The sequence below is a fragment of the Diuraphis noxia genome, unplaced genomic scaffold (genome assembly GCF_037042655.1).
Source record: "Diuraphis noxia isolate RWA-SAM2 unplaced genomic scaffold, SU_Dnox_SAM2 contig0004, whole genome shotgun sequence".
Lineage (NCBI taxonomy): Eukaryota > Metazoa > Arthropoda > Insecta > Hemiptera > Aphididae > Diuraphis > Diuraphis noxia.
In genome coordinates this window covers 45,836,298-45,892,535 of record NW_028301714.1, presented here as the reverse complement: position 1 = coordinate 45,892,535, position 56,238 = coordinate 45,836,298, and the positions used below count along the sequence as shown (strand labels likewise).

Genomic DNA, 56,238 nt, shown 5'->3' with positions numbered 1-56,238 from the left:
TTCATTTTCATGCTGTATATGCGAGATAAATTGAGTAAGATTGGTGAAGATGCCTTTTAATATTTGTATATTATGTTGTTATTGTTGTCTATATTTATGATGAAGTTAGCATCTAGCGTTTCCTGGCATAATTATTTATCGTAGAAATGTCTTCTCTCGATAACTTGTAGGTATGTAGGTAGTAGAATATCGAAATCAAACGTCTTTTTATGACGTACCTACGTAATATGTATGAGATTGGATATTAAAATCTCTAATGTATTATTCTTATTTGATGTTTTGTTGTCTGTTTCTTTAGACTTTTGGAATATTTGCTTGATTGTGGCAATAGTGTTCAATGACATTATTCATTTGGTAAATTATTGAAAATTAGAATTTTGATTATTAGTATTATTTTTATTGGTGCCCATAGTCTTATAGAAATCTGTAAATTATGACATTTTAATTGGTTATTATGTTAAATTTGTATTTTTGTTGTATGGTTAACATGTAATAATATGATTTTATACTTCTAACATAATGATGTTTTCAGTTAGTTTTTTTATCGAAGATTAATTTTACTTTATAATTTAATTCTGATATATATTTATTATTTTTAAATTATTTTAAATTGGCCTCTGTATGTTTGTGCTAATTTAGGCGTTTTGCCTATTTGTGAAAATGGAAATTTTATTAATTCTTGGTCACCTGGATTAAAGCTTACTATTCCGTGACTTTTGTCTAAATATTTTTTTTGTTTAATTTGTGCCATTTTTTTACTATTCGTGGAATTTCATTCCTTATTTCGTTTAGTTCCTTTAATAATTTTTATATGTTGTAAGGCATGCTTTTTCTGGTATTAGTATAATATCTATTGGAAAATAAGTTTCAAAATCATGCATTAGGAAAAAAAAATGCTATAATCGGTATAATATGGTGTGCATCGTTGATAATATAATATGTTATTTATTATGAAAAATTGTCGTGATTTCCTTAATATATTTTTATTTATTTTTTCTTTCGGTTCATTAATCTCTTTTGTTGTAAATGCAAAATTGATCTTTGGAATTTGATGGATTTATGTCGTACATTCGTACCTAATTAAGTGATTTGTCGATTCCAATGTTTTTATCGTTTGTATTTAAATATGTTATTGTATTATAGCCCGTCTGATACTCTGTTTTCTTTACCATTTTTATGTGATATATCAATGGTGAAATCTTATAGTTTGATATTATTTTTGAGATAGAAACATTTTTTTGATACTATTGAAAAATTCATTTTGTCCATGATTATGTTAGGTAAACTTTGTTGTTTGTTTCAGTTATTTGATCGTTGTTGTTATCTCTGGAAATTTATTTTTTTATCATTATTTTTTTTCTCTTGTATTTAAATCAGAATTATTTGTTAAAAGTCGGCTATGAATTATATTCCCGATAATCTGCTATGGATTATGTTTTATTTATTATAAGTCATCGTTTGGACTATAATCTTAATTTTATTTGAATCTTAACGACTATGTGTTTAATTCTTTTATAAAAAATTATTAATCTTCTTTTGATTATATTATTTTATTTATTATTATTCAACGCTTTGACTATAATTTTAATTTTATTTGATATTATATTAATATATTTATTTGGTCTTTATTTATTATTAGTCATCATTTGGACTATAATATAGTTATAATATATTTTTATTTTATTCGAATCTACACATCTCTGTGTCTAATTCTTTTATAAAAATTGTATTTATCTTCTTTGGATTATATTTTATTTATTATTAGTCGTCGTTTGGACTATAACTTTAATTTTATTTGAATCTAAAACTCTCTGTCTCTGTGTTTAATTCATTTATAAAAAATGTTTGAATTTTCTTTGGATTATATTTTCTTTATTATTAGTCGTCGTTTGGACCATAACTTTAATTTTATTTGAATCTAAACATCTCTGTGTTTTATTCTTTTATAAAAAATGTGTTAATCTTTGGATTATATTTTATTAATTATTATTCAACGCTTTGACTATAATTTTAATTTTATTTGTTATTATATTAATATATTTATTTGATCTTTATTTATTATTAGTCATCATTTGGACCATAATATAGTTATGATATATATTTATTTTATATGAATCTAAACATCTCCGTGTTTAATTCTTTTATTAAAAATATTTTAGTTTTCTTTGGATTATATTGTATTTATTATTAGTCATCATTTGGACTATAATATAGTTATAATATATTTTTATTTTATTTGAATCTAAACATATCTGTGTGATTATTTATATTTTATTTATACTTCTTAGTTTTTTTGGTTTGGTCTCCAGTAAATTTGGTTTTTTTATAGTGTACAATGGCATTATTTATTTTGTAAATTATTGAAAATTACATTTTATTTTTTTTGTAGTCCGACATACTAGATTGTTATGATCAGATGAGCCCTTCCTTGTATGAGAATTTCATGATATCAAAAAATGATATTTAAAATAGGGATTTCCATTTAAAAAAAATGAAGAAATACATGACTTATAAGAATTTTAAGTCATATAGGAATTTATGATTGATTTGTCTAGTTTAATGTCCAACAAACAGAATTAAAGATACTTACAGGTTAATGAGCAATAAAGTGTACCCTGTTATTTGAGCCACATGATATATTGTATATATTAAAAAAAAAAAAAAAAAAAAATTAAAGTACTAGTAAAAATTTCATTTTTATTTCATATTTAATATAATTATATTTTGATCCATAAAAATATTTACCTAAGTGTTTGATTTTCAATAAACCATCAAAAGATGCACTTCACACATTTATAATTTTATCACATAAGTTTTTAAATATGCTGTGTACTACTACTAACCTAGAAATAAGCATACAATAAAGCTTACAAAAAAGAAAAAATATATAAAATGCATAAAAAGTCTTTGATCTAGAAAACATAAAATGTTTTAAAATAAAAATTTGTAATAGTAATTTGTCCAGATAAAAGAAAAACAACTTTTGAAGGTGATTAAGAGTTAAAAGAATTTCATTATGAAATTAAAAGCAACTTATATTACTAGTTTTTTTTAAATTAATCCAAATCTCTAATGCTGGAAAGAAGAAATAAGATCTGGTGATAGGTAATTTTTCTGAGAAATACAATAATTTTTAAAGTATTATTTTAGTTGAGTGTTGGAATCTATACTAGTGTTAATCGTATACTTTTTCGATAAGTCTAATGGAATTTTTAAATTTAAGATTTTAGAAATAAAAAAAAAATTTTGTTGTTCACGTATGTATTTATTACCTAAGGTATTCAATATTTTAAGTGACATACGTGTTGTTGTTATTATTAGCTATAAAAATAAAAAAGCATTCTTGAACTTGATGAAAAATAGACGTACAAGTACTAATTATCTCATATAATGGATATGGTTTCTATATGTTAAAAAAGTAAATTTTGGACCTAAAGGTCAACACATCGACTGTCGTCGCTAGCTCCCGGATGGGCAACCACCTGGGTTCTTAGTGACGAATCCTCGTCTTATTTACATGTGTTTAAAACCAAACAGTAAAATCAGGTTATGCAGTTGATATCTTGAAAACAAAAAAATTGCCTCTGGCATGGTATATGCACTGCACACTAGTCGTATACTGTATTTTGGGGTATGGTGTGGCGCGGTGGTTTGCCATGGTCAAACATCGCCTGGCGTCACTAGCTCCTGGATGGGTGACCACCTGGGTTCTTAGTGACGAATCCTTACCCCACATACTCACGTGTTTCTAAACAAACACACGCAATATGGATATATAATTGCCGAAGGATTTGTTTAAAAAAAAAAAGTATATTATGTAATAATAAAAATAATAAGAAACTAATTGTACATTGTTTAAGTCTTTATGAGATATTATACTTCATACTATAACTTTTTAAAAATAATAATTAACAATAAGTATGCAATTTGAGATATTTTAGATGCTTAAATTTTCTTCTGGACACTTGATCTGTATCACAAAAAATGTACAGACACTGTGATGTAAAGATTACCAATCACACAGCAAAATGTTATGTTGAAATAATAAATAATAATATTTTATTGTAGAAAAGATTGTATAAACATTTTTTTAGATCGTTTCATTTAAAAAATATTCAAAATCGTAATAATTAAATTTTTGGTGTCTAGGGTCGTTTTTATTAGGTACCATATAAAAATAAAAATAAAATTTCCATTATGGTACCACCCGACGTTTTCGGGCCCAGAAAAGCATGATAACTATAATTTTAGTGTGTCAGAAGGGGAAATAATTTAGATGTTACACCATTTATGTAATAATATTGCAAAAGTTGTTTTGATTTAATGAGGATGTCGCACTCTCATTCTCTTCAACAAGATTTTTGTATGTCGGAGACAATACAAACACATAAATTTTTAATAATTATTAGTTATTACTTGTACAATTTACATCCAATCATACTTGCGAGTTTAGATGACAATTTTCGATTAGGTTAGGTTGATTAGGACTTGATAGAATGTATTATGGATGGGTTAACAATAGTTCCCCTCACGTATAGGTACGTTTATTTATGCACTTATCGCGGCCAGACACTCGTCGTCATATAAATATTTGCTTAAAGTTATATACATCAAACAAATGAGCATGGGTCTATCCATAGGTAATATATTATCTAAGAAGCAGTTGCACCGAAGTCCTAAAAATCTAGTAGGGAGAAAAATATTTCAAGAGGCTCAACATCTTAATAATAAGAGCTATTTCTAAGAGGTTAACAATCAATAGAACAACTTGATAAGTAAACACTTATATCGGAAATCAACTAAGGATCTTTTTATTCAAAGTGTCCTAGTTAACCATCCGTTTGTCACGCGTTACCCAAATACCCAAAAAATTTCTACGATCATTTAGATTGGTACTTATTAAACTCGGTGTCGTAGTCAGCCTTCCCGAAGGGTATTGGGTGTATAGTACTGTATACACTTATTCCCTCCTCAAATCCTAACCCTGGCTATGGCACTGCCTTCCCCGCGGGCAAATAGATGGTTAACTACATAAGTCATCAGAAGGTTAGTTAAGGTTAGGTACCTATCGACAATGGTAAGTTGAGCTCAAGTGATGATAGATGACTATCATCACTGGTCGTGACCTTTGCATAGATCTTTTCTTACTAACTAACAAGGTATTCGAAATTGTCAACATAACAATGAAAAATATTTAAAAATTAACGAGGAAAATATTAATAATAAAATATAATATTATACTTATATATAAATGAATTATACATACTTTTTTTTTTTTATAATAAATACTTAATACTTAAAATATTATATATACCTGAATAATATTGTCATAATTTGGATCACGGTTTTAAAGCCATACGAGTATTAGTGTTATACCAGTATTTCATAAGAACTAATGTCAATCACAGTAAATAATGCGTCCTCTGATCATAATTAGTTCAATAAACTATAAAAAATCTAGTTAGGTTTTTAGTCATTAAACTTTTTAACCACTTGCCAATGAAAAAATATAATTTTATCATGATTCAATTATCCTTCATTTATATTTCTTGAGAATACAAAGTACAGTATGTATAGTGTATTGTATGTAGACCATAATTTTTTCCAAATTTCCATTTTTGATCCTTAAAAATAATTTGCCCGCGTGCGTCAATACCCAATTTCAAATTTTCTTTTCAAAATATAGCTTTAGTTTATTATTGTGGTCACAATTTTTAAAAATTTTTAACAATGTTCAACTACAAAACATAATTTTATAATGATTTAATTATCTTCCCTTTATTTTTCTTGGCAATACATATTGCAGTCTTAATAGTGTCTTCTAAGACAATCATTTTTTCAAAATTTTTTTTATGATCCTTAAAAATCATTTGCCTGCGGGCGTCAATACTCCCTTTCCATTTTTATTTTCAAAATATAGCTATTTTTTATTTTTGTGGACACAATTATTAAACTTTATTAGCCACTTGCCAATAATAAACATAATTTTATCATAATATAATTATCCTTCATTTTTTAATACAATTATTTTCTTGAAAATACATAGTGCAGTCTTCATAGTGTATTCTAAGAATATAATTATTTCCAAATTTCTTTGTTGATCCTTCAAAATCATTTGCCTGTAGGCGCTAATAAACCCTTTCCGTTTTCATTTTCAAAATATAATTATTGTTCATTTTTGAGGTCACAATTTTCAAACTTTTTCTACCATTTTCAAAAACGAAACTTAATTTTATCATGATTAATTATCCTTCATTTATTTTTTCTAAGAATACATATTGCATATTGTCATTGTCATTGTCATTGTCATGCGCATTGTCATTGTCATTGTCATTGTCATTGCCATTGTCATTGTCATTGTCATTGTCATTGTCATTGTCATTGTCATTGTCATTGTCATTGTCATTGTCATTGTCATTGTCATTGTCATTGTCATTGTCATTGTCATTGTCATTGTCATTGTCATTGTCATTGTCATTGTCATTGTCATTGTCATTGTCATTGTCACTGTCATTGTCATTGTCATTGTCATTGTCATTGTCATTGTCATTGTCATTGTCATTGTCATTATTTTACCATGATTTAATTATCCTTCTTTTATTTTTCTTGAGAATACATATTCCAGTCTGCATTGTGTATTTTAATACCATACGAGTAATATGATTCAAATTTTTTTTTTTTTATTCTTAAAAATCATTTGCCTGCGGGCGCCAATACCCCCTTTCCTTTTTTATTAACAAAATATAGCTATAGTTTTTGTTGTGGACACAATTTTTAATCGTGATTAGCCACTTGCCACTAAAAAAACATAATTTTATCATGATTTAATTATCCTTCTTTTTTTTTAATTTGAGAATACATAATTCAGTCATCATTGTGTAATGCAAGCCTATGATTTTTTCCAAATTTCTTTTATTGATCCTTAAAAATCATTTGCCTTCGGGCTCCAATACCCCCTTTCCATTTTTATTTTCAAAATATAGCTCTAGATTATTTTTGTGGACACAATTTTTAAACTTGATTAGCCACTTGCCACTAAAAAAACATAATTTTATCATGATTTAATTATCCTTCATTTTAAATTGCATTTATTTTTCTTGAAAATGCATAGTGCAGTCTTCATTGTGTATTCTAAGACTATAAATTTTTCCAAATTTTTTTTTTGATCCTTAAAAATCATTTGCCTGCGGGCTCCAATACAGGGGGTATTACCCAATACAGGTCCGAATTTGTTTTCAAAATATAGCTCGTTTATTTTTGTGTACACAATTTTTAAACTTAAGAATTCACTTGCCACTAAAAAAATTATTTTATCATAATTTAATTATCCATCTTTTGTTTTTCTTGGGAGTACATAGTGCAGTCTTCATTGTGTAATCCAAGACTATGATTTTTTCCAAATTTCTTTTTTTGATCCTTAAAAATCATTTGCCTGCGGGCACTATTAAACCCTTTCCATTTTTATTTTCAAAATATGGCTCTACTTTATTTTTTTTGACACAATTTTTAAACTTTTTTAGCCACTTGCCACTAAAAAACATAATTATATCATAATTTAATTGTCCTTCATTTTAAATTGCATTTATTTTTCTTGAAAATGCATAGTGCAGTCTTCATTGTGTGTTCTAAGACTTTAATTTTGTCCAAATTTCTTTTTTGATCCTTAAAAATCATATACCTGCGGCTCCGATACCCCCTTTCCATTTTTATTTTAGAAATGTAGCTCTAGTTTATTTTTTTGGACACAATTTTTAAACTTGATAAGCCACTTGCCACTAAACAACATAATTTTATCATGATTTAATTATCCTTCTTTTGTTTTTCTTGAGAGTACATAGTGCAGTCTTGATTGTGTATTCTAAGATTATAATTTTTTCCGAATTTTTTTTTTTGATCCTTAAAAATAATTTGCCTGCGGGCTCCAATACCCCCTTTCCATTTTTATTTTCAAAATATGGCTCTACTTTATTTTTTTTGACACAATTTTTAAACTTAATAATTCACTTGCCACTAATTGAACATAATTTAATCCTGATTTAATTTTTCTTCATTTTGTATTTCATTTATTTTTCTTAAAAATGCATAATACAGTCTTCATTGTGTATTCTAAGACTATAATTTTTTTCAAATTTCTTTTTTTGATCCTTAAAAATCATTTGCCTGCGGGCTCCAATACCACCTTTCCATTATTATTTTCAAAATATAGCTCTATTTTATTTTTGTGGACACAATTTCTAAACTTTATTAGCCACTTGCCACTAAAAAACATAATTTTATCATGATTTAATTATCCTTCTTTTGTTTTTCTTGAGAGTACATAGTGCAGTCTTCATTGTGTGTTCTAAGACTTTAATTTTGTCCAAATTTCTTTTTTGATCCTTAAAAATCATATACCTGCGGCTCCGATACCCCCTTTCCATTTTTATTTTAGAAATGTAGCTCTAGTTTATTTTTTTGGACACAATTTTTAAACTTGATAAGCCACTAGCCACTAAAAAACATAATTTTATCACCATTTAATTATCCTTCTTTTGTTTTTCATGAGAGTACGTAGTGCAGTCTTGATTGTGTATTCTAAGACTTAAATTTTGTCCAAATTTCTTTTTTGATCTTAAAAAATCAATTGCCTGCGGGCACTAAACCCTTTCCATTTTTATTTTCAAAATATGGCTCTACTTTATTTTTTTTGACACAATTTTTAAACTTGTTTAGCCACTTGCCACTAAATAACATAATTATATCATGATTTAATTGTCCTTCATTTTAAATTGCATTTATTTTTCTTGAAAATGCATAGTGCAGTCTTCATTGTGTGTTCTAAGACTTTAATTTTGTCCAAATTTCTTTTTTGATCCTTAAAAATCATATACCTGCGGCTCCGATACCCCCTTTCCATTTTTATTTTAGAAATGTAGCTCTAGTTTATTTTTTTGGACACAATTTTTAAACTTAATAATTCACTTGCCACTAAAAAAATTATTTTATCATGATTCAATTATTCTTCATTTTTTATTTCATTTATTTTTCTTGAAAATGCATAGTGCAGTCTTCATTGTGTATTCTAAGACTATAAATTTTTCCAAATTTTTTTTTTGATCCTTAAAAATCATTTGCCTGCGGGCTCCAATACAGGGGGTATTACCCAATACAGGTCCGAATTTGTTTTCAAAATATAGCTCGTTTATTTTTGTGTACACAATTTTTAAACTTAAGAATTCACTTGCCACTAAAAAAATTATTTTATCATAATTTAATTATCCATCTTTTGTTTTTCTTGGGAGTACATAGTGCAGTCTTCATTGTGTAATCCAAGACTATGATTTTTTCCAAATTTCTTTTTTTGATCCTTAAAAATCATTTGCCTGCGGGCACTATTAAACCCTTTCCATTTTTATTTTCAAAATATGGCTCTACTTTATTTTTTTTGACACAATTTTTAAACTTTTTTAGCCACTTGCCACTAAAAAACATAATTATATCATAATTTAATTGTCCTTCATTTTAAATTGCATTTATTTTTCTTGAAAATGCATAGTGCAGTCTTCATTGTGTGTTCTAAGACTTTAATTTTGTCCAAATTTCTTTTTTGATCCTTAAAAATCATATACCTGCGGCTCCGATACCCCCTTTCCATTTTTATTTTAGAAATGTAGCTCTAGTTTATTTTTTTGGACACAATTTTTAAACTTGATAAGCCACTTGCCACTAAACAACATAATTTTATCATGATTTAATTATCCTTCTTTTGTTTTTCTTGAGAGTACATAGTGCAGTCTTGATTGTGTATTCTAAGATTATAATTTTTTCCGAATTTTTTTTTTTGATCCTTAAAAATAATTTGCCTGCGGGCTCCAATACCCCCTTTCCATTTTTATTTTCAAAATATGGCTCTACTTTATTTTTTTTGACACAATTTTTAAACTTAATAATTCACTTGCCACTAATTGAACATAATTTAATCCTGATTTAATTTTTCTTCATTTTGTATTTCATTTATTTTTCTTAAAAATGCATAATACAGTCTTCATTGTGTATTCTAAGACTATAATTTTTTTCAAATTTCTTTTTTTGATCCTTAAAAATCATTTGCCTGCGGGCTCCAATACCACCTTTCCATTATTATTTTCAAAATATAGCTCTATTTTATTTTTGTGGACACAATTTCTAAACTTTATTAGCCACTTGCCACTAAAAAACATAATTTTATCATGATTTAATTATCCTTCTTTTGTTTTTCTTGAGAGTACATAGTGCAGTCTTCATTGTGTGTTCTAAGACTTTAATTTTGTCCAAATTTCTTTTTTGATCCTTAAAAATCATATACCTGCGGCTCCGATACCCCCTTTCCATTTTTATTTTAGAAATGTAGCTCTAGTTTATTTTTTTGGACACAATTTTTAAACTTGATAAGCCACTAGCCACTAAAAAACATAATTTTATCACCATTTAATTATCCTTCTTTTGTTTTTCATGAGAGTACGTAGTGCAGTCTTGATTGTGTATTCTAAGACTTAAATTTTGTCCAAATTTCTTTTTTGATCTTAAAAAATCAATTGCCTGCGGGCACTAAACCCTTTCCATTTTTATTTTCAAAATATGGCTCTACTTTATTTTTTTTGACACAATTTTTAAACTTGTTTAGCCACTTGCCACTAAATAACATAATTATATCATGATTTAATTGTCCTTCATTTTAAATTGCATTTATTTTTCTTGAAAATGCATAGTGCAGTCTTCATTGTGTGTTCTAAGACTTTAATTTTGTCCAAATTTCTTTTTTGATCCTTAAAAATCATATACCTGCGGCTCCGATACCCCCTTTCCATTTTTATTTTAGAAATGTAGCTCTAGTTTATTTTTTTGGACACAATTTTTAAACTTAATAATTCACTTGCCACTAAAAAAATTATTTTATCATGATTCAATTATTCTTCATTTTTTATTTCATTTATTTTTCTTGAAAATGCATAGTGCAGTCTTCATTGTGTAATCCAAGATTATGATTTTTTCCAAATTTCTTTTTTTGATCCTTAAAAATCACTTGCCTGCAGGCTCCAATACCCCCTTTCCATTTTTTTTTTCAAAACATAGCTCTAGTTTATTTTTTTGGCCACAATTTTTAAACTTGATAAGCCACTTGCCACTAAACAACATAATTTTATCATGATTTAATTATCCTTCTTTTGTTTTTCTTGAGAGTACATATTGCAGTCTTGATTGTGTATTCTAAGATTATAATTTTTTCCGAATTTTTTTTTTTGATCCTTAAAAATAATTTGCCTGTGGGCCACAATACCCCCTTTTCCATTTTTATTTTCAAAATATGGATCTAGTTTATTTTTGTGTACACAATTTCAAACTTAAAATTCTCTTGCCACCAAAAATATTATTTTATCATGATTTAATTATCCTTATTTTTTTTAATTTGAGAATACATAATGCAGTCTTCATTGTGTAATCCAAGACTATAATTTTTCAAAATATAGCTCGTTAAATTTTGTGTACACAATTTTTAAACTTTATAATTCACTTGCCACAAAAAACATAATTTTATCATGATTATTTATTCTTCATTTTAAATTGCATTCATTTTTCTTGAAAATGCATAGTGCAGTCTTCATTGTGTATTCAAAGGCCATAATTTTTTTCCAAATTTCTTTTTTGATCCTTAAACATCATTTGCCTGCGGGCGCCAATACCCCCTTTCAAATTTTATGTTCAAAATATAGTTATTGTTTATAATTGTGGACACAATTTTAAACATTATTAGCCTTTTTCAACTACGAAACATACTTTTATCATGATTTAATTATCCGTTATTTGTTTTTCTTGAGATTACATATTGCAGTCTTCATTGTGTATTCAAAGACCACAATTATTTCCAAATTTCTTTTGTGACACTTAAAAATGATTTGCCTGCGGGCGCCATTACCCCCTTTCTATTTTTATTTTCAAAATATTGCTCTAGTTTATTTTTGTGGACACAATTTTTAAATGTAATAAGCCACTCGCCACTAAAAAACATAATTTAATCCTGATTTAATTATTCATCATTTTTTATTTCATTTATTTTTCTTTAAAATGCATAATACAGTCTTCATTGTGTAATCCAAGATTATGATTTTTTCCAAATTTCTTTTTTTGATCCTTAAAAATCATTTGCTGGCGGGCTCCAATACCCCCTTTCCATTATTATTTTCAAAATATAGCTCTATTTTATTTTTGTGGACACAATTTCTAAACTTTATTAGCCACTTGCCACTAAAAAACATAATTTTATCATGATTTAATTATCCTTCATTTTATATTTCATTAATTTTTCTTGAAAATGCATAGTGCAATCTTCATTGTGTAATCCACGATTATGATTTTTTCCAAATTTCTTTTTTTGATCCTTAAAAATCATTTGCCTGCGGGCTCCAATACCACCTTTCCATTTTTATTTTCAAAATATAGCTCTAGTTCATTTTTGTGCACACAATTTTTAAACTTTATTAGCCACTTGCTACTAAAAAACATAATTTTATCGTGGTTCAATTATTATTTATTTATTTTTCTTGAGAATACATATTCCAGTATTTAAAGTGTATTATAAGACTATAATTTTTTCCAATTTTTTTATTTTGATTCTTAATAATCATTTGCCTGCGGGCACTTATAACCCATTTCCATTTTTATTTTCAAAATATGGCACTACTTTATTTTTTTTGACACAATTTTTAAACTTAATAATTCACTTGCCACTAAAAATATTATTTTATCATGATTTAATAATCCTTCTTTTGTCTTTCTTGAGAGTACATAGTGCAGTATTTAAAGTGTATTCTAAGACCATAATTTTTTTCAAATTTCTTTTTTTGATCCTTAAAAATCATTTGCCTGCGGGCTCCAATAACCCCTTTCCATTTTTATTTTTAAAATATACCTCTAGTTCATTTTTGCGGACACAATTTTTAAACTTAATAATTCACTTGCCACTAAAAGTATTATTTTATCATGATTCAATTATCCTTTATTTATTTTTCTTGAGAATACATATTCCAGTATTTAAAGTGTATTCTAAGACTATAATTTTTCCAAATTTTTTTTTTTGATCCTTAAAAATCATTTGCCTCCGGGATCCAATACCCCCATTCCATTTTTGTTTTCAAAATATGGCATTACTTTATTTTTTTTGAAACAATTTTTAAACTTGATAAGCCACTTGCCACTAAACAACATAATTTTATCATGATTTAATTATCCTTCTTTTGTTTTTCTTGAGAGTACATATTGCAGTCTTGATTGTGTATTCTAAGATTATAATTTATTCCGAATTTTTATTTTTGATCCTTAAAAATAATTTGCCTGTGGGCCCCATTACCCCCTTTTCCATTTTTATTTTCAAAATATGGATCTAGTTTATTTTTTTGTACACAATTTCAAACTAAAAATTCTCTTGCCACCAAAAATATTATTTTATCATGATTTAATTATCCTAATTTTTTTTAATTTGAGAATACATAATGCAGTCTTCATTGTGTAATCCAAGACTATAATTTTTCAAAATATAGCTCGTTAAATTTTGTGTACACAATTTTTAAACTTAATAATTCACTTGCCACAAAAAACATAATTTTATCATGATTATTTATTCTTCATTTTAAATTGCATTCATTTTTCTTGAAAATGCATAGTGCAGTCTTCATTGTGTATTCAAAGGCCATAATTTTTTCCAAATTTCTTTTTTGATCCTTAAACATCATTTGCCTGCGGGCGCCAATACCCCCTTTCAATTTTTATGTTCAAAATATAGTTATTGTTTATAATTGTGGACACAATTTTAAACATTATTAGCCTTTTTCAACTACGAAACATACTTTTATCATGATTTAATTATCCTTTATTTGTTTTTCTTGAGATTACATATTGCAGTCTTCATTGTGTATTCAAAGACCACAATTTTTTCCAAATTTCTTTTGTGACCCTTAAAAATGATTTGCCTGCGGGCGCCATTACCCCCTTTCTATTTTTATTTTCAAAATATTGCTCTAGTTTATTTTTGTGGACACAATTTTTAAATTTAATAAGCCACTCGCCACTAAAAATCATAATTTAATCCTGATTTAATTATTCTTCATTTTTTATTTCATTTATTTTTCTTGAAAATGCATAATACAGTCTTCATTGTGTAATCCAAGATTATGATTTTTTCCAAATTTCTTTTTTTGATCCTTAAAAATCATTTGCCTGCGGGCTCCAATAACCCCTTTCCATTTCTATTTTTAAAATATAGCTCTAGTTTATTTTTGTGCACACAATTTTTAAACTTTATTAGCCACTTGCTACTAAAAAACATAATTTTATCGTGGTTCAATTATTATTTATTTATTTTTCTTGAGAATACATATTCCAGTATTTAAAGTGTATTCTAAGACTATAATTTTTTCCAAATTTTTTTTTTTGATCCTTATAAATCGATTGCCTGCGGGCACTTATAACCCCTTTCCATTTTAATTTTCAAAATATGGCTCAACTTTATTTTTTTTGACACAATTTTTAAACTTAATAATTCACTTGCCACTAAAAATATTATTTTATCCTTATTTAATTATTCCTCATTTTTTATTTCATTTATATTTCTTAAAAATGCAAGGTGCAGTCTTCATTGTGTGATCCAAGACTATAGTTTTTCAAAATATAGCTCGTTAAATTTTGTGTACACATTTTTTAAACTTAATAATTCACTTGCCACAAAAAACATAATTTTATCATGATTATTTATTCTTCATTTTAAATCGTATTTATTTTTATTGAAAATGCATAATGCAGTCTTCATTGTGTAATCCAAGACCATGATTTTTTCCAAATTTCTTTTTTTGATCCTTAATAATCGTTTGCCTGCGGGCTCCAATACCCCCTTTCCATTTTTATTTTGAAAATATAGCTCTAGTTCATTTTTGTGCACACAATTTTTAAACTTTATTAGCCACTTGCTACTAAAAAACATAATTTTATCGTGGTTCAATTATTATTTATTTATTTTTCTTGAGAATACATATTCCAGTATTTAAAGTGTATTATAAGACTATAATTTTTTCCAATTTTTTTATTTTGATTCTTAATAATCATTTGCCTGCGGGCACTTATAACCCATTTCCATTTTTATTTTCAAAATATGGCACTACTTTATTTTTTTTGACACAATTTTTAAACTTAATAATTCACTTGCCACTAAAAATATTATTTTATCATGATTTAATAATCCTTCTTTTGTCTTTCTTGAGAGTACATAGTGCAGTATTTAAAGTGTATTCTAAGACCATAATTTTTTTCAAATTTCTTTTTTTGATCCTTAAAAATCATTTGCCTGCGGGCTCCAATAACCCCTTTCCATTTTTATTTTTAAAATATACCTCTAGTTCATTTTTGCGGACACAATTTTTAAACTTAATAATTCACTTGCCACTAAAAGTATTATTTTATCATGATTCAATTATCCTTTATTTATTTTTCTTGAGAATACATATTCCAGTATTTAAAGTGTATTCTAAGACTATGATTTTTCCAAATTTTTTTTTTTGATCCTTAAAAATCATTTGCCTCCGGGATCCAATACCCCCATTCCATTTTTGTTTTCAAAATATAACTCGTTTATTTTTTGTACACAATTTTCAAACTTAATAATTCACTTGCCACTAAAAATATTATTTTATCATGATTTATTTATCCTTCTTTTGTTTTTCTTGAGAGTACATAGTGCAGTATTTAAAGTGTATTCTAAGACCATAATTTTTTTCAAATTTCTTTTTTTGATCCTTAAAAATCATTTGCCTGCGGGCTCCAATAACCCCTTTCCATTTTTATTTTCAAAATATAGCTCTAGTTTATTTTTGTGGACACAATTTTTAAACTTGATTAGCCACTTACCACTAAAAAACATAATTTTATCATGATTATTTTTTCTTCATTTTTTAATGCCTTTATTTTTCTTGAAAATGCATAGTGCAGTCTTCATTGTGTATTCTTAGACTATAATTTTTCCAAATTTTTTTTTTGATCCTTAAAAATCATTTGCCTGCGGGCTCCAATACCCCCTTTCCATTTTTGTTTTCAAAATATAGCTCGTTTATTTTTTGTACACAATTTTCAAACTTAATAATTCACTTGCCACTAAAAGTATTATTTTATCATGATTCAATTATCCTTTATTTATTTTTCTTGAGAATACATATTCCAGTATTTAAAGTGTATTCTAAGACTATAATTTTTCCAAATTTTTTTTTTTGATCCTTAAAAATCATTTGCCTCCGGGATCCAATACCCCCATTCCATTTTTGTTTTCAAAATATAACTCATTTATTTTTTGTACACAATTTTCAAACTTAATTATTCACTTGCCACTAAAAATATTATTTTATCATGATTTAATTATCCTTCTTTTGTTTTTCTTGAGAGTACATAGTGCAGTATTTAAAGTGTATTCTAAGACCATAATTTTTTTCAAATTTCTTTTTTTGATCCTTAAAAATCATTTGCCTGCGGGCTCCAATACCCCCTTTCCATTTTTATTTTCAAAATATAGCTCTAGTTTATTTTTGTGGACACAATTTTTAAACTTGATTAGCCACTTACCACTAAAAAACATAATTTTATCATGATTATTTTTCTTCATTTTTTAATGCCTTTATTTTTCTTGAAAATGCATATTCCAGTATTTAAAGTGTATTCTAAGACTATAATTTGTGGACACAATTTTTAAACTTGATTAGCCACTTTCCACTAATAAACATAATTTAATCCTGATTTAATTTTTCTTCATTTTGTATTTCATTTATTTTTCTTGAAAATGCATAATGCAGTCTTCATTGTGTATTCTAAGACTATAATTTTTTTCAAATTTCTTTTTTTGATCCTTAAAATTCATTTGCCTGCGGGCTCCAATACCCCCTTTCCATTTTTATTTTCAAAATATAGCTCTAGTTTAATTTTGTGGACACAATTTTTAAACTTGATAAGCCACTAGCCACTAAAAAACATAATTTTATCACGATTTAATTATCCTTCTTTTGTTTTTCTTGAGAGTACGTAGTGCAGTCTTGATTGTGTATTCTAAGACTTTAATTTTGTCCAAATTTCTTTTTTGATCTTAAAAAATCAATTGCCTGCGGGCACTATTAAACCCTTTCCATTTTTATTTTCAAAATATGGCTCTACTTTATTTTTTTTGACACAATTTTTAAACTTGTTTAGCCACTTGCCACTAAAAAACATAATTATATCATGATTTAATTGTCCTTCATTTTAAATTGCATTTATTTTTCTTGAAAATGCATAGTGCAGTCTTCATTGTGTGTTCTAAGACTTTTATTTTGTCCAAATTTCTTTTTTGATCTTAAAAAATCAATTGCCTGCGGGCACTATTAAACCCTTTCCATTTTTATTTTCAAAATATGGCTCTACTTTATTTTTTTCGACACAATTTTTAAACTTGTTTAGCCACTTGCCACTAAAAAACATAATTATATCATGATTTAATTGTCCTTCATTTTAAATTGCATTTATTTTTCTTGAAAATGCATAGTGCAGTCTTCATTGTGTGTTCTAAGACTTTAATTTTGTCCAAATTTCTTTTTTGATCCTTAAAAATCATATAACTGCGGCTCCGATACCCCCTTTCCATTTTTATTTTAGAAATGTAGCTCTAGTTTATTTTTTTGGACACAATTTTTAAACTTAATAATTCACTTGCCACTAAAAATATTATTTTATCCTTATTTAATTATTCCTCATTTTTTATTTCATTTATATTTCTTAAAAATGCATGGTGCAGTCTTCATTGTGTATTCTAAGACTATAATTTTTTTCAAATTTCTTTTTTTGATCCTTAAAAATCATTTGCCTGCGGGCTCCAATAACCCCTTTCCATTTTTATTTTTAAAATATACCTCTAGTTCATTTTTGCGGACACAATTTTTAAACTTAATAATTCACTTGCTACTAAAAAACATAATTTTATCATGGTTCAATTATAATTTATTTATTTTTCTTGAGAATACATATTCCAGTATTTAAAGTGTATTCTAAGACTATAATTTTTTCCAAATTTTTTTTTTGATCCTTAAAAATCATTTGCCTGCGGGCTCCAATAACCCCTTTCCATTATTATTTTCAAAATATAGTTCTATTTTATTTTTGTGGACACAATTTCTAAACTTTATTAGCCACTTGCCACTAAAAAACATAATTTTATCATGATTTAATTATCCTTCATTTTATATTTCATTAATTTTTCTTGAAAATGCATAGTGCAATCTTCATTGTGTAATCCAAGATTATGATTTTTTCCAAATTTCTTTTTTTGATCCTTAAAAATCATTTGCCTGCGGGCTCCAATACCCCCTTTCCATTTTTATTTTCAAAATATAGCTCTAGTTTATTTTTGTGGACACAATTTTTAAACTTGATAAGCCACTAGCCACTAAAAAACATAATTTTATCACGATTTAATTATCCTTCTTTTGTTTTTCTTGAGAGTACGTAGTGCAGTATTAAACCCTTTCCATTTTTATTTTCAAAATATGGCTCTACTTTATTTTTTTTGACACAATTTTTAAACTTGTTTAGCCACTTGCCACTAAAAATATTATTTTATCCTTATTTAATTATTCCTCATTTTGTATTACATTTATTTTTCTTTAAAATGCATAATGCAGTCTTCATTGTGTAATCCAAGACTATGATTTTTTCCAAATTTCTTTTTTTGATCCTTAAAAATCTTTTTCCTGCTGGCTCCAATATCACCTTTCCATTTTTATATTCAAAATATAGCTCTAGTTTATTTTTGTGGACACAATTTTTAAACTTTGTTAGCCACTTGCTACTAAAAAAAATAATTTTATCATGGTTCAATTATAATTTATGTATTTTTCTTGAGAATACATATTCCAGTATTTAAAGTGTATTCTAAGACTATAATTTTTTCCAAATTTTTTTTTTGATCCTTAAAAATCATTTGACTGCGGGCTCCAATACCACATTTCCATTTTTATTTTCAAAATATGGCTCTAATTTATTTTTATGTACACAATTTTTAAACTTAATAATTCACTTGCCACTAAAAATATTATTTTATCCTTATTTAATTATTCCTCATTTTTTATTTCATTTATATTTCTTAAAAATGCATGGTGCAGTCTTCATTGTGTAATCCAAGACTATGATTTTTTCCAAATTTCTTTTTTTGATCCTTAAAAATCATTTGCCTGCGGGCTCCAATAACCCCTTTCCATTTTTATTTTCAAAATATACCTCTAGTTTATTTTTGCGGACACAATTTTTAAACTTAATAATTCACTTGCCACTAAAAATATTATTTTATCATGATTTAATTATCCTTCTTTTGTTTTTGTTGAGAGTACATAGTGCAGTATTTAAAGTGTATTCTAAGACCATAATTTTTTTCAAATTTCTTTTTTTGATCCTTAAAAATCATTTGCCTGCAGGCTCCAATACCCCCTTTCCATTTTTGTTTTCAAAATATAGCTCGTTTATTTTTTGTACACAATTTTTAAACTTAATAATTCACTTTCCACTAATAAACATAATTTAATCCTGATTTAATTTTTCTTCATTTTGTATTTCATTTATTTTTCTTGAAAATGCATAATGCAGTCTTCATTGTGTATTCTAAGACTATAATTTTTTTCAAGTTTCTTTTTTTGATCCTTAAAAATCATTTGCCTGCGGGCTCCAATAACCCTTTTCCATTTTTATTTTTAAAATATACCTCTAGTTCATTTTTGAGGACACAATTTTTAAACTTAATAATTCACTTGCTACTAAAAAACATAATTTTATCATGGTTAAATTATAATTTATTTATTTTTCTTGAGAATACATATTCCAGTATTTAAAGTGTATTCTAAGACTATAATTTTTTCCAAATTTTTTTTTTGATCCTTAAAAATCATTTTCCTGCCGGCTCCAATACCCCCTTTCCATTTTTATTTTCAAAATATAGCTCTAGTTTATTTTTGTGGATACAATTTTTAAACTTGATATGCCACAAGCCACTTAAAAACATAATTTTATCACGATTTAATTATCCTTCTTTTGTTTTTCTTGAGAGTACGTAGTGCAGTCTTGATTGTGTATTCTAAGACTTTAATTTTGTCCAAATTTCTTTTTTGATCTTAAAAAATCAATTGCCTGCGGGCACTATTAAACCCTTTCCATTTTTATTTTCAAAATATGGCTCTACTTTATTTTTTTTGACACAATTTTTAAACTTGTTTAGCCACTTGCCACTAAAAAACATAATTATATCATGATTTAATTGTCCTTCATTTTAAATTGCATTTATTTTTCTTGAAAATGCATAGTGCAGTCTTCATTGTGTGTTCTAAGACTTTAATTTTGTCCAAATTTCTTTTTTGATCCTTAAAAATCGTATACCTGCGGCTCCGATACCCCCTTTCCATTTTTATTTTAGAAATGTAGCTCTAGTTTATTTTTTTGAACACAATTTTTAAACTTAATAATTCACTTGCCACTAAAAAAATTATTTTATCATGAGTCAATTATTCTTCATTTTTTATTTCATTTATTTTTCTTGAAAATGCATAGTGCAGTCTTCATTGTGTAATCTAATATTATGATTTTTTTCAAATTTCTTTTTTTGATCCTTAAAAATCACTTGCCTGCAGGCTCCAATACACCCTTTCCATTTTTTTTTTCAAAATATAGCTCTAGTTTATTTTTTTGTACACAATTTTTAAACTTGATAAGCCACTTGCCACTAAACAACATAATTTTATCATGATTTAATTATCCTTCTTTTGTTTTTCTTGAGAGTACATATTGCAGTCTTGATTGTGTATTCTAAGATTATAATTTTTTCCGAATTGTTTTTTTGATCCTTAAAAATTATTTTCCTGTGGGCTCCAATACCCCCTTTTCCATTTTTATTTTCAAAATATGGATCTAGTTTATTTTTGTGTACACAATTTCAAACTTAAAATTCTCTTGCCACCAAAAATATTATTTTATCATGATTTAATTATCCTTATTTTTTTTAATTTGAGAATACATAATGCTGTCTTCATTGTGTAATCCAAGACTATAATTTTTCAAAATATAGCTCGTTAAATTTTGTGTACACAATTTTTAAACTTAATAATTCACTTGCCACTAAAAACATAATTTTATCATGATTATTTATTCTTCATTTTAAATTGCATTCATTTTTCTTGAAAATGCATAGTGCAGTCTTCATTGTGTATTCAAAGGCTATAATTTTTTCCAAATTTCTTTTTTGATCCTTAAACATCATTTGCCTGCGGGCGCCAATACCCCCTTTCAATTTTTATGTTCAAAATATAGTTATTGTTTATAATTGTGGACACAATTTTAAACATTATTAGCCTTTTTCAACTACGAAACATACTTTTATCATGATTTAATTATCCTTTATTTGTTGTTCTTGAGATTACATATTGCAGTCTTCATTGTATTTAAAGTGTATTCAAAGACCACAATTTTTTCCAAATTTCTTTTGTGACCCTTAAAAATGATTTGCCTGCGGGCGCCATTACCCCCTTTCTATTTTTATTTTCAAAATATTGCTCTAGTTTATTTTTGTGGACACAATTTTTAAATTTAATAAGCCACTCGCCACTAAAAAACATAATTTAATCCTGATTTAATTATTCTTCAAATTTCTTTTTTTGATCCTTAAAAATCATTTGCCTGCGGGCTCCAATAACCCCTTTCCATTTTTATTTTTAAAATATACCTCTAGTTCATTTTTGCGGACACAATTTTTAAACTTAATAATTCACTTGCCACTAAAAATATTATTTTATCCTTATTTAATTATTCCTCATTTTGTATTACATTTATTTTTCTTTAAAATGCATAATGCAGTCTTCATTGTGTATTCTAAGACTATAATTTTTTTCAAATTTCTTTTTTTGATCCTTAAAAATCATTTGCCTGCGGGCTCCAATACCCCCTTTCCATTTTTGTTTTCAAAATATAGCTCGTTTATTTTTTGTACACAATTTTCAAACTTAATAATTCACTTTCCACTAATAAACATAATTTAATCCTGATTTAATTTTTCTTCATTTTGTATTTCATTTATTTTTCTTGAAAATGCATAATGCAGTCTTCATTGTGTATTCTAAGACTATAATTTTTTTCAAATTTCTTTTTTGATCCTTAAAAATCATTTGCCTGCGGGCTCCAATAACCCCTTTCCATTTTTATTTTTAAAATATACCTCTATTTCATTTTTGCGGACACAATTTTTAAACTTAATAATTCACTTGCCACTAAAAGTATTATTTTATCATGATTCAATTATCCTTTATTTATTTTTCTTGAGAATACATATTCCAGTATTTAAAGGGGTAACCTTTTCCATTTTTTCTTTTAAAATATATCCATAGTATATTTTTGTGTATGCAATTTTTAAACTTAATTAGCCACTTCCAACTAAAAAATATAATATTATCATGATTTAATTATCCTTGGTTAAAAAGTTTATAAATTGTCTACACAAAAATAAATTATTGATATATTTTGAAAGGAATAATGTACCCCTGTATAACAAATACCCCCTGTTTGGTGCCCACAGGCAAACGATTTTTAAGGATCAAAAAAGAAATTTGGTAAAAATTATAGTCTTTGAATACACAATGAAGACTGCACTATGTATTCTCAAGAAATACAAAAGATGGATAGTTAAATCATGATAAAATTATGTTTTTAGGGGCAAGTGGCTTATAAAGTTTAAAAATTGTGACCAAAAAAATAAACTAGATCTATATTTTGAATATAAAAATGGAAAGGGGGTATTGGCACCCGTAGACAAATGATTTTTAAGGATCAAAAAAGAAATTTGGAAAAATTTCTAAAATATTATTGTAGTATTAAGGTTAGTATATTTTATAATTTTTGTCAATAATAAAAATATAATGTCTGATTCCAATTATGCTGCTTGTTTATGTGGTAAAAAGCGATTAAAGTTAAATGAAACAAACTGGAAAAGACATTTGACTTTTTGAAAAGTCTCAAAATTAAAAAAAAAAACAATACCGTTTTCGATGTACATAATTTTAGTTATTTATAGACCACTGAAATTTTCGATTTTCATGATAATTTTTTTATGAAGTGTCGGTTAAAAAAATTTTGAATGACCAAAAATACTTGAAAATTTAATACAAAGTTACTTATGAGTTGTTCTTATTCTAGCAAAAAAAAATTAAAAATCGTTATTCACAATTTTTTTTATAAGTGTTTATAGTTCAAATTTTTACGAAATCTGCCAATAACGCGAAAATTTGCAAGTAATTTTGAAGTTGAAAAATTACAAAAATTTTTTGTTTATAACTAAAAATTAAAAATTCAACTCTAAGTTTTCCATAAGTTTTTCTTCAGGTAGTTATGGAGAAAACTCGAAACATCATTATAGGAAAAATTTTAAGTTCGTTTATAATATAAATTGAAATATGTTTGGATGTGCGGAATAAAAGCAACTGTTGAATTTGCTGTAAAATGATTCACAGCAATTAGTAGTTCGTTTTATACTACTAGAATATTCAGCCCACATTGTTGGTGGAAGTGAGCTATCTTTTTCAATATAATTTTTAAAATATAATCGAAGAATTCTTCAAGTTTTTCATTTAAAATATTAATTATAATACTAAATATTTCATTTATATTTTACTGAATTTTGTTTTTTCGTAAGTCTGTATCGGGAACCAATTTGGACGTATGCCGCCTACCTAGAATATCGGGAACCAATTCGGATGCAGCCACTGTTTTAAAGTAAAATAATATGTATTTTAATTTTGAATAAATTATTAATGTACTTAATTTCAATAACAGGAACTGTCATATTACTCGTATTTCAATATTTTCTTACATGAATATTTTAGGTCATAATTGATTCTTAAAATTACTTTTACCTAACTCTTTGAACAATATTTATTCATTGTAAATGTATACTTGTAAGTAGGTAAATACTATTATAATACCGAAATTTAATTTGATGAACATAATGTATTAAACAAATGATCGATTTTAACTTTCACAATCAATTTTATTTTTTAACGATAAGTCATAAAAACTGATTTAAAATAAGAATCACTCACAATTTTTATAACAAGTTGAATCGATAATATGTATCGTAAAACTAGACTGGATTGGACTTGGTCACGCTTCATTACATATGACGTTCTACATATCTACACATTGTAATGATGTGCGCTGCAATCATATCTTTTTTAATTCAATATGTATAATAAAATAATTATAATAATTGTTAGCCATTAAGGATAGAATAGGACACATATATACACGCATGCACACGCACACACACATACAACATTAGATATAAGGAGCTCTGTCTTTAGTCTCTTGGCCAGACGTGTTGTCATCGTCCTTTTGGTATTCAAAAAGACGTAATATTGTTAAAGCTAAAAATATATATATTATGTGTATTAAAAATAAATTAATAAGTTAGTTAAAAGTATGTGTTAATGTGCATTAGAAATAAATTAAATAAAAGTAATATTAATAGACCAAAGAAAAAGGTTTTATTATTTTAAAATACATATCGATTACCTCACCTTGCACCTCAGACGCTAACGGCTAACCACGGTTTCAAATGTTTCAATTGACTTCCCAATATTCAAGGATTTGAAAAGTTAACATAAAATAACAATTTATGATACTCATTTTTTTAATCATTACAACAGTATTTTTGTGATATGATTCATGTCAATTTTTTTTCATAGATTAATTTGTTATTATTTTAATACTCCTACAAACATAATATTATATAGGTACGTTATTTTTTTACAAATAAATATATTTCATTATAATTCCATACTTATATCAACACATTAACATATTGTTCGACATTTACATTTTTGGCGATTGATTGAAAAATGCTACAAAACGATTGGCACCTAATCGGTTATACATCAATTCATTTTTTCTACACACATTTTTAAGAATACAAACATTTTCATTATTGTGTATTATACGTACATTATTATACAGTGAAACCTTCCCTAACGGATACCTCTAATTTAGTAGTCACCTCCAAATAGTGAACATTTTTTCAGGAACGGTGACATATTCACTAATTTTATACAGGAAAACCCCTTAATACCGGACACTCTAAATAACGGACACTTATGGCAATTTTATTTTAACAATTTTTATCGTAGATATAGAATAGTCGTAGAATGATTTATTAAATATATATTTATCTATATTATAATTTTAAGTTTATTTTATCTGTCCATTATCACGCCAATGAAAACATTTGTCTAGTTTATGTTCTGTGAAGTATCCTACTCGTATTTAGTTGTGTTTGTAATTCCATTACATACGAATACATATTCATAAACTTATTGTCTCCAACGCAGTTGAATTAAAAAATTTCGTGATTCACGAAATTACTATGCATCAACGTCTAAACAAGCTAAAACAACTGATTTTTTCATATAATTTTAAATAATAATATGTACAATAATATAATATCAATATTATTATTTACATTAAAATAATAGAAATATAGAAACATCATTGATTATAAATATTATATAAATAACAAATGTTATAAAATATGTTAATATTAATTTCTCCTAGTTATTTTCGAGAATTTACCCCCCCCCCCTACCTCTTAATAGCTGACACCTCTAAATAATGGACAAAATCATGGCAACAGAGAGTGTCCGGTATTTAGAGGTTTCACTGTATTAAATTAATAAATCAAAAAAAAAATTAAGCAAAGAAAATCTAAAATATGCTTGTGCTTGCCCACTGGGATATCAAGACAATTTTGACAGACCCGAGACCCCCTTTAAATTTTTGGATCGTACTCCGAATAAAATAAACATGGCTTTTAGTAATTTTATCATTTATTATTTTTTACAATTTAAATCGACTACTTTTCTAATGTTTATTGAAATTAATAACCAGAACAAAATAAATCCACCTGCATCAGACCACATAGGACAAATATTATGATTATCAGATTATCGTTTTTACTAGTTACTGATGATGTAATTTTTTGATATATGAACGTAAATATATGGATCGTGGACAAATAATCGGTGTTGAATATGTTAAAAACTAATACATTTAATTTAATATTTACAATTTTAAAAACTTCCTGACTAGTTTCAGAATTATTAAAACATCAAAAAATGCCTTTATATAGTTCTATATAATATTATTACTTTTAAATTAGATTATATACCTAGATCGATTAATTCTCATATTAAAAACTGCAGATTAAAATAAAAATTCTTCTGAACATAAAATTACAATGTTTTTGCATTTGGTAGTAATACGGTGTCAACACATCCGGGCACGACTTTTTTCTAACTTTCTCTTATTTTTATTAAGATAATTATTAGTGTTTATCTGAATATATTTAATTAATGTAAAAGTATAATTTTCAAACAAATATTAGTTAAAAAAACAAAAAATAATAGTAATTTTTTAAAGTATAGTACCTATATCTTTTTTATATATTATGAACGATTCAGACTATGATTGGTGATGATGTTGACTGACTTAATAACTTATGATTAATACATTATGTGTAACAGATTTCTATTACATACGATATTCCAAAAAAATATAAACCACCGTTATCATGGCAGAATTAATAAACTCAAATCGTCCTGAAATAGATCTTTTTATGTGAAATTATTACTATAGATTTACGTATTAATTCTTAAATAACCAAACGTTTAATTCTATAAATTATGCAGAAAAGCAAAATATGTCATATTTTAGTCCGGCACAGTTAATTAAAATGTATAAACAATAACCTTTAACATGTAAACCTCACAAAAGTCGACCTCTAGTAGCAGATACAGCTTTCAAATTATATACTTACATTGCTGTACCGGATATATTTATATTTTTATACAATATAATCACGATTGTAAATCCGTTAAATTTTCGTTTTTATAAAGAAATTTAAATGGTAATAAATTTAATACCTTCGTCTTAATCGACATGTATTTAAACACGTACATAATCAAAGTTTTTATGTTATCTAATTTTTCACATGTTTGTTTAACTATGTATAGGTAATCGCATGATCCTTGAATTTACGTTATATTCTCATGCATTAATATTACACCCAATCGAATTGCATTCAAATCGTGTTAGTGTACAGACCGATCCCGCTGCGCCGGCCGCCGGGTATAATATATATTATCATCATTTCTGTGTACGTTTAATTGCGTATCTATAACGCCGTATACTTACTAATGATATTAACTAATAATAATATACTATACGTCCTGCACATTGAATGCCAGGCCACTCACTCACGTTTAATAGGCAATTGACAAGTCTTGATAAAAAATTTAAATTAAAGAATTATTTCCGTACTTTAATTTGAACCCTATTTAACAATATATAGATTCAACATAAATTATATTGTCGTCGCCGGTTATTAATGATTAAAATACAATGGGAATTCTTATGTTACAGCGTTTAATTAAAACTTTTTTTTAACGATTCTAGAAACTCATTAGTTATTACGTACTGATTCTATCTGCAAGTAGCTATGAACCTATAGTTAATTACACCAAAATCCATTATTTCCACACTCTAAAACAACACAAATTATGGGTAGATATAGTAAATATAGGTTGGTACCTAATTATAGGGTGTGAATCTTGCAACAAATATTTTCACAAGGCCCTTAAACTTGAACATTTATATGATCTTCAAAATAAACAAAACACCCTTGTTATCATAGTAAAATACAAAATCAAATTACAAACATATATGTTTAAGTAATTTTAAAACATTATTTACTAATGCAGCAATAAGATCAATATATTAAATAAATAGTAATATATCCTACCTTATATGTTAATGTGGTATTAGATTAGATTATTAAATATGCACTGCTAACATTGCGATCATTAAAAGTTGGGTAGGTACTTTATATTTGATGAGTATGTAAAAATAATTCATTTAATCAGAAAAATAATATTTTACGGTCCTTTACTAATGTAATGAGTGACTTCTTCAAACAAGTTTATTTGTGTAAAATCATATGATATTTTGTATCATTATAACATTATGTGCTAAATAAATGTACAAATGATTTTGTATTTCAATCAAAAAACCATTAATTAATTCTTTTAAATTAGTAAGTAAAGTAGTTAATATTTTTCTCAAACAAAACTGATTATCAAGATAATAACTAAGATCAATAAAAAACAAATAATAATACATTTTTCGAGTATATAGAATTACATTTTTAGAATACATTCAATGCTCATTAAATAAAAAATACGCCTAGGATCAAATAGAAGAGTTAATTAAAAATAAAATTCAAAACATATATTTACGTAATATAGACATAATATTATATGCGTAAGATTATTTTTGAGTATAATCACTTTTCTTGTATAAATGATAAAACACAGAAAATGGCAATACATATAATATAAAAGATAGTGCACACTACAAGTTGCATGGAATAAAAAAATCTAAATGTACAATTTGAATAAAAAAAAAATTGGTCTTTTGCGATAAAATATTTTGATGCAAAATTAGTACAACATTTTTAAGTTCGATAAAATGAATAAATAACGCTTAATAAACTTAATACACTGATTATGTCTTGATGAAATTGCAATTCACCGTGATATAATATCTTTTATGTATACAGGTATGATAAATTGATAACATATATATAACTGTAGTTACTAAGTTGTAACAAAATATATATATATATATATATCATATTTATATCATCATTTGTCAGCCAACATGTTTAAACATTGAATACTATACAACAAATTATTGGTATAGGTATATGTCTGCAAATATGTTTACTTAAAAATAACACCACAGCAAGAGTTTATGTGTAAATTAGCTCAGAACTTTTAGAAAAAGATCAGAGTAATGTTTGCAGTTATAAAATGTTTTCAACCTAAAATATATTGTCTTCCAAAAATATAGTCTTATAATGGCTACTTATTCGATTGTTAACTATTGTCGACACATGAAAAACATTTCTTTCTCTAATATAACTGGCCGTGGGAAAAAAACTCACATGGTGTAATTTATGACAATATATCTGAAAAATTAACAGCGCACTTTATTAAGTGATAATATATAAAAATTAAACACATATACCAACCTATTAAAAGCCAAAGGTGATATTGATTTAATCCCATTACAGAACTTTTAACGTGAACGTATTTCTATTCACTATAGCTAAAATAAATTTAAATAAAAACGTTAAGAGTAAGACGTTATTCAGTTTTTTTTTTTATGACTGTTGTACAAAATAATTAAATTTGATACTAAATTAATTTTACTTTAATGCTTCATTTTTTTTCGTAAAAAATTCAGCCCATTATTTACTCGTTCATTTCATACTTCGATTGAAACACAATTTGAAATGGTTTACGACAGATTTATTTCACTAAAATTATTTTTCTTAGTAATATTTAGAAAAACCTGATAAAACACATTAATCATTTGTTCGACATTCGTCCGTTTAATAATGTTCATTAATCTTTTTTTTTTATTGTCAACATCTAAATGGACATATTTACATATAATATGCGTATGAACATCTGTTAAAACATTTACATTTAATTCAATAAAGTGCTATAAATGGTAGCATTACCCACAATTGTAAGTATTAGGTGTCGCCATCCTTAAAAATGACTATGGACCATTTGCTTCGTTCTTTAATCATCATCGGCTTGGCTATTCAGTAAGTTAATTTATCTTATTCATTATATATTTTTATTGTTAAAATACTAAATAACAAAATGTATGATTTTATAATTTTAAAATCGTTTTGAAATTATGATTATGATAATAAATTTGTACTGTAAGCAACGAATATGAAAATCTCAATTTTATCCTAAATTTTATATGAGAAAACTCTATTCTGATTACAAAAATAAATGGGTGGTATTTTTGAAAGTAACTAATTTTTACTTTAATCATATTTTCTAATTATAAAGTCTAAACAAAAATATATTTATGAAATTAATAAATATTTTATTTAAGAGCACTAAAAATTAGAATAGGGCTTAAATCCATTCTAATGATTAAATTAGATTTGAGATACAATACAACTTTATTTCCTGTATTCATTATAATATTATGTTATACATTTATATCATATAACTATCATGATAATACATGCATATTGTAAATGTAATACACATACATTAAACAATTTTACACACATACACCACACCTAGGTACTACGAGTAGATGTAATAAATTGCTAAAATGTTTAATTTAACTAGGGCTTTACCTTTAATGTAATCGACGTAGAATATCAAAAATATACCAAAATAATTTAATATTCCATATCTGGTTCACTTACCTGGTTTTTTTTATTTGAGTACTACACAATAGGTTCTATAATTTTCCTTCTCATTTTAACAGACTTAGGATTTGTTACTGTCTATAATCTATCTAAATCAATGGTGCTAAAAATGTTTTTTTCACAATAAGTTTAAATTATTATAATTTTACTAGTTATGATATAAAACTAATATAGGTACAATACCATACATTTATGTCGTATACATTTTTACCGACATAAAACCGATTTTTCCAAATAATTTTTTTTATTATTATTTTAAAATATAATATCATATTATAATGTAGATATTTTTTATGAATTTTGATTTTTAAAATTTTTAATATTTGTTTTAGTATTTTACCTATTAATTTTGTATTTTATCATAATTATTAAAATTCTAATAATTTTTATCTAAATGATATAGAAACTATAAAAAATATTTTTAACCATTCCTTTGGTTTAAATCAGAAGGCACCAAATAGCATCCCGCAAGCCTTATGCGGTCCGTGTACAAATGTTATCCTGTCCACAGAAACGATATAAAAAGTAAAAACCGATAATATTCTTGTTCTGGTGTAGTAGCTTATTATTTTTTATCATTGGTTTTTACCAAATTTGCAATTTATATGTTCCGTGAACAATATCAAGATTCCTTTTGAAAAACTATGAAATGGTGACCTCGAGTGTAATTAAACCATAGACAGTCCTGTGTTCGTTAATATGAGAAGGAAAATGAGGTTACAACCTTTTTGAAACATTTTAATATTTTAACATTTCACATTTTAAAAATATCATAACCTAGGTACTAAAAAAATAATTTTATCAATAAAAGCCTTTGTTTATGTTCTAGCGTTTTGTAAAAATAATAAATTCACCTCTTTGCAGTGTATCTAGTATATTTAACATGTCGTATGAAAATTATATGTCGTCATTATATGGCTTAAAATAAATAAAATTACTAAAAATTGCCAGGGGCGTAGCTAGCAATTTTTGTTTTGGTAGGCCTACTATAAAATTTCTACTCGCCGATAGAAATGGAGGCTTTTCCCAATTTTTTTATAAGCCTACCATAATTTAAAAGTTATTAATGATTATTTTTACCAATATTGAATAATTAATAACTTAAAACAAAACAAATTGAACCAAAAAATTAGTAGATAGTTTCAAAAGAGAAATTTTTATTTAAGTACCTAAATACGAGAGTTTTACAAAATAAAATTATAAATATTAACTATTATATTCGTAACTAATAATATACGTATTGTTAATTTATAATCTATTTTCAAAGTAAAAATTCTAATCTTCTTCATGAAAGCAAACTCGTCAATAACAGCTGATGGATTACCCATAAATTGTCCACTTATTTCCCTATCTATGGAAAGTAATGTCAAATCATTTAGTCTAGAACTTTTTATAGTTGATCTGACATACCGTGAAAACTCTTCTCATTGTTGAAAAGCTTCTTTCAGCTGAAGCACTAGATAGGTACAGGAATTACAACAATGAGTTAATTTACTTTAATTCTTCAAATCCAACTTGATAACTTTGTACTTGATTCAACAGTTCATGAAAACCAGAACTAGATGAAAATAATGTTTTACCTAATGCACATTGATATTTTAGTTTAATAAGAAATTCATCAGATCAATAAAATGGAAAAGTTTTTGCAAAATTACATAGTGTTTTACAGTCTAAAAATTCTTTGGTTTTGGTCTAATACACCTAAAACTGTATAAAACTCACCATTTTCATCAAATCGCCTGTTAATTTCAACACATATGATATCCAAAATAGTATAAAATATTATTTTAAGTTCAGTTTTTTTTCTCATTTGAAAAATACGTCTTTTACCAGTGGTAAAAATTACCTACGTAATAGAAGTTACATAACAATCTACCATTCTACTTGGAACTTGAAACATCCTATTTGAAGAAACATCAGTATTTGAGAAAGTAGATACGTTTGCATTTTCTGCAAATATTAATGAATGTTCATATAATTCATAGAAATTATTATCCTCACGTAAATCCAAAATTTGTTTTTTTGTTGCCTTAACATAGTGCACTGTTCTATATTTAAAGTAGATGACTGTAAGATAATTGAAATACAGTTTACGATGTTTAATATTTCATTTAAGCAAACAAGTATGACAGTAACTTTAAACTTGGCAAACTGTAAAATCAATCCCTCCGTAAAACTTAATATCTCAATAAAACTTTATGACAAAAATTTTGTAAGCAACAAATTTATCAATTATCTATTTTTCTATATTATCTCTAGTATATAGTGCGATAGTTCTAATGATATTTTAATAACATAGCCATCGTGATGTAGCCAAATTATTATAGTGATTTAACAATAAACGTGTATAAGTATCTTAATATTATTATATTTAATATTATTGGTTTTTTTTTTTTTTTTGAGAAAATCTGGGTAGGCCCGGACTTTCCTACTGACTACACCCCTGAAAATTACAAGTATACTGATTATACAAGTATATGCTTTCTATACCTAAAATTCTAAATACTGGTTGAAATTATTCATAAAAAATAATGCATCTAACAATAAAATAATATTAAATGTATTGTTTTAGGCTTTGCGATGGAACATGCTACTGGAGTGAACCAAAACAAAAAAAGATATCAATCAGCTCATGTTCAACTAGTAGTTCTTCAACTACTGTTAGAACATCATCGAAATTCAATGTTTTAGATTCAAAGGCTAAAATTGAAGATCTTGAAAAAGGTCTGAAAAAAATTAGCACCAACTCTCGAGAAGATAACAGTGAGGAAAATGATGAAAGTCGTGAAGACTTAGAATATAGGGATAGTCAATCATCACGGAAATTACAAAGATTTGTTCAAAGCCGCGTTCTTTCTAAAAAAATTAAGAAAACACTAAAAAAGTCTGCTAAAAAGATCTTAAGGAAAAATATTGTTCCTTTGGTCACAAACAAAATTGTTGGGTCTGTCATGACCAGATCTACTGGTAATGACTTTGAAAAAATGATGCTGCAAAGTAGAGGCGCAACTATTACATCAAGCACAAACACTATGGGTATCAATGGAAACATATTTCTGACAATACCAGAAGGATATGTAGCCAGTACAACGACAATAGCAACAACTAGGTATTTAACTAACGAAGAAGCTATTCGTTTAGGACTTTTGAGTAATACATTAGTTAGTGGAAGCCAAACATATTCGTCTAATCAAAATGGTGCACAATTTAGTTCATCGGGAAGTAGTGCTAGTAGGTCTATCAATAGTGGGATGACGCTAGAACAAAACAATGGAAATTTATATTATTTAAATAGTAATACTGGGAATATCGCAAGATCAGGGAACTTAAATAGTATTGATGGAAATTCACAATATTTTAATAAATATACATCAGTGCGTAATAATATGAACAATAATATGCATTATACAAATAATAAACATACTATGGGTAGATTGAATAATTTAGAAAGAACTCATTCGTTGCAGCATAAAATTAATCAACTTAAAACATCAAATAATGGTGAAGATAATACAATTAATGGTGACTATAAAAATAACCAATTATTAGGTGTTACAAATAATTATAGAAATGTTGAAACTTCTGAACGTATCAATCAACTAAAATTAAATGATAATAATGAAATAAATAAGAGCATTAATAGTTATCAAATTAATCACTTACGTAAAACAGTAAATTCAAAACATATTCAAAAAGGTAGCACTAAAAACGATGCTATAAAATCTAATAGACGCGATTTTAATAAATTAAATTATTCAAAATCTTTTGAAGACTCAAATAATGACCAAAATAATATATCAAACTCAATAAGTAAAGAAATCGTAAAGAGTAACGAAGATGGAGATGATAAAACAGAGGATAAATACGATGAAAATGATAAAACTGAGAATAATGACAGTGAAAATGATAAAGTTGAGATAATCAAAGATGAAAAAGACAAAAGTGAATATGATGATCAAAATGACAACACTGATGATAACAATGAAAATGATATAACTTATGATAACGACGATGAGGATGATGACAGTGAAGAGCAAGAAACATTAGAAGACGAAGTATCGGTATATGAATATTTGAATACATTCCAGAAGTTTAGATTTGATAATGGTTTGAATTCTATTGATATAATAAGAGAAGTTTTAAGTCAATTAGATTATCAACGGTACAAACTCATGGATGATATTATATATCCTCAGGACTCCACACGTTATGTCATAGACAATGAAGAGTTCGATTTTATCATAATTGGTGGTGGTAATGCGGGAAGCGTTCTAGCAAACAAGCTATCTGAAAATATAAAATGGAAAGTATTATTAATTGAAGTAGGCGGAGACGCCTTACCTACAACTCAAGTTCCTTGTTTATGGGACAGAACACTAAATAGTGTTGCAGACTACCAGTATAAAATACAACCAGATAATACAACTGGATTTGGACTTGATGGCAATATGATAATACATAAAGGAAAGTGTTTAGGAGGAAGCAGCACCACAAGTGCTCAAATTTATGTTAGAGGAAGTGAACAGCTATACAATTCTCTTGTTCAAAAAGGCTTAAAGGATTGGTCTTACAATACAACGGAGACTTACTTCAATAAGGTCGAAAAAATTCGCTTTATTACAAAAACTGAAACAAACACTACTATTTATGGAAAATGTGGACTTATCCCTGTTAGCAAATTCCGAAAAACTGAAGTAACCGTTTTGGAAAAAATTTTATGTTCTGGTTTTGAACACATAGGTTGTAAAAAAGAAAGTGACATCAACAAAAAAGACATTGAAGTTGGATTTGTTTCAATGCAAGGAATAATAAGGAACGGTAGGACTATTAATACTGCTAAGGCATATCTGAGCCCAACTTTCGGCCGTAAAAACTTAAAAGTTATGAAATATTCTAGAGTTACAAAACTTATAATAAATAAAATAGAAATGAAAGCGACCGGAGTTGAAGTACAGACAAAATTCGGTCAAACTTTAACACTGAAATCTAAATTAGAAGTTTTACTCTGTGCTGGGGCTATTGGTTCTGCTCAGATATTGTTAGCCTCAGGTATTGGGCCTAAAAAGCATTTGTCCGAAATGGAAGTTCCAGTGGTCAAAGACTTAAACGTAGGTCAGAATTTACTAATTACTCCAGTATTTACTGGCGTTGTTATCTCATACGACAAATCAATTGTTTGCAACCAGACAGATGAAGAAATTGCATTCAAATATTTAGCTAGAAATTCGGGACCCTTAAGCAGACCAAATGGTATGAGCTTTGGTGGATTTTTAAACACTGGTATGTCTGGATCTTCATTCGCTGATATTGAAGTTCATCAATTTTATATTCCCAAAAACTCGTATTCAAAATTATGCCAACTAAAATCAATTTTTGGATTTAGTGATAATTTATTGTCGGTGTATGCGAAATTGAATCACGAACGTGCTATTTCTATTTTTACAATAGCTTTGATAAACACAAAAAGTATTAGCAAAATTCTTTTGAGAAGTAAGAACCCATTGGACAGTCCGATTATTGTTGGCAATATGTTGACTGATAAGCGCGATGTAAAAAGTTTTCTAGAAGCCATCAAATTACTTTCCAAAATTGAGAACTCTGATGGAATGAAGTTAGTAAATGCGAAGTTAGAAGGTATTGATCTTGACGGATGTGCAAAATACAAAAAAAATACCAATGAACACTGGGAGTGCTTATTAAAATATATGGTGTCTACAACGTCAAGTACTGCTGGATCGTGTCGTATGGGATTAAAAACTGATTCTGATGCTGTTGTTGACAGCGAACTGAACGTGATTGGTATTTCTAATTTGAAGATAGTGGGTCGATCAGTTTTACCATTTATTACTAGTGCTTACAGTCAAGTGCCTTGTATTATGGTCGCTGAAAAGGCATATGATATAATAAAAAGTAAATACAATTAACATCCAAACTACTCAATTGAGCAAATTGAATATAATTTTAGAATATGGCACTGTGCATTATTACGATATTCATTAAAAATAAGAAGGAATCAAGTTCTCTTTACCTAAAATAAATAAATAAAATACTTAGTATATTAAACTTGTTCTTTTTCAACTCGGTAACCTTATCACTATAAAATCATTTCCTTGTTATTTAAAAACATATCAATGCATTATTTGGTTTTAATAATCACATCTAATCACTTTGGTAAAATAATATTTTTACAATTAATTATAAAGAGTGGTTTTATACTTATACTTAAATGAGCTTTCTTAAGGGTTTTTATTTACAATCTATACAACCTGCGTCATGCATATTACTTAATCATGATGAATTGATGACAAACAAAATAAGTATAATTCTTGCGAAATTCCTGTAAATATAGCATTTACCTATTTCATTCATTGAGAATTTAATAATATCTTAATGGAATTTTCTTATTCCATGCTATTTTGGTGAATTATCAAGAAATGAGGCCGACAATTGTTGTTTAATTAAAGAATTAAAATGGCTACTTAAAATAGAATTAAAATTAGAGTACCTAGTGTGATTAAGTTAGTTCGTTAAGTGGAGGTATTTTAAAGTCTCTATTTAGATTTTTTATGAGTAGTTTACCACGAGGTACAGTTAATTCACAGGCAGATTGAATGGAACATCGTTTAGGTAATGACATATTAGGTTAGGTTTTTGTATAAGAAAATGTCCAGACAATAAATTAATAAACAAATTGTGAGAATCGTACTTTGTTTTCATTATTTAAGTACTAACTAATAATTTCCTAGTATATCATGAACATATAAAAATATTTTTGTTAGTCCCTACTCCCTATGCCCTATGGTATCATGTGTAGACAGCAGCAGATGTATGTCGATGAGTATTAAAGATTTCACTTATAATAAGTGATAGAAAAATGTGTATTACTTATTTTAAAAATGTTCACTAGATTTGACTATGAGCATCACACACACACAAATACACAATCACTTAATTTTATAATTTTTAAATAACCATGTTTCCTAGGTTAATAGTTCTTACATACAGTACCTATTCGTTTTTAGTTAACAAAAAACTCATATACAAAAATTGTTCTTCATTTATTATTTTATTGTATTAATTTATGAATAGTCATTTAGCAGAGTTGCAACATTATTTTTCTTACCCTATACATTGTTAAACATGCAAATTTACAGCTAACAATGTTCGTGACTATGAGGCCCTCGGGTGAATTGGTTGTTATAAAAAGTTTTTAAATGTTACGGGAGAAAAATAAATGGATAGATGGCGCCAAAACTATATATTATTTCTTTTTCCAGAGTGCATAATATATAACTACCCCACATAAAGCATTTTTAGGTTCTTTAAGCAATATGGTGAAGACTATCATGAAAATTAGCTCCGCAGTTTTTGAATTTATTGAGCACAAACAAAATAAACGCATACTCTTTACATAGTTACATATACCTTATTTTATACCTAATCTCTAGTAATATTAAAAAATGTAGGCGATTTCGAAGTATTAGATATAGATGATTATTTATGTTTGAAAGTTAGAATTCCTTAGGAAGCTAAATTAGGTAGTAAATTCATTCATTTTTGAATCATATAAAGTCTTTATACTTAGTAAAAAGTATTAAGTTTTAAGAATTATTTTTTTAAATAATTAATAAACACATTGCTCAACAACATATTATTATATTGACATGATATTGTCATGTTGTATATTTATTTCTAATATATATAGATAATGGATATTGCCTATCGATAAATTATTTTAGTCAGAAAAATAAATTTCAAATTACCGTAAAGCGTTGTTCAAATTGAGATGACATGATGGACTATCTATTGCATTTTGGGTAGATCGCATACTAAAAGTTTCAAAATTTTTGTTTATTATTTAAATAATAAGAAAACACTGTACCCACCTGATTAATTATCGCATAGGGTTTATTTTTATTGTATTGTATTTTTTTTAAACAAATATTTAAATATATACCGACATTCAGCTGTCGAGCAAGTAATCCTTGGTAATGATATACTTATAAATAGTAACATTTAAACAATTATTAAAACTATTAAATTCATTATTTACAAAAATAATATAGTAAGTGTTTTTAAATACTGAACTATATATTGTTATAAATATTATGTGGGTTTCTATGTTACATCAAGGAATTAAAAATTATCTGGATGCTTTTTTTCAAAAATTAAACATTCTCTAGTTCCTATTTTTATTGTTCAAGTCAAGCACTACTTATTAGTATTAATTACTATCAATTATTATCTTTATACATGTGTATACAAACATTGAACATGATAAATGTTATTGTAGAACGTTAAAATAATATGCTCAAGAATATTTTTTAACAATATTTAAAGTCAAAAAAAATATTTTGAGGTCAATTATTATAAAAAAAATGAGATTTATTCTGAAACAAAATTTTTATAGCTTCTATTGTACTGGTAACAGCATAAATACGACACATTTCTATTTCTGACAATTATAACAATAGATACGTTCAGAAAATATATTCATTACATTTATCGTGATTCATCAAAGCCTACTCATTTTGGACACAAATATGTATTTCATTAGTGGAATGAATTGACCGCAATTATAGAACATCCATTCAATATACTCGCATAATGTTAATTTACAAAATATCCCAAATCAATCTATTGTGGATTTATTTAAAATTAAAATAATTTAGTATAATAAATACACATTTAAAAGTTAAAACTAGATGCTCGCCTAATGCATACAATATACATGATGATATGATTTTCCAATATGTGGCGACTGGTGGATAACATAAAATGAAAGTGATCAGCGGTCTGTATGAAACCATAGGCGTAGAATGGAAGGTCTACAGGAACCCCCTGTAATTATGTTTACCCTCCCCTCAAGTATATTTGTTTAGTTACATTTTTACAATATATTATGTTATGTACCAGCAACACGGTAGGCTAAAGGACAACCTGTTCCTATATAATATTATATATATTGTACAGTGGCGTAATTAGGAATTTGTCTTGTGAAGGGAGGGGGGTAGAGATTTTTTTACTATACGCATACATATTTATAGATTTCGTTATATTCATTATATTAATAATTTCCATTTAAATATAATTTTTCGTGATATCATTAGACATAACCCCAAATGTTACAAATTTATAACTAAATAATATACGATACGAGTATATTTATGTTATTATTTATTAAAAAGGCTCTGAGAGGTATATCCCTCTTAATCACGCCACAGATATTTTGAAATATACATATATCATATTATAATATACCCGATATAAGTACTTATATGAATATGCGTTGAGTCCAGAGTACCTATATAATATATATAGTACTTATGTATACGAAATATAATATATTGAGAGGTATCTGCCTAAATTATTTCGTGTAAATCAAAATGGTAGGTGTACAAAAATAGAAATAGAAATTTATGATTTCCGTATATTTTAATAATTATAATAATAATAAATTGTAAAAATTTACTTACAACAATCCATATGATAAACAATATTTAAGAAACATTCTACAAAATTTATTTTAAAAATACAAAACGTCACATAAACTAGTATACATTGAAACGTAAAAATGCATTACCAATATTAGCAAATATCATAATTTATAATTATAACAATAATTGTTATTCCTTTAGGTTTAATTATGAGATATACAATTCAACAATCGTAAGTCGAGGCAAGTGTAGGGTAGGCAACAAACATATTTTATGTTTGGTACGCGTCTTCGATATTATCGTTAAGGTATTTGCTCGTCTAAAATGACGAAAGTAGTTAAAAGAATTGGTTTTTAAATATTCATCACGTAATAACTGATATAATATTATCAAAATTTAAAACTAACGGACAAGCAGGTGGCAATTTACTGACGGTATTAAATATTATTGATTTATTATTGAGTACCTGCAATACACAATATATCCTACTACGCATCAAAGTTAAACGACGTGCTTATTTAAAATAATATGAGAAAAATTTAATATAATTTAGCAAGTTCAAATAACGAATTACGATTATTAAAATTGATAACAATATAATAATATGATAAACTAATAAATTCAAACTTTCAAATTACGGAAAACACTTATCTATGCTAACAGATCCGGGTTGCATAAAAAATTGATTTATTAAATTTTTTAATCACTAAACTTAATTAGACCAATAACGGCCCACATAAGCAAGTATAAGGAGCTTTTAGCTCACTAACTATTTAATAAATAATTAATGATCTTTTATTCAACCCGGCATATGTACATTGCTAACAATATTATGGGTAACGGTTGCATTTTAGTTTTATTGCTACAATAGGAGCACTCATAACAATTTAAAACAGTAGTCTAATTTCACAATTTTACATCTAAAGTATAGCTGGTATCTATGATAAGTAATTGCACAGTATAGTTAAACGGTACGTCCCTGGCATTACAATATTGCCTATAATAATTATTGTTGTTTTATTATCCAATAAAATTACGTATTATTGTATTACCTACTAAGGGACAGAAAAAAAAATGTCACAAATACCAGTGTTATATTGACTAGTGACAATTTACGCCATATTGTATGAATTTCTAGATATTTATGTATTCATCTGTGATTGTTACATTGCTACGTTCCATATGTTTACAAATTGTCAATATCATTATTATATCGATTCATCGTACTACTATTGAGTCGATAGATCTATAGAAAATAAATAAAAATTGAGGGTACATTTTGATTTCTTTCATAAAAATTAATTACTTTGATCTTATTATTTAATTTTGTTTTTTTTTTTTGCTTATAACAAATATATTTTATCTTGAATAATCTTATGCTCAATATGTTTTGCTGTCAACGCGTAACGCGTCTACATGGCAAGTATTTATTCATAACATGAATGTTTTATTCAAAGAGAAAATTAATGCTTGTCTTGACTTAGTAATGAATGTTTAGTTTTCAGCTTGATTGCACGATGAGCTGCAAAATATGAAAGAATAGTTATTTCTTGATATTTTAGTACGATATAAAATTTACACTTAAATATTACACATTTACAATCGATGAATCGAATTTCGGATGTGCGTTTGTATATTATAATACTTAACAATTAAAAACAACTAACTTTGGTTGACGCGATATTACAATAGTCGACATTATCATCAAGAAATTCTAAAAAAAAAACGCTTACTATAATAAAAATCATTAATTCGAGAGTTAACAAATTAATTTTGTGGCATTATTACACTAATTCTACATATTATTAAGTCACGAGACAATGTGGTTAGGAGACACGGCACAAAACGCCTCGGTGTAGATCATACAAAGTATAATAATATACCATAAGTTATAAGTAACTTCTTTAACTTAACGTACATCACACTAGTCCATATGTATAATATTATGTCATCAACGAAGTCTTATATAATTTAAGTCATATATTACATTACGGTCGTGTCGTCATTATTTGAAATTATTAAACATACACGTCGATAATAACTACTCCGAACTATAGTGAAAATTATGAGTAGGCACATATATATTATATACGACTTTATAATTTATTCTATAATAAAAAGGTTGTCTTTTTTCTGACTCGGAAAAAGAGAGAGAGAGATAGAGAGTAAAAGAAAGTGTAATTAGTGTGAAAATCCGTAGTTTTGTTTTTCTAACATCCAGTCTGCAGCAGAAGCTTGGAAAATCTCCACACTCTCGTCCAAGCCATAGTTCCGCTGGCGATCACCGGATTGTCCCGCAGAGCGCACTGCCATTTACCCTGGACGGACTGTGCGGCAGTGGACTGCGAGTTGTGTGTGGGAGTCGGCTGTACGCTCGGCAAACGGACTGGAGACGCGGTGGAATTGGTGATGGCTGGTTTCTGTGGGGATGCTGCAGGTGACGTCATGGTTAGTCTAGAAAAAAATAAAAAATAATAATAATAGATAAAAATAAGATTAGTGTTAACGCTTAGCCAAAAATCGTTTCAAATCAAAAAATTCGTGGTAACATTGATAGTTCGATTACCATTTTTTATATTATCAATTCAATACATTTTACAATAATATATTATATAATTTAAATATTTCTCACATATCAATACCTATAATTCATAGGCTATAAATAATCATCGTATCTGTAATTATTGTGAACAGATTCATAGCTAGTGGTAGATAATAAAATAGGAACACTATAAAATTATGTAGCCTAATAATAATTATCTTAACCAACAAATCCACCAATTCCACGATACGAATATATTGTACAATACCATCGTATTATTATTGACTTTCATTATTATTATAAAGGTGCTATGTACCTATGAGTTTTCCCTATCAAAAACGCTGTTTTGTTTTTTACATAAAGGATAGTTTATTGTATTATAAAATTCATATAATGTATTTTATTAAAAAATATATATCCCATCGGTGCAGATATTCTCTTGGGATAGATGGTTATAACCGAATATGAATAACATTACAAAAAGGTACCTACCTATTTTTATTTATTATAAAAAGTTTTAAGCAACAATATTAACGATGAATAAATATGCATTTTAACATGATATATAGCATAATATAATATTCTTAAAATGTTAACCATGTAATATTTTTTTTTACATAAAATTTATACTAAATGCAAAAAAAAATGTTTTCACACAAGAAACATAAAAATTATCGTATTTACTATAATACAAATTGGCAACTGCTACATTTTATTTAGTAATAAACTAATAAACTTAAATATTCTTTTAGTGATGCTATTATTCATAAATACCTATATATATTTTAATTGATATTCTTTTTTCTTTATTGATAAATAAATAAATCTAAAAAATCTAAAAAAAACAATAATAATCAAGTTTTTCGTACGTTTGAACTTGATTTGAATAACGTCGTGGACTCTATTCATAATTTGTATAATATAATAATGAATTACATGTCAATTATATTGACTTACGATCAAAGTGCTTAGTTTAAGACTACAAAATATACATTTAATTAACATCGTAAGCAGTCCGTAAAGTTAATATATTTTTTAAAAACGACATAAAAATTATTACAAATGGACAATTTGCCTTTGATTGTAGCCCTTACAATTTCTCAAGAATATTTGCCCATATTACTATAAAATGTGCTATACTTTATGTTACGTATTTTGTTACATTTTAGAACTATTAAATTAGCTTTTATAATTTCCGTTCACCATTGTAATAAATGAATGAACATTATTTTTCATGGTAATAGTTATATAAATTATGGTAACTATGATACAACGATGGTAAAAATTAATATAATAATCAAATTTAAAATATTAAAATATAAATTCATCATTTAAATTTTTCTACCTACTATCAGTTAACTATTATCTATAAATAAATAAATAATAGTAAACACGTATACACGATTAAGTGTTGACAGACAATTGAATCATAAAATTAATCAACTTTGAAATTTAAACAACAATAATGCAAAATTAAAATATACGAATACATTATACTATATTTCATTAAAGTACCTATACTAAAAACTACGTTCTGTAGGTGACATATATAGCATGTCTTTTTTCCCATCTTTAGGCGTTAAATTTGAAACTCGAAATGCCATTTTAAAAATAGATACAACATAAAGGATAAATATACATTCCTTAAAATTCAAAGAGTTCTTGTAAGCGTATAATTCGTATTTATATATAATTAACTGTAATTTTATTTGTATTAAATCTAAAGTCTTAAATCTATAATTCAAATTTTGTTAAATATGAGATCTGTTCTTTCATATAATAAATTGTTAAATAATTATTAAATGACTTATTATGTGTCTAAATATTTATAACTGTGGATAATTTATCCTCAGCAAGATAAATGAGGAATAATGATTCACCGTAATTCTGAATTGTTAAAATTACTTGTTATATTTATACATTAATTATCCTTTGTTATAATGTGACGTCCAACACAATTCGTCTCTATTACTTTGTATATAAACGTAATCAAATTATAATTTGGATCTGACTCTAACTCAAACTTATAGAGCTAAATTATTTCATTTGTCTGTTTATATACATTAGTTGTATAATTAAAATAATGAATAAATAAATATATATATATTTTATTACTTCGCATTTTTGCAAATATTGAAAAGTAATATTAAAAGTATTTAAGTGTATTTGGAATATTTTTAACTTAAGTACTTATCAAATAGTATTATAGTACATATGTCTAAAAAAGAAAGAGATCATAAATTATAATTTAAATTTAAAATAATGATCCCACTAAAATCAATAAACTAACACATTGCAGTAAATTGCACAAACAAAGTACCTATAATATAAAGCTATTAATTTTTATCAAATTATTATGATAAATTTAAATTATTAACATTAAAGTATAAGTCTTCAACATAAAATCTATGTTCTTTACCAAACAAATGTAAGAGTAACTACAAAAATGATATTAAAATTATTGTTGTGCCTAAACTCAGTGTGATGAAGGACAAATCATAAACAGTTGTATGTCTAATAAACCAAACTATTTCGTATACATTTCACAGTTTCACTAACCGTCGACATTGATGGATCATTCTGAAGATTCGTAGTTTAAAACGTATGTGTTTTATATAATACACACAAATTCGTACAATAGAAGTACCATGATCGATGAACAGTGTTATATTATAGTTGTTCATGATAGGTTATATAACTACACAAAAATTGATATTGGGTTATTTCCTCTTTTTAATATTTGAATATTTACGGTTATTTATTTCCAAAATCACCAAACATGTCTTATATTCTTGTTAAAAATTTGAATTGTATAACATCATTTAAAAAAAAAAATAGAACTACCCCACATTAAAAAAAAAAATGAATTATAACTTGTTTAACAACTTTATTTTTGTATCCTAATATCTGCGGGTTGCGAATGTTTTTTTTATTATTATTGTGAATATCATTTTTATTTTATAAATTGAATTATTTTATAGTTAAAACTACTTAATAATATGGTCGCTAGTGCGTATTCAAAAATTATCCATCAAGGCATGTACATTCAATATTCATACAGATTGTTAATTTTTGAAATTTAAATAAAACTTTTAAAAAGATTAATAGGTACTCTTTTGAATTTCCAGCGTTTGGTAGTTATCTACTTAATGTAATATTAAAATACGAAACGCTTCAGAATTATTAAATAATTTGGAATGTTTAAATTTTAATTAAATTTAAGATAAGTATTTATTAAATCTGAAAATCCGATAAATATTTAAGGACTTACTTACTTGTAACTATTGTATTTAACCTCAACCTACAAAAATGAAAAATGTATTGCATCTTACAGATCGCGTAAGCAAGTAAATTAATTATGAATAAAAATATACCGAGTACAATGACCCTCGTTTTTTTTTTTTTAATGCATAGTTATATAACAATATTTGGCATCTATATCACATAAACACGTGTCAAAGGTTTATGTACAGTAGAAAAATAATATAGGAAATCCATCATTAAGTTTTTATAGTTCAGTTACAATTATTTAGTTGAACTAAAATTTACTCATATGAAAGAATAACAAATAATAGTAACCACTAATGAAATGACAATTTTATCAAACATAACTTTTAACTTCTTTAAGTAACAAATTATTATAATAGGTATTTTTTTTATCGAACATTGAATAAAAACAACAACAAAATAATACGATTATTCGTTATTAGGTAATTTGGCATACTACATTATAAATAGATGTATATATTATTAACAGTCATTGTATCATACTAAGGAAAAAAAAGTGATACGTTTATCAAGTGTGAGAGGTAGGTAGTGTTATATCATACAACTATGTTTATTTCTTTTTTTTTAAATATTGTCATAATAGGTATTATTATATGGGTACTCTAAAATTATTATAGAATCATTGTTCTAACTATTAGAATACTATTAGAACTATTATTCTTATTCACTAGGAGTATAAAAATAATATTTCAAACATAAGAAAGACAATTAACAAAAGAGTAGAACACAATATAATGTATGGAAGCTCTAGGAGAACACAACACGCACTTGATCCATACTTTCTTCAAATCCATCGGCATTGACAAAAAATTTAATGTTAAGATAGAACTACACTGCTAAAAATATAATGTAAATATACAATATCACTGTAAAATCCACATATACAGCAACTGTAACGTAACCTTAATAATTTAGAACTTAGTTATTTATTTGTATATTTACTTATTAATGATAATTTAACCACAACCACAGGCTAATGACCTAGCTGTTGAAGCCTTTAATATCAATAAAAAAAAAATAAAAATAAAAAATATATAATATATGCGTTCTTTAAAAACCCACTACATTTTGGTATCAATATAATTAATTTCATCATAAACATTATAAGGACAATCATAACGAATGTTATTTATCAAGTGTTACTCGTTGCTTCGCCAAGTAGGTATAATTCAACACTCGAACAATAATTATAATTTATGTTTTAAGACTTAAGAACTCTTATAGATGCATCATAAATGTTATATTGTCAAAGTAATACTTGCATTGTAATATTAAGTTGGTGCTTAACAATTTAGTATGTTAGCCAGTATGTGAACCACATAAGCTTCTTGACCTGCATTAAGTGAAGAAACATTAATTGGATTACCTTAATTTAATTAAGCTATACACTACCTACTGTGATATAATACAATAATGAGAAAAACCACACTAAAAATTAAACTCAAAGTAAATTTAAAAGAATTTAAGTGAGCTTCTTTGCTAATCTTAAACTGAAAATAATTGTTGAAAGTCTTATTTTAAATATTAGATCAAATCTCAAAATAACGTCCATAATAAAAATTTAGTTAATTATATTATATTTATTACTTAGAGTTGTCAAATTTATAATTCTAAGCTCAATAATCAGCAATTTAAAGCATTCAAACAATAAAATAATACAATGTAGGTACATAGTATAATATGTTAAGTAATACAATAATGAATTATTAACAGCATCATTGTGTTATAACCTCCAAGCTATATTTATTTTAGAAAAAATAATAATCACACAATACAAATAAATTTGTATTTCATTATTGTATTTTGAATATTTTGATATAGTTTGATGTTTTTTTGTCCGGTCCTAAAGGTACTTGTTATCGAGGAACAGAAAATGATGATTAAAAGTGTTCTGAAACTTTTAAAAAGGTAATAATAATGTACCTACTGTGAGGAACATATACATTGAAACCACTGTTTACATTTATAATTTATAAGTAAATAGTAAATATTTATCAGAAAACAATATTTCAAAAAAAAAATTTACTCAGTATAATTTATTGTTTTCTAGTTGAGTAAAACAATATTCTTTAAATTTCCACAATAAGTTTATACAATATAAACCATAGTCTATACCTAATATACTTATCATTGAAATTGTAGATATATCAAGTGTGCCATTAATTACTTATAGAGTGTAAATTGTACATAGAAATAATTTTGAAATCGTAGTAAACCATGACCTCTTGATTTGGAATTAATCATAATTTGAAAAATATAATTCAAGCATACTTAATAACAGTTAAAATACTCAATACTCATACTATTCTTGATTAGTAAACGCTACTCAAGCTGTTATAGTGTGATAAAGTCAATACAACGCGTGATCGAGGAAATCTTATTACGATGTAAATTATCTAGAGAAGATTTTCTATTGCTTATCGATGAGTTTTCGATAACTGGAGGTTAGAACCATGTGTATAAAGCTTTTTGTTTCATTAATAATAAGATATGTTTGGTTTATAAACCTATAATAATATTATTATATTTAAAATAGAATTTTACTGTTTTGGATAGGTAAGTTGGCTCGTGTTGATGGTTAATGTCGAAATGTAACATTCGTTACACTCTATAAAGTAAACAAATTTAAACACAATAGGTATTTATCGTCTATTTGCTGGTGCATCAAAATGTAGAAGTAATAATTACAAGGTGTTATTATTTTAAATAGTGATAAGTTTGTGATATAACATGTTGTATTGTTGTATCTATATATCTTTCAGACCATAAATTATCTCACGAATAAGGCACTTGTTTTTTCAAGTGTTAATTATGTATTTAGTTGATATTTCAATACAAACAATAAGGATATTATGTTATAACATATATAATACTGTATAAGTACTAAAAAAAGACGTAAAATATTAATTGATTTTTTTCACAAAAAACGTAGTCATAGTTTCAATACTCATAGTACTATGACTATGTATAGCTGTTATTGTAGGTTTTACAAATACCTCAAATATTACCTATCACATGTTATTAGTTTTTAAAGTTGTTATAAATTAAAATGTTATGTTATTATAGCTATGGCTTTTAATTATCTTATAAAATAATAAATAATAAAGAAAAAATTCCTTTGATTACAATTATTTTTTTCTCACGATTATAATATGATATTCATACAATAAAGTATACACCTACCTATATATTAAAATACATTATAAGTTTGAATGTATACACATACGAATAACGATTAAACCGTCATCGAATGTTCAATTCTCAGCCATCGACAAACAATGTTATATATAATAATATTTAGTTATTTTTATTAGGTATTAGTTATTACTATTATCTATATCAAACAAAAAACCACTTAAAGTATGCTACATCTTTAAAGATTGTGTCTGGACGATTATTATTATTTACAGTGCATCCGGGCTTAGTGCCAGACAAGGACTGCTGCCGTTGTTTCAATTTAAAGTGTATATATAATAATATTTGATACGGATGTGTTATTTTTTTGTAGGGTTGACGACCTTTTTTTCTTTTAACTCCTAGTACGGCGGTTGTCGTTAGGATATTTTATTTTGGAGAAAGCCCAAAAAGACTGCGCGTCTGCGTCTCTAGCAAATATTATTAATCCTACACGTATTTGTTCTGTATATATGAAACAGTTGAAAAATGTATTTTGATATCTCGATTCGTCGCAAAGTCAACCACTCTGTGAAAAATATCGTTACAAAGCATTTACCAGAGTTTCCAGTGAAACGTTTCAGACGAATTTCAAAATGTTAAAGCGTGTGCGCGTGATTCGATTGTTATGCTCAGAATAATAGCATGGACTAATAAATTACACCCTGACCAAGCTTTCTTGAAGCTTTTAAAACCAAACATTTCCAACTAAATTGCATTTTATTATCAGTATATATTTTATTTTTAGTATATATGAATACAAATAAGCCGTAACGGAATTCGAAATAATTCGTGCATACATACAATACTAACAATAGTGAAAAATAAGCATATTATTATATTATACTTAAATTTAATTGGAACTACATTATAATATATGTATATAATAACCAATTATTATAATGTGCTGCTATAAAGTTTAATGTAATTGAATTAACATTGACGTTCTTTACAATTAGTGGTTGCTATATCCGTACATTATAATTACAACAATCTAGCATAGAATAGAATATAATATAATAAATTATAATTAAGACCAATCGACGAACAATCTTCGTTCAACGAGAAAGCCTTTTACTCCGCCGTGACAAAAACTCTATGCATCATCAAACAACCAAAATGGCAGGTACGCATAAAAAAAATTAATTATTGTTTTCAGGAAGCAAGGTACCTTTGATGTTTATAAAATATATAGGTAATGAAACGTTGAAATGTGCCGAGTACGGTATTAAGATTTATATTAATTGTACGATATCAAACGCAAAATGTATATAACAAACACCGTCGGAGAACGGTTTATTATTAATGTAATTATAATTATTTTGTTCTAGTGAGAAAATACCACTGAAAATATATTAGGTACGAACGATATTTAACCGAAAGTAACGTGTTGTGTGGGCAAACACGCAATACCGCGTTTTTAGTTAGTGCTATACGTATATAATATATTATACTCGTCTATAAAAAACTTGACGTGTACTAACTCACGAGTCGTAGTGATTTATCTCACCATAAAGTATAATATTATTTTATTTTATAAATTTCAAAAAGTTTTTTGTTTTATTAATTGTTGTGTCCAGTTGATCGGTCGTTTAAAACCGTATCGAATCAATCGAGTAAAAGACTAATTCCATAATACAATACATGGTATACGCACACGATTAACACGATTATTACAAATTCGGGCGTGTGTGTCACTATGTGCACATTATAACGTTTACAACCGATTTATATATTTTTATTGTTATACTAGTGGGCTGTGCCTATATAATTATAACACTATAATATATGTTACCTATGATACGATATATGATAGATTGTATAACATATTATAGAGGTTGACGGTTGTGTGTTCGCATCGAACTATAATGTGTTTCGGGAGTAGTGAGTAACATTTCAACGACACCTACACACGTGCGACCTGAGTCCTCCGTGTCATTTACTGATATATTATATAACTATAGGTGCATTGCACCATGAAAACTCGAACCACGTGTGTCAAATTGTTTGTGTCGTCGGTAAGACAAAAGTTCAACGCGCGTTTCCGTAACCGTCCGCGTGATGTATAATACGTACACGCACATATTATATATAATAATATAATATGTTATATTAGTCACACAGCATAATATAATATATTGTATTTTGTTATATATAGCAGAAAACTTCGTTGGTACAATACTCGTCCAGCGTTCGTGTATATGTATAGAATTATATATAAATACAATACGTGTATAATATCATAATGATAATAATATTGTATAGTTACATGTTGTTTTGTACCAATTAGTACCGCTCGTTACCCGACACTTGTTACCAGTTTGTTTTTATATAGTATTATTTTGTTTCCAACCATCTACGTGTGGGTTGTAACGTCATACGTATCATGGAAAAACGCGCGGCACGTTTTTTCGATTTTCTTATCCGATTACTGTCGCGTGTAACGTCGTTGTTTTACCCGAAAAAATATGTGGAACAAGGTGATAAGGTGACACCCCCACGTTGTGGTTTTATTATGTCCAAAAACTTATATTATTTTATTTTCAGATAACCTTATACGGATGTTGTGCAAGACATCCAGCATAAAAAATGCACCTATAATTATATATATACAATATATTGCACCGATGTATATGTGTGTATTTACTATTTGTATAACTATGCGTAAATAATATTTATGTTGTACACCTCTAATTGCCATGGAGGTCACCTGAACGTGTACAATAAGCATTTCTTTTGTGTGACCTAATGTACCTATAACGTACCTACGTAGGTATATTATATAATAGCATGCAGTGACTTCAGTTATGAGATTCGCAGTTTGTTTTATCGACGAGTTATAAAAATATCGGGGACAATTATTGAAACATACGTTGTACAGACCATAAAAATAAACCTGTAAGCGATATGAACTAGCAAAAATAAAATATCGTAACATTTTATTCATTATTTCTATTTTATACTATTGCATGTCTATTTCTCCACAGACTGAAATACATAAAACTCGGTGCTTTATAACAGTTTTTATTTCACGTATATGGTTTTGTTATAGTCTTATTCTCGTTGATAAAAGAATGTATAATATAGTCTTATAGATTGCAATACATTATACTGGTATGATTTATCTAATATTAAGCCCCGCTGCTAAAAGTTGAATTCTTATAGAGTAGTAGAGTACTATAACACTTAAGATATTCAAAATATTATTTAAATCATGCAATTTATTTCAATCTTTTTCTCGTAATTTAGGTATATATTTAGCATTTGTTCTAAGTTTAATTTATACATATCTAACACTTAACAGCCATACAAGTCGGTTATAAAATTGTGTGATACCTAATTTTTAAAACAAAAAAACGCTCATCTGCTTGTAGTGTGGATTTAATTACAGACAATATTCGATTCTGTATGTCAAGTGTAAATAATAAACTTAACTATTTTGAGCTTATAACTAAAATTTTGTAGAATAAATCGGAATATAATATATCTTCGTTGTGTATATTTTTACATGAAATTATTATACGAGCCGCGAATAAAAGGATAACGGATATCACATACCTAATTTTAATTATTATTATTATTATTATTTTTTTTTTTTTTTTTATATAAGTATTTAAACAATGTATTTGCACCTGTAGATATGCACACGTGTGTGTGATGTGTAGAATAATGTTACATGAATGCATATATGAACCCTTTGGAAGACACTTCATCGTAAATACTCGAGAAAATATATTATAATCTCTAAATATATATTATAGACGGTTAAATAATTGAATACCTACGTTTAAATTTATGTGTTCATATATTATATTATAATTAATATAAATAAGAATTAAAATATCTTTATAATAAAATCTATGAATTTAGTTTTATCTTTAAAACATATTATAATATACGCCTTACAGCTTAAAATTGTTTAATTTCCTTAAAAATGTTTTGCTTTGAGCAGAGTACTGGATTAATAAAAAATAAAAATGAAATTCACTGTTCAATAGAGCATAAATTCCAGGAAATCATAGAATTAAACACCATTGATGATTAACAAAAAAATAAACAGTTAAATAGTTGTTTTCAATCATGAGGAAGTTAAGATAATTGAAAAATATGTATTTATCTGCGTATGAACTGAAATAAAATCATGATTGAAGTGAAGAACTTTAACGATCGAATAAAAACATAATATGATCATTTGAAAATAAATATATCACTCAATAATCAAAATATTTTACGTAGGTATATATGTATATTATATTATCTTATAGCATAATCGCAATGATTAAAATATTTAAACTGAAAGTAATATTTCATGTTCGCATTATAATATCCTTTCTATACTATATACTATAATCCAACTAACCGGTCACTAATGATCGGTAATTGTTTTAAACTATTTACTTTAAACGATTATTAACACACGAGTCTCTTATACAATACTCGATTAGAAAATACAAACAAACTAGTAAAATTAACATACTTAATAGGTATTACGTGAATGGCACCAATATAGGGTTGATTATTAATCTAAAACGCATATCATTTATTACGACACAAGACCGATTTAACTTGGACCGAAAACGGTGACCTGGAAAACATTCTACAGGAAACTTTATAGATTTTCTCAAAACATGCACCACGATTAGATCACATTATAATATGTAAAATAACTATGGATACTATTCTAATATAATATTATCAATTATTATATCGTATATACTGAAATACAAATTCAAAATCGTATCCAAAGATCTCCTGCCAAACCATTGGTTCTTTCTGATAAAGTAAAAAGTTACGAAAGCAAAAATAACAAATCAATATACAATTCCCCAGAAACAACATTATTCAAACATACGCGTGAAACATAATATAATCATCATTCATCATAATACATTACTACATTAGGTAGGTACAGTAGCTACATATAGGTACCTACTCCTACAGATCGGCAGCTAATGCGATCGACTCGTACGGATGCGAATATTGTACGATATAAAATAATATTGAATTACGATTGGTAGATAATAGGAGTATTGAACTTATAACATAGTATAATGTGTATACTTACTGTGGATTGGGTGAATTATTCGTCGTTGGAAATTGATCGTCGGAAAGTCGCTGGCTAAAGTATTGTGATACGGCAACACCACAAACGAGCACCGACAGTGGTCGACCGGAGAATGAACGGCGGCGGCGGCGGCGGCGGCGGCTATGCCAGTGACGACACGACGGCGGCAGAGTGCGTAAGTGTGTGTGAGTGTGTGTGCGTGCGAGTGGTTCGAGCGTGTGTGTGCGCGCGTGTGGAAGTTCACACAACTTTGCCGTTTTGTATACGAGTGGAACGACAGTATTGGTTGTATGAAACCGAAGAAATGTTTAGAATAATATTATAATTGTTATTGCTATTAATATTGATGCGTACGATTAATCCATGTACGAATACAAACTTACGGTTCAGCGTGGAGATTGGACCAGATGCGGCAGACCATCGGTCGGCGGTCGCAGTGTGGTTGACGGTGGTCACACGATGCGTGTATTTATATGGAACGAAATTAAAGCGTAACCGCTAAATCGCGTATACACGAACGGACGACAGTTTGCTAAATTAATATAAATCGCTTATGTTTTATTATCATAATCACTGTCGTCACTCAGAGTATCGACGCCACACGTGATTAATAATATGACAAAAAACGTATTAATACGAATATATAGCCAAACGCGCGGCGGTCTGAATTCTGCGCAAGGTCTGGTGAAACGGACAACTTAGGTACTTCTATTGTTCATGTCTAGATTTACGCAAATGCAATGGGACATGGGTGCACGTGCACTTTTGGCTCCAAAACTTCGAGAGCTCCATATTTCACATATTTATTTAAAAATATTGTAATATTGTTGTTATTCTTCAATATATTAATATTTTTTAATCGGGTGTATTTATATAAAACGAATTAATTCAATGTTCAACCAAAAGGCAATTACGATTATTTGATTATAATTTTATCGCCAGTGGTGATTGTACATTCATGGCAGTGCCTGTTTTGGTCATACTCGAACAAGATAAATTATAATATTACGGGCCTTTTCAAATAAATGGAACTGTGTGAAACGTTTAGTACCATTACGAATACGGGTATACTAAATTAATTTAAAACTTATTTCTCTACTTAAGTTATAAAATTTAGTGGGAGATGTTTTGGTAAGTAGGTATGCTAAAATTTAGTAGGTACATTAATAGAGAATACTATAGTCTTCTACTAGTCTAGAGTCTATTGCCTCAAATCGGTTCAGGCTCTTGGTATACCAATTTCTTTTAACCGAGCCCTGACATCAATATTATATCATGTCGTAGGAGAAATGATTATAACATTTATTTTGAATCTCTTTAAATAAGAATGGTTCTTGCAATCTTGCGAATAAAAAAATCCTGTGTTTACTCGCGTTCGCTACTGTTCAGTAAGGAAACGTTATCGATTTCCACTTTACATATATTATGTTAATTTTTTCGTTACACTTTGACGACGTTGCACGCCAAGGGTAGGTAACCTGAATTCTTTATGTAGGTATATTGTATAGGTACCTATACGAATTTTATTTTTAAAATTACTTTTTGGTATTATATACCCTCTCCAACACTAACACAACAACCTTCTCAGCATCATCGCATAGATGATCAAGTATTAGCTTGATTATATTATATGTGTAAGTACTATAGTAATGTTATTATTATACCTAAATGTAATGTTTGTCGATAAATTATATAATTATTTAAAGTTCTTGAACCATGACTGTCGGAAAACGCGTGACGATTTATTGTAATTTTCTCAAAAATCGTGTCGTCTCCGTACGAGGTTTTTCTTTGTTTCAAGATTAAAACATTTCGACTGCCAAATAAATAGTTTAGCGAGTCAGTTAACTCATACTGATAATATTATAAAAATTATATAACACAATATCGACAGAAATATATGCATGTAGTTGCTATACTAACACGGGCTACATCACTTTTACAGAAATGCTTGACTTATATAGGTTTTAAATTTTAAATTATTAATAATATTGTTTAGTTATGGTTCAGGAACTAAATTTGAGAGAAGGCTGACAATAAACTGCACACAAATTTACTAAACATATTATGTTAATCTTATTTATTTTAATCTTAACTTACCAATTACCATAATAATATATTTAAATTAAATTAAATGAGAAGAAATTATATTTAGGCGCTTGGTTTGGTAAGGCAATATAGTCAATATCCTCAATTAATCCAATGAATTAACCATTGAAATAATATTGTACCCATATTATTATAGTGTGTTTTTGATTTATTTTCTATAAGTTATCGCAAATCACACGTATAGGTGTAATAGATATTACAATAATCAAGTGAAACAGTTTTCGAT

At 26.8% G+C, this 56,238-nt stretch overlaps 1 protein-coding gene and 1 long non-coding RNA gene across 2 annotated transcripts; one reads left to right on the top strand and one right to left on the bottom strand.

Annotated features, from left to right (window-relative positions):
- Positions 1–29,657: 29,657 nt before the first annotated feature.
- On the top strand, positions 29,658–36,460 carry LOC107170418 (uncharacterized). The gene is made up of 2 exons (XM_015520531.2): positions 29,658–29,767; positions 32,970–36,460. The coding sequence occupies exons 1-2, from the start codon at positions 29,715–29,717 to the stop codon at positions 36,319–36,321; spliced, it is 3,405 nt and encodes a 1,134-aa protein (XP_015376017.2). The 5' UTR covers positions 29,658–29,714; the 3' UTR covers positions 36,322–36,460.
- Positions 36,461–39,813: 3,353 nt separating this feature from the next.
- Positions 39,814–54,535, bottom strand: LOC149056119 (uncharacterized). The gene is made up of 2 exons (XR_016191587.1): positions 53,904–54,535; positions 39,814–42,288 (listed from the first exon to the last, which is right to left on the bottom strand). It is a non-coding gene; the product is annotated as an uncharacterized LOC149056119 (long non-coding RNA).
- Between the last annotated feature and the right edge of the window lie 1,703 nt (positions 54,536–56,238).

What these genes read in the sequence shown, in the direction of transcription:
- LOC107170418 (XM_015520531.2), top strand. Translation starts at nt 29,715, where the DNA reads ATGACTATGGACCATTTGCTTCGTTCTTTAATCATCATCGGCTTGGCT. An exon ending in ATCATCGGCTTGGCTATTCA is followed by an intron (nt 29,768 to 32,969) that starts GTAAGTTAATTT and finishes GTATTGTTTTAG; the next exon opens with GCTTTGCGATGGAACATGCT.